General features: G+C 43.0%; 1 protein-coding gene across 7 annotated transcripts; it reads left to right on the forward strand.

Annotated features, from left to right (window-relative positions):
* The first annotated feature begins 6,452 nt into the window (after positions 1-6,452).
* BCAS1 (brain enriched myelin associated protein 1) lies at positions 6,453-60,559 on the forward strand. Of its 7 annotated transcripts, XM_083744352.1 has the most exons (13): positions 6,453-6,622; positions 13,355-13,434; positions 14,942-15,029; positions 22,298-22,866; positions 35,589-35,765; positions 39,553-39,597; positions 42,294-42,428; positions 44,911-44,946; positions 46,253-46,480; positions 49,156-49,317; positions 50,099-50,164; positions 55,437-55,682; positions 57,512-60,559. In XM_083744352.1, the coding sequence occupies exons 2-13, from the start codon at positions 13,363-13,365 to the stop codon at positions 57,584-57,586; spliced, it is 1,899 nt and encodes a 632-aa protein (XP_083600478.1). In that variant the 5' UTR covers positions 6,453-6,622; positions 13,355-13,362; the 3' UTR covers positions 57,587-60,559. The 7 variants fall into 7 exon arrangements, with proteins under 7 accessions (XP_083600478.1, XP_083600480.1, XP_083600481.1 ...); XM_083744354.1 differs by lacking the exon at positions 50,099-50,164; XM_083744355.1 differs by lacking the exon at positions 42,294-42,428.
* The last annotated feature ends 11,530 nt before the right edge of the window (positions 60,560-72,089 follow it).

Here is a 72,089-nt window from a genome sequence, read left to right on the forward strand (position 1 = left end):
TGACATGAACTTTTGAAACTTCCCTCCATGTCCCAGAATACAGTGCATCCCAGTTACATCATGAATACATTAAAGAGAGGTTGGGTTACACAGATTACATCATGAATACATTAAAGAGAGGTTGGGTTACACCGGATTAACATACAGAGGAGGGAGGGGGAATATGCAGAGCTGGAGATATGCGCAGATAAGCACTTCCTGAGTACCGGTGATGAGAAGACAATAATCCAAGTATGTAAAGTCTGCCACCTGGCATTGCCCGGAGGAAAGGATTGGCAGAGTGATTTGACAGGATTAGGGTCTTGACACCTTGCTTGAGGGATTATGGAGGACAGGGAAGGTGTCATGGAGTCCTAGAGAAATTGAGCAAATTGGCACGTTGATTTTCTATGAATTTTATAGATTCTAGTCCCTTTTGACATTGACAATTTGAAATAAATGGATATACTGTAGCGAAGAAGAAGGTGAAGAAGGCATGCCCCCCCTTCCATATCAATCACGCAAACCCCACCCAGCCATGAAGGATGACAGGGAATAGGGAACGGCCTTATACCGAGTCAGAACAACAGTCCATCCTGCTTAGTATTGTCTGCACTGACTGGCAGCGTTTCTCCAGGACTTCAGGATAATTTCTCTTCCAGGCACATAGACAGGGGCAAGTAGGCGAGGGAATGTATTGGGTAGGAACACAGGTGCCAGATCCTAGGTGGCAACCCCTTTTGGAGGCCCCTATATTTTGGGGGTAGTGTGGAGCTGAGCGTGGCATGCCTCCAGTGGCCGTCTCCTCCTCCTGCTGCTCTGCTGCCACAGAGGGGTTGAAGCAACCTCCTGCTGAAGGTGGCATCGTGGAGGAAGAACCAGCCACTGGACGCACACCATGCTTGGCTCCGCAACCAGCTCCTCCAGAGATCACACAGGTAATGCTGAGACATCATGCACGCAACATTGAGCCTCCCCCCAATCGCCCTTGCAAGCTGGTGCCCCTCGGTGGGAAGAGCAGAAGTGGGGGAAGCAAACCAGGACAGGACACATCCATAACATCTTTTATATCTCTTCTCAAGTCTAGATTAACTATCCAACTGCTTGTGTATTTTTAGTTATTATTACATTTATATCCCACCTTTCCACCAAGGGTGTCAAGGGGCCATGACAAGGTATTCCACCTCTCTGTGAGGCAGGCTAGGTTAGAAGACCGGGATTGGTCCAAGGTGACATTTGTGAGCATCACGGCTGAGTCAGGACTTCAGCCTTCATCTCCCAGGTCCTGGACCGACACTCCAACGACCACGCCATGCATTCCATTCCAGGAATGTGGGCCTAAAGTATTTCCCAATCTATTAAATTCCCACTTTCTCGTTTAGAGCCAAGAGTCCCTCAATTCACAGGTAGGAGAATAAGATCGTTGGGAGGGAGAGACCTATTTGTCACACAGAGAGGCATGGTGATGATGCTGAATTGCACTACCATGAGTTCCTTGGAAGAATGGCAGGACAGCAGCAGCAGCAACAACAACAACATTAAATTAAACTAACCATTGGAAAGGGGTGGTTGGGAGAGCTTGTTCCTTCTGTCATACTTTCCACCCCACAAACGCACCTTGATGGTAGACCCAGGCCTCCTTCAGATTATTTGTTTATTAACCATTCATCCTTACTTGCTTTACACAACGGTTAGACTTCATTGAACATTCATTCTGATTTGTTTACGGGGCAGTTACACAACAATGAACATTCATCCTGATTTGCTTGCAGGGTCTTTGCACAGCTTCCTATTAGGTGTTTGTTCATCCCACACTTTTCGATGTATCACTTTCCAAAATACCATTTTATTTTATTTTTTGCCTTTTTATAAGTCAGATGTTGCACTAGGGCTAATGCACAAGCCTAAAGTTCCAGCATGAGCTTCTATCCTTCCTGCAAAATACTGACAATGTGTAGGCATCCCTAGAAGTCATATTCTACCTACACAAAGCCAGTTAGAATACATTTTAGTGAATAAGCAGAATATTATTATTTCCACCATGAAGAGTTTCCCTTTTGCTTGTCCACATAACATGCAGATGTTTCGATCAGCGGTTGCCTCAGATCATGTGGGCCATTTCGACGCCACTGTCAGCTGTTTGGAAGCAATTACAGAGCACCTCACTGTCACCACAATGAAGTGTAATGCTGTAAATGCACCACAAGATTACGAAATGATAATGGTGTTTCACTTGTTCACATGTGAGACAATGGCACTGCACAGGATTACAGCCCTGATGAACCAGATCTTAAGTTTCCTCCAGTAGTGGAACAAGCAGATGATAGATAAGCAGGGAAGCAAACAGAAGGCTTGCTAAGTAAACACTGAGTAAGTCCCACAACATTGAAACAGTATTAGTAATTGTCACTTGAGCCCGTTGTTCCTTTTTAGAAGCACACACCCTTCAGGTGCTTGTGGGAACACGATATGATTGTTGGATTAACAAAGCCAGTTGTAATTTATCCCACTTTGGGGGGCAACCTGAAGCTAAGGAAATTGCATGAATATAAAGACATAATAAATTAACTAGCTGAACAGAAGATCCATCTCACGCCAATAATTTGTTTTCAGCAGTGACCAACCAAGTGATCCCGACAATCACAAGTAAGGCATGCAAGTAAAGGTAAAGGGAACCCTGACAGTTAGGTCCAGTCGCGGATGACTCTGGGGTTGCGGCGCTCATCTCGCTTTATTGGCTGAGGGAGCCGGCATTTGTCCACAGACAGCTTCCGGGTCATGTAGCCAGCATAACTAAGCCACTTCTGGCGAACCAGAGCAGCACACAGAAACACCGTTTACCTTCCTGCCAGAGCGGTACCTATTTTTCTACTTGCACTTTGATGTGCTTTCAAACTACTAGGTTGGCAGGAGCAGGGACCAAGCAATGGGAGCTCACCCCGTCGCGGGAATTCGAACTGCCAACCTTCTCATCAGCAAGCCCTAGGCTCTGTGGTTTAGACCACAGCACCACCCAGTTGTGCCTCCAGATTTTGATATTCAGAGGACAGCAGAAGTGCTGGTCAGCACTACCAGCTGCCTTTATTGCCAAGGATGAGGAGCCTTCAGACATTGATAGGCTGCAACTCCCATTATCCCTAACCATTTGCCATGTTGGCTAGGGCTGATGGGAGTTGGAATCCACAACATCTGGAGGACATCAGGTTTGGATGATTCATAGCTCAGTAGGAGAACATCTGCTTTGCACAGAGAAGGTTGCAGGTTCAGTCCTGACATCTCCAGGAAGGACTGAAAAAGTCTCCTACCTGAAACCTGGAGTCACTTCCTGCCAGTGCCAACAATACTGAACTAGATGGACCAATGATCTGACTCTCTCTCCAAGGCAGCTTCATAAGTTCATCTGGTCTCCACTCCTGTTGTAAAGGCTACAATCCTCTCATTCATACTGGGGAGCCTTTATAACCCATAGGGCTTTTATAACCTGAATACATAGGGAGGCAGTGTCGTGTAGTGGTTCAAGTGTTGTGTTAATATGTGGGAGACTCAGGTTCAAAGATTCAGTCAGGAAGCACCTTGGGCCACGCTGCCTAATCTCACAGGGTTTTCAGTTTTAAACAAACTCCAAGGAAGGGATACCAACTTTTAGGGCCCATTTGTAAACTGGAGAAACAATTGTGGGCATTGTGCATATACTGCAAACAACTGCACACACCTGTACACACTCGCTTTTCAATTTTGTAAGCCTGTTTTGAAGAAGGCTTCTGGGAGAGTACAGCTGGGGAGGGGGGACTTGACTTTTCCTCTCCAGCTGTAATCTCCAAGAAGATGGTCTCTTTCCCCCACTGCCCACCTTGTATAACTATTGGGCTTGGGAAAGCCTTTTATCGAAGCCAATGGAAGGCTCCTTTCAAGCCTGATTTCAGCAGGGAGAGGGGCAGGGCAGGGGACGCTGTGGGTGTGGACAGCCCATGGTGCAGAGGGAGTGATGGAGTGTCTGTGAGTCAGCTGTGTTTAGAAGAAGTGACCCCTCCCCAAATGCACACACACACACCACATCCAGTTTTTCACCAGCACCTCCCCACATCACTTCTCTGGAGAGCCGTATCCATTCACTTCTCTGGTGGGCGGGCTTGGAAGCAGTTTTCTACCAACCCCCCCCCAAAAAAAATCCCCCCACATTTCTTCTCCTTTCTTTCCATGCCGATGTTATCTGCAAGTAGGCAGAAGGAAAACAGAAAGAAAGCAAGGGAGTATTTTAATTTCTGGAATGCATGAGTCAGGCTGAGATCAAGCCAAGTCAGGTGACACGTTGAAGAGAAATGTCTGGATAATGAGTGCCGCAGAGGGTGGAATAAACCTCAAGCAAATAAAGGAAAATGAATACCCACCAGGGCAAATACGGCAGGGCAAAGCCCAGAGGAGGACATCCTGTTTACCGCAGGCAAGTTATGGACTGGTCTTATTAAAAGGAGACAAGGTGTATGGACCCAAGCATCTGGGCATTAGATAGAGAGTCAGTGGTTTCTCTCAAGCATCCATTAAGAACAGGCACAGATTTGCCAGTAATGAACTGAAACAAGTGAGGTCTATCATCAGCAAACTTTACAATAACAAGGTTTGGTTGGAAGGCACTTGAGGCAACCACCTTTCTGAAGGACTGAGTCTGGCTGGGTGACCACCTGAGAACCATGGATGGCATCCAGTGCACTTGCTTGGCATCCAAACCCGTTCCTGATCCCCTCACCTAACTTAAGCAGGGGTGGGGAACTTTGTTCAGCTCAAGGGCCACACTGGCCCTTGGACAGCCTTCCAGGGGCCACATGTCAGTGGTAGATGGGACCAGGGCTTTTTTTCAGCCAGAGCTTGGCTCCGGCATCTCTGGTGAGCAACAGTGCCATTCTAGGAGGAGAACAAGGGAGAAGTTCATGGTGACCTCCAGCTCCTCTTTTTCTAGAAAAATAGCACTGGGCAGGACCATAAATTGAAGCTGGTGGCGCGACAGATGTGATGCCTTGTACCATAGGCTACATTCCAGCCGTGCAATATGCAGAGGTTCCATCTCTCTCTCTATCCAGACAAGCAAGAGGAATGATCCAAAACAAGCTTTCAGCCCACTTTAAAGATGCATGTAGCTGGTTCTTTGTGGTTGCTGCCTTTCCAGAAGAATGGTCATCAGTTATCACATGCTAGCAGTATTCTACCCAGCATTGCTCAGGAAGTCTAAGAAACCAAAACATCAGAGCAGTTTTAAAAGGTTCGGCCCACCATCTTGATTCAAAATGGTGGCCAAACAAGCTGCTCCTTGATCTCAGGAACCATCATGGAAAATTTGGTTACAATACCTTAAGAGCTGTCCCAATTCATAGTGAACAAACAAACCACTTTCCAAAAGATATGGTTGATGATGATTCAGCAAAAATAATGAAATTGCCGCATCTAAATATTTATTTTGCAATGCCGAAGGGGGGAGGGAAGAAATGAAAACAGTTCTGTGATTGTAATCTTTGCTGATCTTCGGTGTCCATTATTATTTATGACTTCAAGTGTACAAGAAAGAAATTACCTTTATAAAGATAATGTTTTATTATACTGGTTTGCCTATGAAAACATTGCTCATTCTTCCTAATAATTCCTGGAGATCCAGGATGGCCTAAACCATGGGTAGGCAAACTAAGGACCGGGGGCCAGATCCGGCCCAATCGCCTTCTAAATCTGGCCTGCGGACAGTCCTGGAATCGGCATGTTTTTATATGGGTAGAATGTGTCATTTTATTTAAAATGCATCTCTGGGTTATTTGTGGGGCCTGAAAATGTGGTCAGGGTTCGAATTATGAGCAGCAGGATGAAAGCAATGATAAATGAAATACAGTGGTACCTCGGGTTAAGAACTTAATTCATTCTGGAGGTCTGTTCTTAACCTGAAACTGTTCTTAACCTGAGGTACCACTTTAGCTAATGGGGGCCTCCCGCTGCCGCCGCGCCACCACCGCGCAATTTCTGTTCTCATCCTGAAGCAAAGTTCTTCACCCAAGGTACTATTTCTGGGTTAACACAGTTTGTAACCTGAAACGTCTGTAACCTGAGGTACCACTGTAGAGGATAATTGTATTAGATAAAAGTATGTTATATAAAGCAATAATTATAAGGTGGGAATAAAAACATCACAGAGATAAGGGTGGGAAGTCAAAATATTAGAAAAAAACATATATTGAAATTTAAGTAAATTTGTAAAGCTTGTGGAAATCAATAAAAAAATCTTTTTTAAAAAAGGAACTTGGTGTGATTTACCTCTGCACAAACATCTCCTTACGTTGCATTGAGAGTACAAGGAGTGCATGTGCAGACTTTCATTTTACTCATACGGAGTTAACAGGCATCATCAACTCCAGAAAAGGACGCTTGTAACTGAACAGGTTTGGGTGGCCCTGGAAGCCAGGAAGCAAAAATACTTGAGCAGGGACTCCACCCTCTCCATATGTGGCTAACCCAGTGTTTGCGCTATTTCGTACGGAAGATTGCCCAAGGCACAGCAAGGCACCTGTTGGCCTCTGGGAAGGACTTTTGTAAACTGCAGCACCTCTTCCTGAACAGCTCCGAGAGAACTACGCAGCAGTGCCAGGGTCTTGGCGGAAAAGCATCCAAGGTAAGCTGTCCTTTTCTTTTTTGTTGCTATGGTCTTCTCAGAGCTTTTAGGCTTGGAGCATTTCCTCCTCCTCCTCTCTCCCCTGCCCCAAGGCATTAAAAAAGCTGAAGGATGGCCTTTCTTGTGGGATTTTGCCAGTTTCTGGAGCTGCAAAACAGTGTTGTTTTGTTTGCCTGTCAACATGGCTGTGTGTGTGTGTGTGTGTGTGTGTGTGTGTGTGTTGTTCCCTCTTGCTTCTGCCTTAGAGTAGAATTATTCCTCCTCCCCTTGTTGAAATCAGATCTCTGATAGGGGATAAGGCCAGCTCAACTGCCCAAGCAATCTCAGATTTCTTAAGGGTTGCAGAAGGAAGGTGGATAAAACTCAAGAGATGTGCTTAAGGGTCCCTTGCAATGTTGGAGAAGATCCAAAGCAGCAATGCTTTAGCTTAGGGCAGGCTACTTCATTCTCACAACAACCCTGTGAGGCAGATTAGGAGGGCGATGTGCTCAGGGGTCACTCTGTGAACTGAGATTCAAGCCGAGGACTCCCCAAGTCAGTTCCAACACTCTAGCTGCCGCATCACACTGCTTCTCAGTGGGATATTGATGCGATCGTAGCTCAGGCATGAAAGATCACCTTGCCCAGTTTCTATCTCCAGGCTAATCTACCTCACAGGGTTGTTGTAAGGAAAAAAATGGACTATGCTTCTTGCTTGGAGCCCCTTGGTGGAAGGTTGGGGGTAAATGAAAATACAACAGGAGAGCTGTATACAGTTTGAAGTGACTTATCTAGAACTGTAGCTATATCTTCCTTCTCATTTTGGTATAGTCTCTGCATCTAAACATACTATAGTAAGTTTTAACGTGATGATGCAGCCAATACATTGGAGTATTTCTGTCCATTATCATCTGAGTTTTGGACATGACTACCAAAGGTGATGGTGATATTATATTGTCACTATTTGTTATTGTTGTTTTAGTAATATTTATTACACACCCTTAACCAGAAGGTCCCAGGTTAGGTCACGGCAAAATAATTTTAAAAAAGCATTAAAGACAGTTAAGAAAAATAGCAGTGGCAGCAGTTGTTCCTCTACACTGTGTGTAGCTTAGCTGGTGTAAGGTGTCATCGTTTTTAAAAAAGCATTTTCTTAATCATTTTCACTACACTCTTCTAAGGTTGATTACTATCATTCCCATTTTATAAAAGGAAAGCGAGGCTGAGAGAGAGAGAGACATTTCAAACGGAGTGAGTCCAAATTACGAGATGTTCCACTCTTTATAATGAGACACGGATAGGAACCTCTCACACACCTTTTCACACTTGTGGAGTTTGCACAACTTGAGCATTATGCTGTCGGCAAGAGAATGCAGCTTGCATACTTCACCCTTTGCACAATACTCAGAAGTGTTGACAGAGGTTGCACAAATGGTTTTGCACATCTCCTCTTGCCAGTGTATTGTAATGCACAAATTAACCCTGAATCGGATTTGATTTGATTTCTTTCATTGAAAAGGACTGGAGGGCTTCGTGGAAAAGGTGGGCTCTGTGGAGGAATGTAGTGCATTCTCGTGAATTATATAAATACATTGGTTAAGTATGCCATGTTTGGAACCAATTCACATGTTACACCTGGCTGCAAATTTCCTTTTTCTTCTCTCCTCCAGCTCATATTAGCAGCCACGGGTGGCACCAGCAGCGAGAATCCTTGGGCAGCTGCCAGGGCTCCACTTGCCCATTTACTACCTCTGGTGTAGTGTTGCTCCCAGGGCATTGTGGGAAATTAAAATGACAGATCACATTGCCTAGGTAGATCAGGCCTGACCCTATGACCAGCACTGGGTAACAATCTGATGTCTCACAAAGTTATGGTGCAACACTGCATCAGATGCATTATGCATTAAATTGGCACCTCACTCCCTACATCCAAGTGCTGCCTCTGCGAGGTAAGCCAGACATTGGGCCCTAGTGATGCACGGTGAACTCTGCTAGAGGGCATTTCAGCAATTGCCTGGCACTGACCCTGCTTGCAACCTCTATGAATTTGCAATGTTGTGAATAGGCCAGGAAATTCCAGAGCATTGCAGCAGCAATGTTCGTGACACATGGCACTTCCAGATTAACTTCTTACTGAGCATTCACCCTGATTTGTGTAGAATAAATTTTGTCCACACTTTACAGTGTGTTTCCCCATCATTTTTCACATATCAAAAAAAGTCTGATTGGGGGGAGGCAGGTCTGTTGCACGAGATCACCAAATCTTTGTGCAACCTGAATTTGCCGGTAATGATTGAATTCCATCTGAAAATAGCAACAGTTTGGAAGTGCCCATAGTATTCTGACTTGCACATTACACTGGCCACCCAAGTAAACCCTGCATACAAGCAGGCAGGAAACAGAGATAAGAAGGGGCAATGAACATGCCCTGATCCTTGCTTTTTCTGAAGAAAAGGAGGCTTGATTAGAGATGTGGCAGGTGAAGAGGGGTTGCTTAACCCTTTCCACTGCCAGTCGTTTTCCTGCTCCAAATCACCCTCCCCTGATCCACTTCCCCCCTTTCAAAGTTCCCAGGACCTGTTTGCCTGTGGAGTCCAATGTGTGAGTTTCCCCTGTTAGAAGAATTCAGCACAGGGAATGAACAATCTGGAGGCTTGCCTTCAAGGCCAAGCAGAAATCGCAGAGGCTCCAAATAGGAAGTGAGCTCAGCTGGGTGCCTGTTTGAATTGTTCAAGGGTGGTTCTTGTTTACTCCGAGTGACTAATCCCAGTCCCTTCCCTTAGCAGTCGGCTCTGAAGCAGGGAAAGAGAGTAGAGACAGAGTAGAGACAGATAGAAAACTTTGCCCTCCAGATTTGTGGTGGGCACCACTTGGCACACATTTTCTGGGACCAGCAAGACAATTGCAGAAATGCCAAACAAGTGTTTCTACAGGTTGCCAACCCTTATTTCCCCTCGGGTGTGTACACAGGCAGTAGCATCCGTCTACTGAGTGCCACTGCTGGCTGTGCAGCCGGATATTTGTTTAGCAATAAGTCACGTGTCTGACATATTTCACATGTTCCACATTTTTCCCCACCTGTGTTTTTGTCATAGGCAGATTGGCACCTAAGGCTCATGATCCAAACTTCATATTCCTGAATTTGGTGACAAAGCTTCCTGCCTTTTACATTGTATTAGATATTGTATACATCATGCAGGGTTGTCCATTGCTAAGCAAACTTAGGGCAGCTGACTAACTCTAGTTTGCTTTGTAATGTTATGTACTTAAGCCTAGATTTTTGTTTTTTGTTTTTTTTATGATTGAATTTATTTTGTGTTTGCCCAGTTGTTGATTTTTGTCATTCTTGAATTTACTGACATGTTCTGCATTTTGTATATTTGTACTTCCAATGCTATGTATTTTTATGATTTGAATGATTGGGCACCGTTCACTGTGGAAAAGTGTCATATAAATAAACTTGTCCAATCAATTAATCAAAGTGGATGATACTTGATGGTGGCAGACTCACGCTTTTGCATGTAGGTCTGCCCCAATCATGTGCAAAGGGAGTGCAAATTAAAATACAAAAATGAACAGTTTGGTGTGGGGTATTAAATTTTCCTGCCTGACTTTCAGATACTTTTTGAATTATTGTGGAAATCCCTTCCAAGTGAGATCTGCTTAAGGGACCACACAATGTCTCTCTTGTTAGCTTCATTTTTAGTGAGTAGTTTGACTTGATTTATTGGGTGCTATCTTTCTTTCTTTGCATTTTCATAATGCTGTAACAGCTAGGCTCCAACAAGTCCCAGGTTCAGTCTGTGGAATTTCTGGGTCGGGCTAGGAAGGATTCAGTCAGTGTAGGCAGTACTGAGTTAGACATACCAATGTCAAAAGGCAGCTTTCTATGCCATTGGTAAAACACATGCTGTACATTAGGAGTGAGAGACCTCAGCCCTCCTGTCCTCTGTCCAGCTATTGGGGCTTTCCAGGCCACATGCCCATACCAGCCCTGCTCTCAAAATCCTCAAGGGGTTTTGCCTGGCTCTAGTCCTGCTTGCTGGCTTCTCATAGGCATCTTGTTGCTCCCTGTGAGAACAGGATGCAGGACAAGATCAGCATTTGGCCTAATTCACCAGGACTCACCTTATTCCTTAAGTTGTGAGCATAATTTGCATGATGGAGGGCAGAGGTGTCATGCCTTGTCTCTACCACATGAGCAACAGATCTGGGTTTGAACAGGACAGGGTTAATGGTGTCAGAAGTACTGCTGGAGATTTCCTTTTGTTGTTGTTGTTGTTTAGTCGTTTAGTCGTGTCTGACTCTTCGTGACCCCATGGACCAGAGAACGCCAGGCACCTCTGTCCTCCACTGCCTCCCGCAGTTTGGTCAAACTCATGCTGGTAACCTCGAAAACACTATCCAACCATCTCGTCCTCTGCCGTCCCCTTCTCCTTGTGCCCTCCATCTTTCCCAGCATCAGGGTCTTCTCCAGGGAGTCTTCTCTTCTCATGAGGTGGCCAAAGTACTGGAGCCTCAGCTTCACAATCTGTCCTTCCAGTGAGCACTCAGGGTTGATTTCCTTCAGTATGGAGAGGTTTGATCTTCTTGCAGTCCATGGAACTCTCAAGAGTCTCCTCCAGCACCATAATTCAAAAGCATCAATTCTTCGGCGATCAGCCTTCTTTATGGTCCAGCTCTCACTTCCATACATCACTACTGGGAAAACCATAGCTTTAACTATACAAACCTTTGTTGGCAAGGTGATGTCTCTACTTCTCAAGATGCTGTCTAGGCCTGTCATTGCCCTTCTCCCAAGAAGCAGGCGTCTTTTAATTTCGTGGCTGCTGTCACCATCTGCAGTGATCATTGAGCCCAAGAAAGTAAAATCTCTCACTACCTCCATTTCTTCCCCTTCTATTTGCCAGGAGGTGATGGGACCAGTGGCCATGATCTTCGTTTTTTTGATGTTGAGCTTCAGACCATATTTTGCGCTCTCCTCTTTCACCCTCATTAAAAGGTTCTTTAATTCCTCCTCACTTTCTGCCATCAAGGTTGTGTCATCTGCATATCTGAGGTTGTTGATATTTCTTCCGGCAATCTTAATTCCGGCTAGGGATTCATCCAGCCCAGCCTTTCGCATGATGAATTCTGCATATAAGTTAAATAAGCAGGGAGACAAAATACAGCCTTGTCGTACTCCTTTCCCAATTTTGAACCAATCAGTTGTTCCATATCCAGTTCTAACTGTAGCTTCTTGTCCCACATAGAGATTTCTCAGGAGACAGATGAGGTGATCTGGCACTCCCATTTCTTTAAGAACTTGCCATAGTTTGCCGTGGTCGACACAGTCAAAGGCTTTTGCATAGTCAATGAAGCAGAAGTAGATGTCTTTCTGGAACTCTCTAGCTTTCTCCATAATCCAGCGCATGTTTGCAATTTGGTCTGTGGTTCCTCTGCCTCTTCTAAATCCAGCTTGCACTTCTGGGAGTTCTCGGTCCACATACTGCTTGAGCCTTCCTTGTAGAATTTTAAGCATAACCTTACTGGCGTGTGAAATGAGTGCAATTGTGCGGTAGTTGGAGCATTCTTTGGCACTGCCCTTCTTTGGGATTGGGATGTAGACTGATCTTCTCCAATCTTCTGGCCACTGCTGAGTTTTCCAAACTTGCTGGCATATTGAGTGTAGCACCTTAACAGCATCATCTTTTAAAATTTTAAATAGTTCAGCTGGAATACTATCACTTCCACTGGCCTTGTTATTTGCAGTGCTTTCTAAGGCCCATTTGACTTCACTCTCCAGGATGTCTGGCTCAAGGTCAGCAACCACACTACCTGGGGTGTACGAGACATCCATATCTTTCTGGTATAATTCCTCTGTGTATTCTTGCCACCTCTTCTTGATGTCTTCTGCTTCTGTTAGGTCCTTTCCACTTTTGTCCTTTATTATGGAAATCTTTGTACGAAATGTTCCTTTCATATCTCCAATTTTCTTGAACAGATCTCTGGTTCTTCCCATTCTATTGCTTTCCTCTATTTCTTTGCATTGCTCGTTTAAGAAGGTCTTCCTTAATGGGACATTTATTGTTAGGGGAACTGCAGATTAATGGCTGGGGATTTACATGTGATGTTGATTCCATGGCACTAAATTGTTGAACAATTGCTTATTGATAAAGCATCTGTAGTTTTTCAAATGGGAAGAGCAACACCTTCCCCACCCCAGCTAAGGATGTTGTGATCTAGGTGTCTGTGTGTGAAAAGAGCAAGACTACATTTTGAAATAGGTGCTGAGACAGAGCTGAGTTTGGGCTCTGCATCTTGAGGTGCAGCCTGCCTCTTTCAAGAGGTCCTATGTGGGAGCAGTGGATTGCACAGGCGTAGAATAGATGCCCCTTTGGGTCCCTTCCAGGTCTACAATTCTATGAACCTATGGTTCTATGACTTTCACTGTCCGGTGGAGTATTTGTAAGTTAAGCTGTGCTTCCGCCTGTGCTCTGCCAGTACATTTGTTAATACATGTAAATACTGCCTAATGCCAGTAAGCCTCCAGTAACCACCTCCCAAAGGTAATTTAAAACTGGGTAAACAGATGCATCTGAAACTTCTCAACGACTCAGAGAAGTGGTGGTGGTGTATGTGAGAATACGAACTACGGTTTAGTGTCTCTCACATCCCCATAGGGTCCTGCGAATACATCCCTGCTCTGAAGTGTGGCTAAAGGCTGCTCAGTCAGCCCCATGTTTCCTAAATTCTGTATTTTCTCAAACACAGCATCCACTATGGGAAACACAATGTCCATGCAAAGGGAACCTGAAGACGACGAACCTGTTCACATAACAGCATATTCAGAGGTAAAAATCTGTAGATTTCTTTGTTCTGCTTCGTCTGGTCAAATTGTATTGAAAATGCACAAGCAGCAAACTTTTTCAGCAGGGGGCTGGTCCTCTGTCCCTCAGACCTTGTGGGGGGCCGGACTACTTTTTTTGGGGGGGGGGAATATGAATGAATTCCTATGCCCCACTAACTCATGTACAAACACCAGGCAGGCCCCACAAATAACCCAGAGATGCATTTTAAATAAAAGGGCACATTCTATTCATGTAAAAACACACTGATTCCTGGACCGTCCGCAGGCCAGAATGAGAAGGCAATTGGACCGGATCTGGCCCCCGGGGCCTTGGTTTGCCATGGCACAAGCTGTGTCTCTGGCAGCCCTCCACTACACTCGCTGGGCTGAAAGAAATGCAGTCTGTATTTAGAGACTGGGATGAGATGGAGACCCAGCTATGCAGCATTTACGTAAATTTTGCTTTTGTGTTTTGTAATGTGTTGGGAAATTGCAGGGTTATGTGCATGCCTGGATGGATGCCTCTACCTATAAAAATGGCCCATGTAAGGGAAAAGCTCCAGGATGGTGGTAGGGATGGGATACATCAAGCAAGGACTGTGAAGGGCAGCAGTGAACAGGGTGGATCTCTAGCTAAACGATGATTAGGTAAGCAAATAGAACACCAACCAGGGATAGACAAAGCTTTGTGGCTCAGAAGGATCAGGTCCCATGCTATTTGTTTGTCGAAATACCCAAATACAAATGGGAGTGATCCAAGCACAAAAGTAAATTTAAGAATTCCATAGCTGAGTCCCCTCCACCCACACATCTCCTCCCAGGATGCAAACACACTAAACATTTAAAGCACATTTGAAGCACATTCTTTCCCTCAAAGCACTCTGGGCATTGTACAGTGGTAACTCGGTTCTCAAATGTAATCCATTTTGGAAGTCCGTTTGACCCCCGAAACATTCGAAAACCAAGGTGCTGCTTCTGATTGGCTGCAGGGGCTTCCTGCAGTCAAGCGGAAGCTGTGTCTGATGTTTGGCTTCCAAAAAAACGTTCGAAAACCGGAACACTTCCGGGTTTTCGGTGTTCGGGAGCTGATTTGTTTGTCAACTAAGCTGTTCGAGAACCAAGGTTCCATTGTAATTTGTTAGGGGTTGCCAGGAATTGTAACTCATTGAGGGATGAACTCCAGTGCCCAGAATTCTTTCATGCTTGCACATCTTAGGCTACCTTCCTCTTCCTTCCTCGCATTTTCTCATTCTTTCCCTGACTTCTAGTTTAATGGCAAGCCATGGTTTGTTGTTACACACCTGAGCCTGGAAAACTGGTTTGAGCAAAACATAGTTTGCCCAGTTCTGGTGTAAAGGGCATGATGGGAACAGGGAGAGGAAAGAGGGAATGCACAAGCCCAAGGTAATAATGAACCACTCTCTTCTGAGTTCATTACTGCAGTGTTCAAAATTGTGCAAGGGTTTGTGACCAAGCAGTTTCAATGACTAACCTTCAGTCTGATGCTCTAGGTTTCATCTGAACCTCCTGAAAACCTTAAGAATGGACCTGTCACAATCGCGACTATGCAGACTGTTCCTTCTGCAAATGGTGATGCAGGTATGTTCAGAGAAGGAAAGGCTGCCATGCCCATTTCTGGATGGGCCCTCCAACTCCAGCTGATTTAAACAAGCCCCCTGTACAAAGAGAAATCCACACTCACACATTTATGCAAATGTTCACTTCCTGGGTATAAAAACATGCAAGATTTTAGGGGACAGTTGTTATGTAATCTGATATGAGAATGTGCCTTTGTGATGCACATTAGTGGGTCAACCTCTGCTAATCTAGGTGTTCAAACTCTTTGCTAGCTGCAATGGATAGAGTGTTCAGGACAGCTCTACGTGATTGCTACATATAATCCAGCCCTTGTTCTTGGACACATATGGGGACAATGGGTGTTTCTTAGTTATTTCGCTTAGATCATTGTCTAGAAACAAAATACTTTTTATTCTGTGTCATTCATCAGTTTACCTCTTCCTATACTGATTGCAGTTCAGACCAATAAAAGATACGATCTCTTTGGCATTTCTCTCTGGCATTCCTTTTCACAGGAGATGTATGTAAATCATACAAATTAAGCAGACATTAATCATATTGGTATACAGTCCATACTGTATGCTATAGTATATTATAGGCAAAGGCTGGGAGCCAGAAACAATGACAGGCCAGGAAGCTTTTATAAAACCTGCATGAGATAACACCATGTAAGACAAAACCACATCATTTATCACACCCCCGAGGAAACACCTGCCTGCTTAGTACGAGCTGTGTGGCTTCTGCATGCTAGTTTGCTGCATTTATGAAAGTGTGTGTTTAGGATCAAGGTATGGGAATCTATTTCCAAAACAGAGAGATGCATATGTGTCATGCAGTGAATATTAATGCAGCTGGCCCTTAATGTGATCAAGTGATTCCACTTGGGGTCTGTAATCACTCACTTCCCCAAATGACTGCAACTTCAGTCTAAAATCTAAAATCATCAGGAAAAGTGATAGGGGAAGAGAGAGGGACATGTTGCAAAATATAAAGTTGGACATGATTTGAGGGAAAGTTGATCATTGCCAGTAGACCAGAAAGGAGGGTCTGGCCTAGCTGGTTTTGTTTTCCTTTGAAACTGTGTAATAGAAAAGCAAGGCAAAGTTTGAATTATTCCAAATTCCTAGCCTATAAAGGGTTTGGATGCTTTTTGCTGTGGGCTTTAGGGCAATCTTCCAATGTAACGATTGGAATGGGGACTGTAGAGCTTCCTGGGTGTGTCTGTGAACAGGTTACGAGATTACTACTGGATCTCATGAACAGACAAATTTGTGTGGACTAATTTCTGTATAACATTCCCACAAACAGACCTTCAGGGGATTGTTTCAAAATGGCTGTCCATATTCTGATGGCACCAATCTACAAATGAACCCTATTCTCCATAGCTCTGCTTATATTTGATTTATTTATTGGTCACTTGACTCTTCTCTGTGTACAGTACAGAGGTGGAGGTTCAGGCGCAGCACAAAAAGCAGATATGTCAATATCATATATAAGTTGTGGGTGTTAACTCAGAGTGATTAATGGTATTTGACTTCTTTCTCTGACTCATTCAGAAGTTGGCTTATCTGCCAGACTATGCTCTCTGCAAAAGAGGACTGACATTTGCCCTTGCTTATGTCTGCCCGTCTTGTGTGTATGCACACTCAAGGACAATGGGAGTGTCCACCAACTTGTAACACAGAGGTCACCAACATGGTGCCCCTGAAGTCTTCCCCTGGTGTGTTTGAAACCTCTGAGCCCCTATGCCCTGGTCATGAAGTGGTGGTAGAGAGTGTTCTTGTGTTTGAGTCTTGCTCATGGGTTTTTTGCAGACATCTGGGTGGTCACTTTGGGAACAGGATGCTGTACTAGATGGGCTATTGAACTGATCCTGCAGGGCTCTCCTTAAGTTCTGATGACAATGCCTAACCCTCCCGACCCCCTTGGAGAGATATGAAGAAGGAAATCAGAAGAGTGCTGTTCTTTCTGGAGCCAGTGTGGTGTACAGTAGTGGTTAAGAGCAATAGACTCGTAATCTGGGGAACCAGGTTCGCATCTCTGCTCCTCCACATGCAGCTGCTGGGTGACCTTGGGCTACTCACACTTCTTTGAAGTCTCTCAGCCCCACTCACCTCACAGAGTGTTTGTTGTGGGGGAAGAAGGGAAAGGAGAATGTTAGCCGCTTTGAGACCCCCTAGGGTAGTGATAAAGCGGGATTTCAAATCCAAACTCTTCTTCTTCTTTCTCACTTCCCATTTCACTTTATGTACTTTTCAAAGCTCAGATTAATTTTACTGAATCTGACTGAATCCTACTGAGTGCACAGCACTCACTCAAAAATTCAAATGTGCCCATGGGCCCAAAAGGTTTGGTGACCCCAGTTGTGTAGCACAACAAGCAGAACCAGCCCCACACCTGGGGGTTGATAAGCCTCCTGTTTTTGTTTTCTGCTGGGACTGTAAAACAGGAAAAGCAAAAAGCAAAACAGGAGGGGATGTCAAGCAATTGTCAGAATACAGACAACAGGTGTGCAGGCTTGGTGGCATTTAACTTGTTTTGTGTTACAACCTGAACAAGTGCAGCTGTTCACATAAAGCTTCTCTGAAGATGGTAACGTTTGTTTTAATGGAGATCTTGATTAAAAAGATAAGCACGTACTTCCCTCTGCCCCATGTCTGTATTAAATCAGAAGCATTTCTTTCATTAAGCAGCATGTTTTTGCAGCTGCTTGCTGTCTGTCTTATGGTGCCACATCCAGCACACATCATTCTGATGCATCACATTTTAGTTGAACCCCATTCTCAACAAGACACTTTGCTTATGTGGATAGTTGCTTCCAAGTTGTTGGGTCCCACACGGCATTCAAAACTGTGCATCTCTCAAGGCCTTCCTGTTATTTAACATCATAGCACAGGAAGTATTTTTACACACCTGCCCTATATGCTAAAAGTAAAAAATGTCAGCAATATAGCAATCACGCTTTATCCAGGTTTGTATCTAGCCTTGCCCACAAACAAAAGTGGGGGGGGGGGAGTTCTGCACTCCCTTTCTCAAAGGCAGTGGTGTGATATTTGGAGTTGCACCTTTGCTTCAAGGTGCATGAAGCCATTTATATGCCTCTTAACATGTAGTCATGGCTGAATGCTCAACTGTGTATTCAAAGCCCTATTCTGAGACGTTGGCCTAAATGCCATGGATGCCCTTTCTGCCAGGGCAAATAAGTGAAGCCCTTTCTCCCAAAAAACAAGCCTGGTCTTTCTGAAAAACTGGCACTTGTTTACTGTACTGGCACGCATAATTTAAGAAAACCATAAATCATTGCAAGATAATCTGAAATGTGCTAGATCTTGAATTTCAAGAAATGTTGCATTACTCTGTTAAGCTACTTACAAATTAAAAACAGGTGCTAGTCTGGTTAAGAGTCAAACAACAAGAACCCTGCTGAGAAAGTTAAGGTGTAGCATGTATCTATAAATAGATATTGATAGCTTCTATTCTGAGGTCTTTAGGAACCTCAAAGTGTTTTCCATGAGGCTCCCAGAAAGCCTCATATGCAGAGCAGGGCAGGGGCATCAGATGGGTGAGTTGGTGGGTAAGAAAGATGATGTCTCACTCTTACTCCCACTCCCCACACCATGCAAAGGGAAATTATATGGAGCAAACATAACCAGTCCCAGCTCACAATTACTCCATACACATTTATACCATTTGGAGATCAAGACCAATAAGCGGCCAAGCTCCAGGGAAGCTTTCTAGATCCTCCTCATGAGCAAGAGGATGAAGTATTCACAAATAAAGTGCCCCATCATAAAGTGCTAAAGAACAATGTATCCTAGTGATACCAAAGGAGACTATAGAGAAACAAAGACATCATGGAGCACCATCAAACTTACAATTTCTGATTCTTTCTCTGCATCTTTCATCTCGTTGATACTTTCCCAGACTTCATAGCACCCTGGCTTGTGTATTTAGCAACATATTTAGTAAATGGGTGGCAGTAAGTTTACCAATCTGCTAAAATAACAAAAGCAACCCAGATAATCAATGTGTCCAAGCTATTCCTATGTTCTGGTGGAGCTCCGGTGCCTGAAAAGTTGCCCTCTTCATCTGTGGACCCAGTGGAAGCTACCTGCTTTGTTATATGGCCTGATTCTGCAGCAAAAATACCCAGCTTGCCATTATTATTTATTAAATTTGTATACCACCCTTCATACGTGGTTCTCAGGGCAGTTCACATTATTATAATAGAAGCTGGGTCATATGAATAGGCTGAAAGCTATGTCTAGACCAAGGGTGGCTAACATGGGAGCTTCCAGATGTTGTTAACTCCCATCATTTATCATACTGGCTGGGGCTGATGTGAGTCGGATGCCTCTTAGAGGTGGAACTGTATGTGTTCAGTGAAGATGCATTTCTAGCTAGAGTCTGCTACACAGATGTGAATGGGGAGGAAAGCCAATATCTCTGATTCTTGTGGGGCAGTTAATTAGCTGGGTTTATTAGCCGATCCTGGATTGTTTGGACCAGCTGCAGAATATGCATCAAACATAAGTACTACTTGATGAAATTCAACCTTGGTGGGTCACAAGCTGTGCAGACATGTTCGTGCAACAGGGCTTGAAATGGAAAGTGGCGACTGTTAAATATCATGTGAATATTGCTCACGATCACTTTCTTTTCCATTTTGCTGATGGTTCTAGACACCCTGAAATAAGCCCCATTACTATAATGCTTTACTAGTTCACAGCTGCAAAGGCATCATCACAGTGGGATCTTTCCATTTTCCTGCTTTGTCTTGTACACTTGGCTCATGTCTTTCCACAGCTGTTTAAGAAACGCATTTAGAAATGATTTTCATGTCTGTCTTGCCTCTGTGTAGTTTCTGAAATCAAAGGTATGTCAATTGACCGTGGCAGGCTTTTATCTTTGTGCTTGATTTCACTTGTGTGAGTGAAAGGATGCCATTTTCAGGCTAGATCCTGCTGCCTTGTACATGCTGATTAATGAGAGCTTATGGCAGGTTTTTTGATCCATTGATTTAGAATCAGAGTTCTCAAATTAAAGCCTCTCTATGGAGGTTCAGGGATAGGACAACAGTGACTCAAGGGAGCTTGAGGATTGCAGGGATGGCCCCAGACCAAGGACAAAGTGCTATTAAGGACAACAGAGTGGTAGGAAGTCATGGTTCAGCCCTCCCCAGTCCTGGAACCTAGACTCTCTCTCTCCTTAGAGAAGGAGGAGAAAGAGTGGGATCACTCATCAGATCTCCGCACCACTAATGGCCCTGAGGACCTTAACAATCTGGCCCCAGGACTGCTTGGATTCTTGGCTGGCCCTTGGATTTTCCCTTATCACCCAGCCCCAGGGTTACAAGGGCAGAAGAGAAAGAAAGTCCAGCTAGCTCAGGATTTCCCAAATTTGGGCCTCCAGTTGTTTTGGAACTACAATTCCCATTATCCCTGACCACTGGTCCTGCTAGCTAGGGATGATGGGAGTTGTAGTCCAAAAACAGTTGGAGACCCAGGTTTGAGGAACACCGAGCTAGCTGCATGTGAGCTACTTGGGAGGAGGGTGAAGCACATGTAACACCTCAAATCAGGACCTGGGCTAAGTGCTAGGAAAGGATGGAGCCTCCAGGAAATATGGCCTGCTCCACTGCTGATCAGCAGCAGCTGGCAGAGCAGGGCAGGTGTAGCTGTGCTGCTGTCCTGACGGTCCAACCAGGAGAGTGGGTGGGCCAAGGCAGCAGAGAGTTCGGCACAGTGTGGGCCTGGTAGCAGGAGCATCAGATTCGCTCTGCCACCAGGCCTGTACTTGCCAAGCTCCCTGCTGCCTTGCCACCCACCCACCCTTCTTCCTTGTAAGCATCCACGATGCACAGTGTTGGGAAGTCAGAAGAGCAACACAGCCACACCTGCACCACCCGAATGCTGCTGCTGAAGTGGCAGTTCCAAGCTCTAGAGCAAAAGACAGTGGAATGCAGGTTAGCAGTAGGCTACTTTAGGGGGTTAATGATATGCTGGTTGGCACACTCAGCTCTGCCATTCAAGGGAGGGGAATAGCCGAAGGTAAGGCTGGCTCTGATTTAAAGGCAGTATTGGAATAGTCACAGCAAATAAAATTCCTTCAGCTATTGTGCTTTGACGGGAGTTAACAATTAGATTATTCATTCTGCAATAAAAGAACAGGTTTTGTTGCATTTCCACATTGTTAATTCTCAGAAATTGTACCTTGAAACCTCACAATTTTCCTTTCCCTTTGAGGACAATTTTACACTGTTTCTGGCAAGGGGAATCTTGCCTTTACTTCTAGAAATAGCATCTTTCTCACAACAATGCAAATACTTATCAGATTTCTAAAGATTTCCATCCCCACATTTTCAGGAACTAGCTACACTCAACTCAAAGCATACTCTGCTTTTGAATTCTCCAGCATGCAGTTTCTTATGTGGTTTCAGTTTCTAATGATTCAACAAAGAATAATAAACGGGAAGCTACACTTTTGTAACTTTTGTCTTTAAAAACAAAAAAATAATTGTGCCCGTTACCACACAGGGCATGCAGAGACAAAGCCTTTGACAAATCCAAATTGCTGCAAATGATTAACAGTAGGTTCCTTCTAACCCTGTCATTCTATGCCATCATCAGGGAATGTGCTGGTGAAGCAGACCCCTGCATCTAGCAGGCTTGAACCCTTAACACATCAGCTGGTGAGTGGGGAGTTCTATCCTGCTCAATTGGCTGTATCTACCTGTCCCCCTACTGTGAGCAAACATACAAAGCCAAAATACAGTTCTGGGCTATTTAAAAGCCCTTTTGCAAATAGCCCCATGTTTTGGACATTCAAAGTGCAGCATGGGGCTGTTTGCAAAAGAGCTTTCAAACAACCTCCATGTTGCACTTTGAAGTCCCAACAGTTGGGGCTTCAAAGCACAGCATCACCTGTTGTTTCTAGGACACTCACCTTTCCAATTTAGCTTTCCAGAGGTAGGGAGATAAGGATCTGACCAGCTGGCCAGGAAGAGTTCCTCACCCTTGCCCTATAGTTTAAGGGAGCATTCCAGTGTCATCAAAGTGTGGGCCATAAATAGTCAACAATGACAATACAGTGAGCTTCAGCAACCCATATTCCATGTGTAAGCGGATAGGCCAAAGCTCACACTTTGTAATGAGAATGGCACGTACACACTGTGCTTGTTTAGCCATTGCAGTTTACAATCAGTCCATTAAATACACAGGCAGCTATGATTAATAGTGCATCTTTCCTGTCATGATGGATAATTGCTGTTTTCTTGTTTGTACTTGTAGTGGATGCAAGAGTGAGTGTTGTCCAGGATAATGTGGCCATTTCTTCCCAGAAGACAATGGAGCTCAGCTCCAGCTCCGAGGCCAGTGGAAATAATCTTGGGAAGGAGGCCAAGGCGGCCCCACCAGCTGCCAAATCTCGTTTTGTCTTTGCATTTTCACGGCCTGTACCAGGACGTACCGAAGAGAAAGCAGCAAATGCATCGGCTGGATCGGCTCAGCTTGATGTCAGCTCAGAAGCACCCCAAGCGAACAAAGCCTTGAGTGAGAATGTGGACCTTCCTGCTGCAGCTGCGACAGAGGAAGCTTCAGATAAAAACCTAAGGGAAGAATCTCTCAGTGAAATTGAACTCACAGCACCGGGGAAGGCAGAGGAGGAGGATGCCGCTTTGTCCAAGCCCAAAGAGTTAAGCTTTTTCGACAGACTCTTCAAAGTGGAAAGGGGGAAAGACAAGATCAAAGCACAAGACCAAAGCCAAGGGGAGGTGAAGGAAGAGAATCCAGGTGTCATCATCACAGCAGAAGGAACTGCAGGATTACAAAGCACGCCAGAGAATGTCTTGCAGGGGAAGGCAAGTAAACAAAACAGGATGGTATAATTTGTTTCTAATTAAGTCTGTCTGGAGGTGTTTTTGTTTTTTTAATGGGACAAGATAGCATCACACTGTACAATGTGATAAAAAGCTAAATCCCCGTCGAGTGACAGAGGTGGAACAGCCACCTGTTGGAGAGAAATAATAATCCACTGCAACTGCAATGTTAGCTCTGCAGCACAATTTGCTGACTAGGAGCCCAGAAGCCAAATTTGGCCCACTGAGCATCATTGCCTGCTCCCCGCCCCAGTCTCACTGAATGGTAATTAAGGTGTGGTGACAATTTCAACTACCTGAAATATTTCTATCATAAGAAAAGTTGTGAAATTGGAGACATTTCTACCAATGCTCTTCTTATGTTTTTGAGTTCTTATCTTCTTTGGGTTTGGTGTTCAAGATTCAGCCATTGGTCAACTTGTGGTGACCTTAGTGTGAGGCAGGTGTCACCAAATTTATGTATATCATTTCACCATGAAACTATGTACATGGAGAAGGCAAGGTGAAACCAAAGTAGACTTCTTTCACTTTCCTAGAGCAATTTCTGGATAATACTCTTGAGATTACAACCATTTCTACAGTTTAAATTCAGCCATGCATTTTGTACTAACTTCATCCCCTGCTTGTAAAGAAGTAAACTCTATTGTGCAGGTTGCTCTTTAAAATAAAAGGTGGAATTACTACTAATAGGATTCTGTGAATCGGGGGGGAGTTTTTAAAATAATCTCTCTTGTACCCCACCTTTTTATTTTTATGTTCGGTTTTGAGTTTGCCTGCAATTGAATTTTGAGCATAAAGACCCAATAGCTTTTATTTCTAACAACATATATTTTGGACACTTCATACATAACCCCCAAACATTCTGATGGCTTGAAAAAACCAAAAACCTCTGGGGAATGAGAATCCTATGTGGCTTATTCAATTACTGAGAGTTACAGGGCTTCATTTATTGTGGTTACATTTAGCTGAAGACTATCCACCTTGTCCGACAGTAGCTCTCCAAAGTCTCATGCCCTTCTATCAAAGGTCAAACTAAATAAGATGTGAATGATTAGATATCCCAACTTTCTTTTTTCTTTTTTAAAGCACACACAAACCAAACTGGATTTCGACTATGGTTGACCTTCATCTGATTACATTTTTCTTATAGGGAGCCATCTTATCCCAACTCAGAACATTGATCCATCCAGCTTGGTGTTGTTTACTCTGGCTGGCAGCAGTCATTTAGAATCTCAGAGGTCTTTCTATCACCAAGTCTTTTCCTAACCAGAGATGCCAGGATTGAACCTTGGATCTTCTGTGTTTAATGTCAGTGATAGGACATAAGTACTAGTGTGTTTTCCATAGTAAGGCAAGTAGCACTTTCAGGGAAACAAGTGAGATTGGGAAAATGTTTTCCCCAGATATGGCCTTGGTGCAATTCACACCACCCAAGCACATCTGCAATTGCAGGGGGTTGGACTAGATGACCCTCAGGGTCGCTTCAAATTCTACAATTCTATAAATTTGGAGAGAGAGGGAAGTTACATCCCCTTTATGTTGGCCCTTAAACTCTGCAGAAAATTTAACTGATTACTCTCCTTAGTCTTTCTGGCATATCTCAGTTCTCTAGTTTGGCTGTGTACTGACATATAACTACATCACACTTTTGTCACCATGCTATGGGACATAGGAATTCATTGCGCAAGAAAACTGCAAAGACCTAACCAGGCCACACTAGACAAAATTCACTACTGTGTACAGCAAGAGGAGCCAACACAGGGTCCTCCAGATGTTGTTGGACTACAACCTCCATCATCATTGGTCATGCTGGCAGGAGCTGATGAGAGTTGTAGTCCAACAAAAATCTGTACGTCACCACAGTGACTACCCCTATTGATTGGACGAAACAGCATTGGTAGTCGTTCATCCCATGGTTTGGGTTCGCAGTTAAGTTTTTTATTGGTCCAGTTGTTAAAGTCAAGTTTTGTGGATTGAAGTGAGGCAGGTGGCTCAAGCAACAGATGTTGGGCAGCAGGAAGGGTTGGCAATGTTTTGGAGCTCAGAACTGCATCCTCAAAGCTACCCTGAAGCCCTCTGGTGCAGTGAGTGAAGTTTTTTCTGTCACTTCTATAGAAGTAATATTCAGCTGCCAATCTAGTCAAATTCTTTTCCTGGAATGAGAGGGATGCCATATTGCCCTGTGCTTCAGGAAGCAAAATGTCCTGGGCATTTCTATAGCTCCTACTTACATATACCAAACCATGGGTTTTAACTGCATTCATGCAATTAATGTTTGTGTTTTACTTTGGCCCTTATAGCACTAAAATTTTAAAGAAGGCATACAAAAGAGCCAAAGATAGCAACAGTGAATGATATCCAGCATTAGCCATGTTCAGAATGGGCCCATTGACTTAGTTAGATATCACCCAATTATTTTCCATGGATTCATTCCAGAAAACAGCAATATTTATTGGTAACTAGAAGCAGTTAGAGCATAGGGAGCTTACTGCCAGGATACACTTATTGAGATAATTTCTAGGAAGCAGGATTTGTTTGTTGGTTTGTTTGTTGAGATTCTACTCAAAAAAAAACCTGTGTGTAGAACTTGAAATTCCAAGTATTATAAAATGCTAATGATTTTTATTTTGCCATCAAGCTATAAGCTTTACAAGGCAGATCTTTAGTTTTCCAGACATATCTTCTGAAATAAATGCAATCTGCAGCTCTTATTTGACTTCCCATTAATTCCGAAGTGGTTTATTTATACAAGTGTTCAGGTGGGCAGAATTAGGCTCAAATAAAAAGCTCAGTGGTAATCAACACACTTTTGATAAAATTGGTATCTTTGGCCTCTGACAGACGGCAGAAAGCCGAACGTCTGATTACTGTATACAGATGAGATATTTATACTGGAAGTCTAAATATTTGATTTAATCGTAATTTTCCAGATTTTGCTTCAGGCACACTTAACTCTTTAAGTAAGCCATGACTGATAGCTTCTGTGGGAGCTTAATCACTTCAAAGCTTTTTCCGCATGTCACAATGCCAACAAACAACAACTAACATTGCTGAGAGGGAGGGAAAGAGAGAGAGGGAGAGATGCCTCCATTTTAGATTCCAGTCCAGGAACTACACAGGCATTCTGTGTTTGGCTGAACCATGGCCTTATTTTCAAGCACCACAAAACTACATTCAGGAAGCTGCATAATTAAAACAAGGGCAGGATTCATTAACCGATGAAGCGTTCGCTATTCAAGCCAAGGTAAATTATGTGACTGAAATGTTTCACTGAGTGAGCCGTGCTCTTCATGGGAACAAAAAAGGGCTTGGCAAGAATACAAGCTTTTCATATAGCTTCTCATTATACCCACCCAAAATGGCAGAGCTGATGCTAACATATACACATTTTATAATAACCAGAATATTCTGTATGTACAAAAAATTAAATGGGTAGTGCTGACTCCCCCTCTTGCCATAGCTGTCAACCTACCCTTTTTGTGTGTGGGAAATTCCCTTATTCCAGCGCCGTTTCCTCCTGCTTCCTGCTGCTATCCCAGATTGTTAGATATCCCGTAGACTGTCCCTGGGACAGGTGAGGCTGCTGGTCCCTTATTTTCAAATCTGAAAGTTGACAGCTATGCCTCTTGTACTATAGATTTTATAACCCCCCCCCCCCAAAAAAAAAATTGATCTAGATGATATAAAGGTAAAGGTAAAGGACCCCTGACAGTTAAGTCCAGTCACAACACTCTGGGGTTGTGACACTCATCTCACTCCCTTTAAGGAGTCTCAAAGCGGCTAACATTCTCCTTTCCCTTCCTCCCCACAACAAACACTCTGTGAGGTGAGTGGGGCTGAGAGACTTCAAAGAAGTGTGACTGGCCCAAGGTCACCCAACAGCTGCATGCGGAGGAGCGGAGACGTGAACCCGGTTCCCCAGATTACGAGACTACCGCTCTTGACCACTACACCACACCGAGGGAGCTGACGATTATCCGCAGACAGTTTTTCTGGGTCATGTGGCCAGCATGACTAAGCCGCTTCTGGCGAAACCAGAGCAGCGCACAGAAATGCCATTTATAGATGATATAGATATAGATATAGATATAGATATAGATATAGATTTGGATATAGATATATTACTGCAGGGCCAGACCATTAAGCAGAGTGACATGGCAGCCTCAGGGTGCAGATACTGGAGGATGTGGATTGGTGGTGAGGTTTTGAAGGATGGAGCTGTATGAGCTATCTGGCCTGTTATGCACCCTCTAGATCAGGGGTGCCCAAACTTTTTTTCAAAGAGGGCCAGATTTGATGAAGTGAACATGCGTGAGGGCCGACCAAACTTGCTGAGCTTTTAGCCCAGGACATATACTGCCACAGGGGCTGGATTAAATCAGCCGGCGGGCTGGATTAGGCCCCAGAAACGGACTTTGGATTTGCCTGCTCCAAATGAACCCTCAGGTGTGGTGAAGGAGGATGCTCTGCTGCCACTGCTGAAGTAAGGTTCAGCTGCCAATATGGTTGGATTTTTGTAACTGGGAGAGGTAGCCATCTTGTCTTTTGCCATAGGCATCAAAATGTCTCAGTAGCTCTGACAGGACAAATAGTGAAACGACCATCCTCAGAATAGCCCCCCCCCCAACACATTCCAATATCACCTGTTTGTTGAGCATTCATCCTGATTTGTTTGCAGGTAGATGAGACATTGCTGGTTGTTTACTGAGCATTCATTCTGATTTGCTTGTGGGGAGGTTAGATGATGCTGAATCGAAGCAAGTGTTATCCCACACTTTCTAGTTCATTTCTCCATCACTTTCCTTACTGCAGAAACTCTGGTCTTTGGGAGAAGCGGGTTTGTTGCACAAGCTCTCCCAACCAACCATTGTTGCGCAACCAGAATTTGCCAGTATGTGACTGAATCCCACTCTGTTGCATAGCTCTGTGGCCTTTCTCCAGTAGTTCAGCCAGGAATTTTATTTATCAGAAATGCTTATGAAACCAACAGATGTCTTATTTGTCATCTGCTTACCCCCCAAAGCCCAACCCACTCAGCACACAAATCTAAGCCTTTCTGTTCATAACTGTTTTAGGCCCCTGTTGTGTCAAAGTTACCACACAGAGAGAGATGTACAAACAAGCTTTTAGGCTTCCAGAATGCTCTCTGGCTTTCAGGGAGAGCCTCTTTCCCCACATAAATCTCCAATTAGGGGCTGTCTTTAGAGAGGTATGCAGACTTTTTATTATATATCTAGCCTTCTTCGGGCATTGTTAGCCTAGTGCTAAACATGCGAGGGAAGGACCAGTGTGTATGAGTGTGTCACCTCTACTGCTCATTGCCATACTTGCGCCTTCCAATTCATGGAAGGCAACTGAAACCACAATGGAGGGTGTCAGTGGAGCAAGGACACCGTCTTTGCTGCTAGGCTAATGCTTTGCCTGAAGAGGGCTCTTGTCTGTCTGTCTGTCTGTCTGTCTGTCTGTCTGTCTGCCTGTCTAATAAGGAGTTCCACGTTCTCTGTGTGTCAATGTCCCTATATAGTCTCCATGTCTAAGAGTGCGTACAAATGTTCATCCCTATGAGAGCCAGTGTGGGGTTTTTCCCCCTCTTCCTCTACTACTTACCTACTTCCCAATTGGTAGGAGGACTATGGATCAGTAGCGGGCTCACCAGGAGCACTTCTGAAGACACCCTAAGACGTAGGGCTATGCAGATGATGGATTAAGGATATGGAAAGAGAAATTGACTCAGTTCTGATTGACTCCCATTGAGAGATGGCAAAACCTGCTTCTCACTACAACCTCTAGGATCTCTGAGCTAGATTAACTATACAAGCAATAGCAGGAGCGGGGGGGGGGGGGGAGAGAGATGTGCACAACCCCTGAGCTCCTTGGAAGAGTGGACTACAAATTTAATAGTAAGAATAACTCTCTGTACTTGCCTCTACCCTCCCTGGCCTGGCCTGGAACTAATTAATCAAAATAAAGGAGGGAAATTTCTTCCTACATGGAAGGAAAAGGAGAATGTCAAAGTGACGCTAAAATGTTTGCTTTCCAATAAAGGTGCTGCCGTACAAACAATTATTTCTCTTGCAAAGCCACAGTTTTATTAGTTGACTCTTGCTACACATTCATTTATATCACAATATCACATTTTGATTCGCATCAAGTGCGGCACAATGACTGCAGGCTTTGCTTGCCTCATTTATATCTTTATCGTTATTGTTACGATGACGAAGAATGGTAAAAAATGTGCACATTCTATACGGCACATTATTTTTTCTTAGAAAGCCTTCGCGCTACTTTTTGGCAGCTGCTCTTGACCGCTGCATTAGGTTTCTTATTACACGACATTTCTAAACAACGTATTAGGACATTCCAAGCCAACTGATCTGTGTAACTTTTGGAGGTCAGCTTGCAAAATGGTAGGCGGGAGAGAGGCATTAAGCAGGCATTATCTTGTGCTTTTGCCTAATAAAACAGATTCATTTAACACATTGGATGCCAGCCGGAGAATGGGCCCTTTCTCCATCAACTTTCCATGAAGCTAAGAAGAACTTTTGTTATACTGCAATTCCATGCATGCAAAATTTCACACATATCAAAAATCTCTGTCCCCAACCCACAGCTGACCCACTCAGATGTATGTTTCCCTCTTAATAATATGTAAACCATTCTCTATAAATTCTTTATAAGAAGGGGAGGGGAGGAGAGAGGGCAGAACAAACTCAGCAATGTACCAAAGCAATATTACCTCTTTATTATTTTACAAATACTAAATAGATTCATAGTAGATTTGGCTTTATTATGTACCCCCTGCAATGCCTGAAATTGCTCTTGTATAGGGGCAAACATCCAAGCACACAAAAATAAAATAAAGTGTAAATATTTGGAATGTAGCAGTTGGATGCCATCATTTGCAACAAGAACTAACAAGAAATAAAACTTACACAAATATTACACAAATACAAAGCTGGTTTTATCTAACTACTGGGTACCCTAAGGAGAAGATTAGGAACAAACGAGAAAATATGCATATTTCAAAAGGCCATCTAAATGTTCTCATGATTTTGAAGGCATTATGATGTTTCTTAGTGCCAAACTATCAGTGAATAAAATCTCCCATGTCTTTAGAAGAGTTGGGCTGCATTCAGACAGCACTTAATTCCCTCTGATGTTTCCTTACCTGATAGTTTCCACATTTTATGTGATCTTTCACGTGATGTAAAAACAACTTGGAATCTAGTGGATGTTTAGCATGTTGTTTGCATGTTAATTGTTTCCAGAGACAAAGAAAAACAAGTTAGCAACCTCATTATTAACTCAGAAAATTACAGGAAAGTTGCACTGTAATTTTCTGAGGTGAAATTTGGGGCGGTATCCTAGCATTTAAAATTTAGCACGACATGGAGGTATATCCATCAAAAGGCCACAGTTCCATAATGCAACAGGTACCACAGTTTAAAAGGAACACTAGAAGCCCTAGCATTATAACCAGGAGAACCAACCCAGTAATCCTCACATCTGACAATAGCCTTGATAGCGGCCTAGTAGCCCACGTTCTGAGGGCACGTGATGGTTCCAAATTAAAGTTTACCTGGCTAGTACGATGGTCATATATGCAAAAGAGGACAAGGCTGTGCACCTCTAATAGTTGGGTAGAAAGGGGAAAATTCAGCAGGTGTAGCTACACCTGCTTAAATTCCCTCTCCTACACAACTATTAAAAGCACAGGAGTCATGTCCTGTCTGCCAGTAGAACATAGGTAGAACATAGACATGTTCCCAGGGCTACCAGGTCCTTGTCGTCGTCGTCTTCTTCTTCTTCTTCTTCTTCTTCTTCTTCTTCTTCTTCTTCTTCTTTAAAAAATCTCTTTATTGCTTAAAGATTGAATTTTTACATAACATGCTGGTACAATGAGAAAAAGAAATGCCGTCGCCACATAATGGAGCTGGCAACAATGCCAGCAAAATACATTCTTCCACAAGTGAACATGTGCATTTGGCAGGTTCCAGATGTCCTGTTTGCAGTTAGAAAAGGTTATGAATGGATGCCTGGTCTTTGTCTTGAGATGCTGCTTGCTCCTTTAAGTGCACCCAGCCTATATCCATGCTGTTTTTTTGCTCCATTGATCCTCCACTCCTCTTGTCTGTCCTGGGAGAGATCATCAGGGGGTTGGGCTGGGTGTTCATCAGTATGTGGATGATAACCAGCTCTAACTCTCTTTCAAATCAGAACCAGTGAAGGCGGTGAAGGTCCTGTGTGAGTGTCTGGAGGCGGTTGGAGGATGGAGGGCGGCTAACAGATTGAGGCTGAATCCTGACAAGACAGAAGTACTGTTTTGGGGGGACAGAAGGCGGGCAGGTGTGGAGAACTCCCTGGTCCTGAATGGGGTAACTGTGCCCCTGAAGGACCAGGTGCACAGACTGGGAGTCATTTTGGACTCACAGCTATCCATGGAGGCGCAGGTCAATTCTGTGTCCAGGGCAGCTGTTTATCAGCTCCATCTGGTATGCAGGCTGAGACCCTACCTGCCCACAGACTTTCTTGCCAGAGTGGTGCATGCTCTAGTTATCTCTTGCTAGAACTACTGCAATGCGCTCTACGTGGTGCTACCTTTGAAGGTGACTCAAAAACTACAACTAATCCAGAATGCGGCAGCTAGACTGGAGCAGCTGCCAAGGCCACATAACACTGGTCTTGAAAGACCTACATTGGTTCCCAGTACATTTCTGGGCACAATTCAAAGTGTTGGGGCTGGCTTTAAAGCCCTAAAAGGCCTCGGTCCAGTATACCTGGAGGAGCATCTCTACTCCCATCGTTCTTCCCGGACACTGAGATCCAGGGCCGGGGGCCTTCGGGCAGATCCCTCGCTATGAGAAACCAGGCAGAGGGCCTTCTCGGTAGTGGCACCAGCCCTGTGGAACACCCTCCCAACAGATGTCAAAGAGAAAAGCAACTACCAGACTTTTAGAAGACATCTGAAGGCAGCCCTGTTTAGGGAAGCTTTTAATGTTTGATGGTCTATTGTATTTTAATATTTTATTGGAAGCTGCCCAGAGTGGCTGGGGTAACCCAGCAAGAAGATGGGTGGGGTATAAATAATAAATTATTATTATTATTATTATTATTATTATTATTATTATTATTAATTATTATTATTATTATTATTCCTCTCTTACTGTGATCACCAGAAGCACAAGCACCAAGTGTGGGGAGCCATGGGAGCCAACCCCCCTAATTTTCAATTAGAGGGTCAGGGGGCCCCCAAACTTGTTTGCCAGCCATGTGCTCATGCTGTGGGGCATCCACACACACACCAGCATGTAGCATGCACATGCACATGCAACATCAGCACGCTGCAGTGTACACCAACATCATGCGCAAATGCCTTAATGATGTCGCACAGCCCTGGACCCCCTCAGTCACAGAGGTAAGGTGGTGCATATGAGCAGAAGTTTAAGTCCCTGTCCCCACCACAGCAGGTGTGGGAGGGGTCTGGCAGTGCTTCTGGTGTATATTAAAGGGTTTGCAAGTATGTGTAGAGTAGAGCATCTGCCTTGCAAGTGGACGGTCCAAGATTTAATCTCCAGCATTTCCAGGTAGGCTGGAAAAGCCTCCCTGCCTGAATCCCTGGAGAGCCTCTGCCAGTCTGTGTAGACATTATTGGGCTGAATGGTCTGACTCAGTACAAAGTAGATTTTAGCAATGTTACAAGCAGGCAAGAGAACCCCTTTCCTCATCTCTGAATGGCTGGAAGGTATGAAATCAATTCAGAATTGTCGGAAGGAGGAGGAGTGGGTGGATGCATAGCAGGTGCCAAAACTGAACTTTGGACTGTGTCTTGGCTTCTGTGCATCATGCCAATCAGCTGTACATTTCTTTGCACACCTTTGAAAGCAAGCTGCAATAAAACAGGGTTGATCCCAGCCAAAATTGCCACTCTCCCTCCAGCCTACAGTTAGAGACAGAAGAAGGTTCTTAAAGAAAACAAACGTTTAAGGCCTGAGAAAATGTAATATAGTTTCTCCATGCTTATATACTAGAGGAAACCTCATTTAAAAATAATAATAACAGATTTGCCACAGGTTGTTTGGACTTCTTTGGTCAAGCATATATCTGCAGAGGTTGCACTTAATGGATGATTAAACTGTCTATGTTGTTGTTGTTTAGTCGTTTAGTCGTGTGAGACTCTTTGTGACCCCATGGACCAGAGCACGCCAGGCACTTCTGTCTTCCACTGCCTCCTGCAGTTTGGTCAAACTCATGCTGGTAGCTTCAAAAACACTATCCAACCATCTTGTCCTCTGTCGCCCCCTTCTCCTCGTGCCCTCCATCTTTCCCAACATCAGGGTCTTTTCCAGGGAGTCTTCTCTTCTCATGTGGTAGCCAAAGTATTGGAGTCTCAGCTTCATGATCTGTCCTTCCAGTGAGCGCTCAGGGCTGATTTCCTTAAGAATGGATAGGTCTGATCTTCTTGCAGTCCATGGGACTCTCAAGAGTCTCCTCCAGCACCATAATTCAAAAGCATCAATTCTTCGGCGATCAGCCTTCTTTGTGGTCCAGCTCTCACTTCCATACATCACTACTGGGAAAACCATAGCTTTTACTATACGGACTTTTGTTGGCAAGGTGAACTTCTCTACTTTTTAAGATGCTATCTAGGTTTGTCATTGCTTTTCTCCCAAGAAGCAGGTGTCTTTTGATTTCATGGCTGCTGTCACTATCTGCAGTGATCATGGAGCCCAAGAAAGTTAAATCTCTCACTGCCTCCATTTCTTCCCCTTCTATTTGCCAGGAGGTGATGGGACCAGTGGCCATGATCTTCGTTTTTTTGATGTTGAGCTTCAGACCATATTTTGCGCTCTCCTCTTTCACCCTCAATAAAAGGTTCTTTAATTCCTCCTCACTTTCTGCCATCAAGGTTGTGTCATCTACATATCTGAGGTTGTTGATATTTCTTCCGGCAATTTTAATTCCGGCTAGGGATTCATCCAGCCCAGCCTTTCGCATAATGAATTCTGCAAAAACTGTCTATACATCCCATTAATTATATACTGAAAATACTAAAACAGCTTTCTCGGTTGTTCAGTTCTGTTCTTCTGAGAGCATTAGGGGAGACTGTTTTCGTACCCACTCTAAGGAAGCGAGTTCCTTCCATAACAAGGATCCTAAGATGAGCTTTATTCATTTACAATGCATTGTGTTTAAGCAGATGTAAGCACCATTTAGCTCAATGGGACTTAATCCCAAGAACCTGTTCTTAGGATCACAGCATTAGGATACAATCCTATGCAGCTCAGTGGTGAGGTTTTTGTTATGCATGCAGAGGGTCCCAGGTTCAATCCTCAGTATCTCCATGTAGGGCTGAGAACGTCTCCTTTCAGAAACTGTGGAGAGCCATTGCTAATCAACATGGACAATAAGAAGCTAGATAGACTAATGGCTTGGCACAGGAATCTCCTTGTGTTCCTTTTTACCCTGGGATAAGCCCCATTGATCACAGAGGGAACTACTTTGTGGTAGAAACAAAGAGTATTTTGCTATTAAGAGTGTAACCCAAAGCACACTTCAAGGGGAGTAAGTCCAATGGAAATCCTGAGTAATCGTGTTTAAGACTGCACTGCATGTCTGCCGGGATGAGAACAAGGATTTTGAAGAGAGTGTTTTGTGAACGTTCTTATGGCCTGTAGGCACGTGAGACCACCACCTTACTGAAGCTAGGTAGGTCTGATCTGTGTATGTGGACCACTTTGGGTTCCATAGTGGAAGAAATAGAAATGTAAGGAAATGCATTGGGGAATGCTCTGCCACTGTGTATATCTGATATATATATTGGTTTCGTAGATTTTCACGGGTACAGGAATGCAGGTTTTGGTGTCCTCGGGTGTCTTCCCGTGTAAAAGTTGGGGTGTCTAGGCAGAGAGAGAGAGAGAATTATATTTCATTTAAATAAACAAAGTAAATAAATACTTTAAATAAATAAATATCGCAGTATTGTCTACACTAACTGACAGCAGCTCTCCAGAATTTCAGTCAGGAGACTTTACCTGGAGATGCCAGGGTTGTACCTGAGACCTTCTTCACGCAAGGCAGATACTCTGCCACTGAGCTATGGTGTTCCAACCTTGAAGGTACATTCCCCTGAGCTCATCCGCTAATGGACTTCACCAGAGATTTAGAATCCTTGTCCTCTGATTCAAACTCCAGAGTGTCCCTCTCCTCAAGTAAGCAACATTGATTTTTTTTAGCTGGTTTTAAATAGATAAGCCAACAAACCTGAACTTGCACAATGTGTGTGTGTGTGTGCCTTCCTGGAAAAGGATAGTAAACTGAGCACGAGTAAACTGTATGTGGTGTGAACTGACAGTAAATAATTCAGAGATGAAAGCCGCAGACATGTGTTGCTTGCTATTCAGTGTTCAGCTGCACTGAACAGAAACGGAGATTGCGTGCCATATGCAACCTGGCTTCTTGTATTTGCTATTCTCTCTGGTTTGGAACAATGTTCCCCAGGCCAACGGCAAATGCTGCATATATTAGACGGGGCTTGCATAAATGCCCAATTGTTCTGGATATGTAGGCTGAAGAAATATGGATGGAATTAGGATTGTGGCTCAGAGAGCAACATGATGCAAGTGGCAAACAGGCTACTTTTACAATCTTCTACTGGGCATTCAACAAGCGAGGAACTGACCGAATTGTGCTCCCTTTTTATACAGGACGTAATAGATGAGTGCAATCAAAACTCTCTGCAGCCGGATTCAGCAGGTGTCAATTGCTTGGCTGCTGAGGATCTTGCTCAAGAAGACGTAAAGCCAGAGAACGTTAAGACAGCAGCAGCTGGGACAGACTATAACAACTCTGACTCTGTCATCATGAGTTTCTTTAAAACCTTGGTAAGATTTTTGCCATCACTTTATCTGAATGGAATTGGTGTATGTATGAATTGTTGTAAGATAAAATTGCTGCCCCACGGTTACAGAGAGAAATTTAGGAGGGAAGAGGTGCTTTGCATCACATGGGCAGCACAAACTAACACAGTCAAAGCTGCAAAGATTTAGTTCAATGTGAAATGATTGCAAACAATGTGTGTGGGGCAGGGGATTCAATTTAGTGTGCATTTAAAGGGAAATTTATTTCATTTGCACATTGGGAAACACTACATGAATCAAACTGTCCTTTGACAGTTGCACTTCTCTGAATTTTGCAAGGCAGTTCTTCCTCCAAGCATTGTGTACAAAAATGCATATGGCAGTGAAAATACAAAAAATGCTTTGCAGACATGGGTATATTGGGCACAATTGCATGCAAAAAGTGCAAATGAAGGGGAAGGGGGTCACAAAACAAAAACAAAACTGCAAACCGATGTGGAAAAACATGGAGAACTGAACTTAAGACTAGAAAAACAAGAAAGTGATAAAAACAAAATCTGATATATTCAATAGAATGAGTATCAGGTGTTGTTGACCGAGGCAGAAAGCAATTTATTTGTCGTGTAGCTAGATGCAAAAAATGATGGTAATTCAGCACTTTTAATAGATGTATAGGAGAGGGAATTTCTGTGGGTGTAGCTTATTATGCAAGCTACACCTGTTGAAACTCCTACTTCTACACAATTACCCAAGAAGCAGGAGCCCTGCCCTCTTTTACATTTAGCTGCTCTACCTGAATTTTGAAATGTCATTTAACTAGAAAAAATATATCTTAAGTGTGCATGGGAATGTTTTATTCATTAGCTGTGAAGGTTAGATTAAAACCATTTGTTATTTTCTACACAAGCATTTCCATCTAGGCACAACTAAAAGCTCATCTACACTTCCCTTTGCCCCACTGCTTTCCCTCAAGAAAATCCACTCTCTTTAGCACTGAAAACCTGCTCTTTAGCACTGAATCGGAACAAATGGCAATTGGATTTTCTGCAGATTGCCATTTGTTCCGATCTAGTGCTAAAGAGCAGGTTTTCCAGGGGAAAGCAGTAGAGCAAAGGCAAAACCACTTTGAACAGTGTCTAGAAAGCATGGGACAAATGGAAAACCACTTGGACCTGTGCTGTCAAGGCACAGGAAAAGTGGAAGTGTGGACGATGCCTTGGAGAACTATTCTGCTGTTGTGGAAGGAGAAGGAAAGCTACATTAACAGTGGAATCACAGGCATCTTTATTCAGAGAGAAGGTCCACTGAGCTCAATGGAACTTGTTTCCATTTACGGAGGATTAGGGTACTCATTTAGGAATAAAAATGCATAGGGTTGTGTAATAAATCTAATAAAACATCTCTGCAATATGACAGGAAATGTTACTAAGGAACTTAAACTTTTCTAACATGCACTTTGTCTTTGTCTGCTTTTTAAGTATTAGTCAATTTAGTTGGATTTGCCACAAAAATATTGTGTTCAGAGTAGTGCACTAGTTCACCATGGGGTGGCCAGATGCAAAGCAGATAGGGCTCTTAACACACCAAGAAGCTGGCCTGGCTATTCCAACAATTGAATCCTTGCCGGATTCAAAAATTAGAAGGGACTTGGGCATGCAGCCTAACCCTGTCCCTTCAAAACTCACAACAGTATGTTTATTTAGACATATGTCCCATTGAGGTCTGTGGGGCTTACTCCAAGGTCAGCAAGCAAAGGATTGCTATCATACCTGGTTTAGGAAATCACTATTGCCTGTGATTGCTTAACTGCTGGTGAAACAAGCTTTGCAATCTTTTTTTAAGCCTAACTAAATATACATGGCTAGAGGCAATGGAAAACTTGAAATATTGTGTACAGTTATGGCCACTACAGCACTAAACGAAGATCATCAAGCTAGAAAAGGACAACCCAAATGATCAAGGGGCTGGAGCAGCTGCAAGGGTACAACATTTGGGGCTATGCAGTTTTAGCAGGCAAAATGTGGTTAAGAGGGGACCTGATAGAGGTGTATATGTTAAGTTGTGGGTGAACATATCAGACGACACAGCGATTCTTCAAACAGCTCTTGTTTTTCACAGGCCAGGCCAGAACTGAACTGAAGGGTTCAGTCAGCCTGCTTATATAGAGCTCCAGTACAACGTTACTGTAACAACTTTCTAAAACTATCCAATCATTGAATGTCACTTTCGATCCCTTATTTGCACAACTATCTACAGTATCCCCCTGCTAGCCCAGGGTGAGAACTTCAGTACATAACAGCATAACATTACACAAGGTATGGCGAGAGTGGACAAAGAAGTTTTTCTCCCTTTCTCACAATACTAGAACTTGGGGCCAATCATTGAAGCTGAATGGTGATGGGGGAATCAGAGCAGGCGAGAGAGAACACAACACATAGTTAAGACTATGGAATCGGATGTAGTGACGACTGCCCATTTGGATGGCTTTAAAAGCAGATTAGACAAATTCAGGGAGAATACAGTAAGGCTATCAGTGGCTACTAGACAATCCATTGCCTCTAGTAACAGGGGCAGCATGCCTCTAAATCCTAGTTGCTGGGGAGAGTTCTGTTGCACTCCTGCCTTGCCTTGCCCTGCTTGCAGGCTTGCAGAACCATCAGATTGGCTGCCGAGGGAACACTGAGCCAGACTGGCAGGCAGGCTTTGGCCTGACCCAACAGAGCACTTATGTTCTTGCATTCTTGGAACAGCATAACGGGAAAGAAGAGTGGGCACACCACAAGCCATGATGGCCCTATCATTTACAGCTAGGATTCTGTAACTGGGATTCCTGCATTGCAGAGAGCTGAGCTACAAAACCCTTTGGGTCCCTTCCAACATTACAATCCTATATGTCAGGTGCTGGTGTGGTTGCTCGAGAGCAAACAGGCAAGACTCCGACCTGTCTTTTCCAGGCTTTATTCTTAGTGCAAACTATTTACAGTGAAGAGCGTCGTACGTTCATGTCTGGCTCAGTCGCTAGCAGAATCTGGGAGTGGTCGGTCCTTGTACCTCCCCCAGCATAACAGTCGTGTGACCCCCCAACCTTCTCCTCCCCTCCCTGCGCCGAAACCTACTGCGCAGAGTGGGCGCTGGCAAAGGGGTACTTCCCTCCTCTCCGATTTGCTCAGGCTCTATGTTGAGGCTTTCCCTGGCATCCCCTGATCCCACCACCTCCTCTCCACTGGAGGTGGGGCTTTCCTCCTCGCCAGAGGAGGAACTGCTTCGCAAGATTTTCGGAGATTCCCTATAACACAACTGCCCTTCCACCTCTCGCCTCTGAGCTGATGGCAGATCCCTGACACTATGGTTCCATCTTACCCCTTTCAGCTTTCTATGGGGGGAGGATGCTCTACAATCTTGTCTTCATGCTGACAGATGCCCATTTAATTTGCCTTTGAGGAATACTTCATAATCTCCCTAGGTAGCTTGTTCTAGCTTTGAATTACTTTTACAATTAGGCTGTTCTTTCCAGTGCTTAACACAAGTCTGTCTCTGCATTCGAACACCATTGGCCTTTGTCCAATCCTCCTCCATAGAATTGGAAGGAACCACTAGGGCCATACAGCCCAACCCCCAGCAATGCAGGAATCTTTCGCCTAGCGTGAGGCTCAATCTCATGACCCCGAGATTAGGAATCCCATGAGCTGAGTTATCCCAATTTAAAATTTGCACACTTAATGTTTCTCTTCCAGCTAAATTCTCGTTCAGTTCATGTCTGGTTTTGAATATTGCACATTTCATGGATTGTTTTCTTTTCTTGAATTGAAAGGTATCTCCAAGCAAAGCAGATTCCAAGGGTGACACTGAGGACAAGGTGAGTGATTGGAGCCTGGCAATATAAGTTCAATATAGACCCCTCCTCCCTTTTCTTGGGATACTTTTCTAAACTGGCGTAATGTGTACTTTGGGACTGGTTCACACATGCATGCACAACCCAACCTACATTGCAAATAATTGCATTTGATTTGATGTCAGGCAATATTAAAGACCTGTGTTATTGGTTACCGCAATTTATTTATCTGACTTATTGCTTTTCATGCCACCTTTATTTCAAGGTACTCTGGCTAGCATACCAAAGCACTGCCTTATTTTATCTCTACAACAACCTTGTCATGTAGCTCACACTGAGATACAGTGACTAGCCCATGGTCAATCAGATTCCTAGCTGAGTGGGGTTGCTACATTTTTAAGGACTATACATGGGCAGAGGGTGTTTAGGTGCATGCCAATAATGTAAATTGGCAAATATATATTTGAGAGTACCTGTCTCATATAGGTTCATGTGTGAGAAAACTAAGGTGTGTTGCAACTCCCTGTTGCAGAGTGGTGTGTGTCTTTTCTGTTCAATGTATGAAATGGCCCTTAGAACTGATTTGTTGTTCACCTGTTTCAGCACTTCTCTTACCAAGCTGGAACCCCAGCCTATTAAGAACCCAGACTTTGATATTCAATATTTCTTTGGCAATTTGACACATTTGTGCAATTGGTTTTGAAAGCGTTCGTTGACGGCAGAAAACTAAATTCTGCATATAATGGTGCATTTCTGCAATATATCAATTTACCTTTTTATGTATAATGTTGTGCCTGAGCACACGCTTAATAACTGGGAGGTCTTTACCACTAGGTGGCATCAACTTTATTAGGAAGCTGGCTGTTCTTGGCCCCTAGATCATTTTCTGGAGAGTACAGTGGCCCACAAGACATCTGTCTTCTAGACTATTAGTCCTAAGCAGGAAGTTAAACAGACTAAAGAAAAATCAGAAAGCTCCCTACAGCATATGACTATCCTTGGCAGAAAGACCAGTTTGCATAAGCAGTAGGAGACTCCCAATTATAGTATATTGCTTCTGAGCAGCCTTTCTCAAGGAGCATCATGATACCTGTGGCAAACTCCCAGCTTGTTTTGGGGCTGAGGACTTGGGACATTATGTAGGAAAAGGAAGCATCTTTGTGTGTCTGCCACCTTCTTGGCCCTGCATGATGAGAAGCAGTGGCTCAGGAGCATAGCTGTCAACATTTCCCTTTTTTTAAGGGAAATTCCCTTATTACAAATAGGTTTCCTCACAAGAAAAGGGAAACATTGACAACTATGCTCAAGAGTGCAGCACACATCATTCAAAACACGTATTCTAAGTTGCGTTCATCCAGGACTGCTGCAAAGCTCAGCATGTGCCTTTTATGCCTTTGCCAAACGTTCTGCGACACCCCAAAGATGTAGCTGTTTCTCAGCAGATGAATCAATATTTGAAAGGGTTGCATGAAGGCTGAAGGTTTGACTAGTGCACAGAATGGTGTGCTTAAGCAGTACTCGTTATAATAGTGATTTCCCCCCCTGCTGTATGATTTAACTTAACACAAGGGTAGGGGGCATTTTTATGTCCTAAAGGCCACATTTCTTCATGGGCAGCCTTCTGGGAAACACATGGCACTTGTATGTGGGGCCAAATGTAATGAAATAAAAAAAGGAGGCCAATAGATGTAACTCTTGAACTTATTCAGTGGGCTGCGTTCCAGCCACACCAAAGCCAGCCGTTTCTTCAGAAATTCATCTCTCTCTGTTTTCCACCCAGGCAAACAAGAAACACTATCACAGTTCAAGGACACATTCCAGTCAGGCAAAAGCGCTGAGGAGCAGGGCTGCTAAGGGGGGTGACCAGGGAGGGGGCTGTGTTAGAGGCTCACCAGCCCAGCCTCAAGAATGTTTTGGGGGAGAGACAGTGAGATAGTTCTTAAATAAGTGAAACGCAGAGTCCTTTTCATTGGAGAGATGTGTAGATATGGACACTATTTTATGACATTATAGTGCATATAATTCTTCTAATGCATAGGCACATTTACAAGTGTCACAAAAGATTTGTTCTGCACTTGTAAGCAATTGATTTTTGAGTGTGCAGAACCTGTTTTCTTGAACTCCCTGCCTGTTAATATTTGGCCTAGGTTGTACTCAACACTGCTAAAAAGCTTTTTTCATTAGGGTGAGTGCCTGTTGCTCGGTCCCTGCTCCTGCAAACCTAGCAGTTTGAAAGCACATCAAAGTGCAAGTAGATAAATAGGTACCACTCTGGCGGGAAGGTAAACGGCATTTCTGTGCGATGCTCTGGTTTGCCAGAAGCAGCTTAGTCATGCTGGCCACATGACCCGAAAGCTGTACGCCGGCTCCCTCGGCCAATAAAGCAAGATGAGTGCCGCAACCCCAGAATTGGCCGCGACTGGACTTAATGGTCAGGGGTCCCTTTACCATTTTAACAGGATGTGTAATTGTATTATGTACATTGGGGGGGGGGGTTAAAGAGAGCTGCTGATTTTTATCCATATTTTGATACTGTTGTTACCTGCCCTTTTTAAAGGCTTTTTTAAAATGAGTATTTTACGCTGTTCTGCAAACCTCTGCCATAGAGATATTTCTTTGATTAAATGGTATATATATCTTGCTAAGTAAATAAATGTTGTGAGCAAAAGGACAACACAGGCTGCAGTGGAGACTCAGCTTTGAATGATGTCGCCCAAAAGGGATCTCAAACAGGCCTTGGCGGGCAGCTTTCTGAGAAGACGGCGGCCGATTCCCACGTGAAAGGCACCAAGAAAAAGAAGCCAGACAGCCCCAGATTAGGACACAGTACATTTAGCAAACTGTTTAGGCATAAGGTTGGTACTGGAGACTAACAAAAATGGAACCCTGAATGGCAGCAGATGAGTCTTCGCATTGTTGACGCAGAATGAAAAACTGCAAGGATCAGACTCCCTGAAGGGCAAAATCCAGCTTAGTGGGGAGGGAGAAAGAAGGCGTCTTGAGTGTTTTAGAGTCTGGAAATCTACTCCTTAAGCAACATCTGTGAATTCAGGGTTCAGGAAGGAAAACCCTCTAACCAATTCATATTGACCATTTCCCATGTTGTGTTAATAACTCCCTCTCACTAACAATGCCCGTGCTGCCTTTAACCTGAGGTTCGATCTGACAAACAATGAAGTCAAAAAGAGACTATTAAAATTACACCTGACATGCATGTAAAGCATTCAGAGAATTTCACATGCCATTATATTAACGGTCCTGCAACAGGTAGGGGGCCCAGTGGTTGTGCTATTTGTGGTGTCTCTTTCTAGCAGTCTTGAAGAAGCTCCAGAAAGCTACTGGACCAGCACTGTAAAACTGAAATATAGAATAACAGAATTCGATATAACTCCCATCAGTGAAAGGGGGAAATTTGAATGTGCGCTCCACTCGTAAGAAGCATTCCACACCATAGCGGCCACTTGCGCCTCCAGTGACAATGATGGATCCAAGAGTACCCTCAAGCTAAAATCTTGCTCCTTTAGGATAACTCTTCAGATAACTGTAGACAGCTGGTTCCCTGAAACTCCCTCACACTTGTAGAGCAAAGCAGTAGCTGTAAAGACCCAGAATGAATGCATGGCTAATTTTGAAGAATTGTAGGATTTGTATTAGTACAAAATCGTAGCCAAAACCACGTCAACGTATTATTATTCAATATTAAGTATCAATATTTCTGTTTGCAGGAAAAGAATGGGAGCATTCTATCCTGAGGAATGCATATAGACAAAGACCCTTGAGCTGTGGATGGAAAATGAAGTTAATTTCTGAGTTCAGAAATTCCACTCAGACACCCACATGGAATTTTTGGGAGTAGAGGGGATTACATAATAAGTGCATTGATTTGGAATAGAATGGTAGTGGGAAAGGCAGTTAGGCTGCTCCAAACGAAAGTATCATATCAGTTGCTGTATTTGAAAAGGAAAGATCAACACATTCACCTGAAGGGGGATGAGCTATAGAAGTTGTAACTACAAGATCCTATTTAGGGTCAAGAGAAAAGTTTTGAGGCTCCAGCCCTAACTGTGCTTAAAAAGAAATAAATCTCAGGTAGTTCAGGTGTAAGTATGTCTGAGTAGACACGAGGATCAAGCTGGGAAAAGGTTGCTTCATAGTACGTTTTGCTAATTAAATATATACATTGATAGATGCATGCTCACACATCTGCAAGATGTGCATCTTGTCACAGAGGGAGATGTGCAAACTTCACTATGAAATTTATAAAGTGGCACAGTGAACAGGAGCTGCCAGTCTTGCTTCCTGTTGTCCCCGTACCTCATATCTTCTGAAGCCAGCACATTCTTCCTCAAAACCATGGTCACCTTCTGAACCAGGGAAACATTGTTTTTCAGGTCTTAATGTTAACACTAATTTCAACCAAAAGTATGTTTTCTAAAAAAACAACCGAAATAACATAAATACTAATAGCTGGAAACAAGTTCATTGGTGCATTGGGATTACATGAGGAGTTCATTATTGTACACAGTGGTACCTCAGGTTAAGTACTTAATTCGTTTCGGAGTTCTGTTCTTAACCTGAAACTGTTCTTAACATGAAGCACCACTTTAGCTAATGGGGCCTTCTGCTGCTGCCGTGCCACCAGAGCACGATTTCTGTTCTCATCCTGAAGCAAAGTAAGTTCTTAACCTGAGGTATTGTTTCTGGGTTAGCGGAGTCTGTAATCTGAAGTGTATGTAACCTAAGGTACCACTGTATGAGAGAAATATACAATGGAAGATATGAATGCGTACTATGTTTTCAAAAATGGTCACTTTCACTAGGAATTTATGGTGGAACAGGAACAGTTGCCATGACTGTCACTTTGAACAACAACAAAATGTCTAGGCACACTTTTTAATAACAAGAATACAAAGCTGAAAAATGAAAGAACTGCAGTTAAAATATTATGTTCATTTTTCACATGGTCTAGTCCTTCCCCTGCCCACCCCCTTAATTTTCTTAAAAGGGTCTCTTCTTCAGTCTTCAGAGAGTAGCTGGAAGTGGGGAAGCAGAAAAAGGTCCTCCTTTCCTTCCACTCTGCAGTTTTAATCTGAAATTTTAGGAGCAGTACTGCGCCCAGAGTTCAGAAACTGCTCGCACTAATGAAATCCCCTGTCACAGAATGCGCCTAAAAGAATGGGAGTTTTGAACACTGTTCCGAGTTATAGGGTTTCATTATATTTGCCGTAAGGCAAACTGATCGTGTGACTCTATCCCTGTTCATAATCACAAGTACTGGGATGTATGGAATGACAAAGCCCCAAATGACTTGTGTATGTGCATTTCCTCTTCTTTTAGGCAAAGAAAGATGCCCAGCAGGCAGCAAATACCAAAGTGAGTAACACTGTTGAAAAGCATTCATGAGTTTCCAGTTGCAAAGAACATTTCTACAAGTTTCAGATTAATAGAGAGCTAACAGTCTCTTACCTGGCATTGCTCATGAATTCAGCAAACTAAAAAATAAAAATAAAAATCAGTGCCATTTTGAAACTAGTGGTTAAAATCAGTGCAGAACAGTTCAGCCTACCATCTTGATTCAAAATGGCATCCAGTTGTATCAAAATAGACAAAAACTTGCTCTTTGATCTCAGGATCCACCATGTAGAATTTGGTTACGATAGCTTAAGTGTCCAAATGTATAGAGAGCAATCATGTGCCCAAAATGTGACTTTAAAAGTCATTTCCTATAAAAGTCATTTCCTCTTCGCCCATGCTATAACCCAGCCTTCCACAACTGGTACTCTCCAGATGTTTAGTACTACAGCTCTCAGCACTATCAGCCAGTGCTGCCATGCTGGGAATTGTAATCCAAAACATCTTTGTCGTTTAATTGTGTCCGATTCTTCGTGACCCCATGGACCAGAGCACGCCAGGAACTTCTATCTTCCACTGCCTCCCGCAGTTTGGTCAAACCCATGCTGGTAGCTTCGAGAACACTATCCAACCATCTCATCCTCTGTTGTCCCCTTCTCCTTGTGCCCTCCATCTTTCCCAGCATCAGGGACTTTTCCAGGGAGTCTTCTCTTCTCATGAGGTGGCCAAAGTATTGGAGCCTCAGCTTCAGGATCTGTCCTTCCAGTGAGCACTCAGGGCTGATTTCCTTAAGAATGGATAGGTTTGATCTTCTTGCAGTCCATGGGACTCTCAAGAGTCTCCTCCAGCACCATAATTCAAAAGCATCAATTCTTCAGAGATCAGCCTTCTTTATGGTCCAGCTTTCACTTCCATACATCACTACTGGGAAAACCATAGCTTTTAGAGGGCACTAAATTGGGGAAGGCTGCCATAAAGCACAGGGTATGCATAAAAATATAGGAATGGATGCTCTTTCATAAGCTATAGTTGTGTCATGTTATCTTGTATCTTTCCCCCCATCCTTATTATTCCCCCCACTTTTTGAAAACACATTCAGCACACATTACTCTCCCTGCCCAAGAATCCTGAGAACTGCAGTTTCTCCCTCACCGAACTACAGTTCCCAGCACCGTTAAGAAACTATTGTTCCCATGGTTCTTTGGGGGGAAGCCGTGTGCTTTAAATGTGTGTTGAGGTAAATGTCTGGCGTGGGCCAGCACCGATCCATTCTGCAAATTTTTAAATGGCCCTTTGTCTATTTACAAATTCTTGTGTATGTTTCCAGATTGCTGAGCAGCCTGTAATCACTGCTACCGTGACATCGGAAGCAAACGTCACTCCACCACAGGAGAGTCCAGCCGCAAAGCAGAACACAAGGGCTCCTGACCCTCCTGCGCCACAACCAGCCACAGCGACAGTGGTTGTCACCAACGAAACTCCAAAAGAAATAATAATAACAAAGGAGAGATCTTCTTCTACTCCTACACCCCTAAGTAAATTCTTTCGAAAAAAGGTACGTGTAGATTTTCTGGATAGCCATTTTCCTTTCTGGCTAGATTTATTTATAGGAGTTTTTTTCATATACCTCACAATAGGTCCTGGGTTGACCCAGTGTTGAAAGGCTTCTTAGAACTGATGATGCCACAGCAAAGCCAGATTAAATGCAGGTTTTCCATGGGAGAGTCTTTATTTATTTACTTGCACATGTCAATGAATTCAGAAATTGCTCATTGAGCAGCAGAGCTAAAGGAAATAACCGCTCATTTGTCTTATATGCATGCCCTGTCCATTTCGCAAAAGCTCAAAGCAACCTGCAATATAATAGCAACTTGAAACATCAAACGTTGCTTTATTTGTGCTAGATTTAATTACAGCCAATCTCTTCAAACATACCTCTATTAACACATCAGCTGAGGTATCCCTTGTCAGTATATGGAAACATCAGCAAGAGTAACCGTCATCAGCAAATGAGAGTCAAATCAGTAGCAGGGGTACCATCAATACACCATTATGTTTTTGGTAAGCCATAAAATAGCCAGTCAGTTAGGCTTCCTGGGTGACTGGATATTTTCCTTGAACCCAGACGTGCCTGGAATTTCCTCCCAGGATACAACTGTTATCACTAGTGAAACTAAACCCACTGCATCAACATAGCATGAGAGACAGAACGCATTTGGGCTACAGCTGTAGCAGCACTGGCTGTAATATGATCCCACACTATACTGTTTTTTAAAAAAACGAAGTCCCAGGAGATTGCTTCTGCTCTGCCTTATTGAGGATGCATTCTGCTTTGGGAAGAGAACAAACTCCTGCAGCTAGATAACTGGTTACATCTGGTGAGCTGGAAGACCAAATTTAATTGCATCAGTGCAACAGCTAATGCCATATGCTAATAAAATTTACATCAATGGGGATGCAGTTTGACAAGCACCACATCAATATTTGTTGTTCTGGAGTGGTTACAAGGGTTTCTTTGAACGGTGCCATTGGATTTTAATGTCCATGCTGTATTTTATTTCATAGCTGAGATTTAAGGTATTCTGTCTTTCTGTTCAGTCATCTTTTGTTGCAATATAGCAATGCTGCATTAGATTTTATACTAAGAGTAAAATAAAAGTTGAAGATGACATGGTGACCATATCACAGCCGCTAATAATGGTGCTGGTTCTTTTTAAGGTTGTGTATTTTGTTTATTCCTGATTTATTATTTGTTCTAACTGTCTTGTCAGTAAACTCAGGACCTCTCCAGACATCCATTTTATGTGAATTCATGATTATTTGTGCTGATGGTGGTATCGGGGTGATTATTTGCAATCCTGCTTTCAGTGGGGCAAACGTACTGATGCATTTCCAAACAGTGCATCTCCCCAACTTCCTCCTGAAACCCTGTAACATTCCATACCACAAATGTTCGCTGGTCATAATTTGCTGTGCCATAGCACAAGAGTGCCCCTTCAGACTCCTTTCCAACATTGCAGCGGCGTCTCCCAACAACTAATAAAGTGGACTGTCCAGTATAAATCCACCACTAATGAACACCCGCAAAATGTCTGGAGGGGTCCTCAACTGATGTAATTTCTGTTACTACTGTTAATAACACCACAGGCTAAGTAGCTAATGGTTACTTCACTCTTGAATTTAAGCGTGAAACTGCACATTGTGATGCAAACAATGGGCTGCTGGCAAGAAAAGCAGCTCTGTGTTCAGTTTTCTCCTTTTTCCTTGTGACTATTTTGCTAATCTTGCCCACATGCTTGACAACACAGCTTTATGGGTTTCCCCAACTCTGCTCCACATAACTGACTGCCCCCTGGTCAGCGGCAGGGTAGCACATTATGTTGGTCAATACCATGGGAAATTTCACTTCACGCTACCAAGGAGAAATGGGAGAACTGGATCACAGACTGCCACCTTTCAGCAGCAACTCTCTGCTGCCTAACATTCAGTTCCTCCCCAACATCTAATGTTATGGGTTACCGCACCAGTGAGTAAACAGGCAGTAGGGATTTCATAGCCTACCTCCTTGGCACTTTGTTAATCACAGTGTTGCAGAAATTCCACCATTGCCATGCCAAAAGTAGAATGAGCAGCGATATTTACAGATACCATGGGCATGTGAATCTGAGCTTTATCCATACATACAATGAAATCACTTGTACTCTTGCTATGCTATACCACTTCATGCTGCAAGTAGGCGGGATGGCATGTCTGATGTTTCTCTCACATAAAAATAAATGCCATGCATGTAGAAATGTAGCATGCCAGGGGAAAAGGTTCTAACCTAATTTTCCACCTGGCATGCTAATTTTCTTTGGGAAGGGATCTGATGGTCTGTTTGTTTAAGTCATTTGTGGACTATCAACAGGTCTCAAAGTAGTTTATATCACTGAAGCAGTTTGTTAGCTTTTATAAGCAGCCAAACATATTCAGGAAGTTACCAGAAAGGATTTTCTCCAAGGAAACTCTAAAATCTAGTTGTGTTTCACAGAAGGTGGGAGTGGCATCCAGGGTGCAAAAATCCAACCTGTTTCCTATAAAATCGGTCTCTTTAAGTTTGAAATAAATGTTCATCCTTCTGAGATGATGGCTCTTATTCTCGTAAGTGATTCTGAATTTCTAAAGTAGGCCATCTTAATTTATCTAAATGCATTCCGCTGTTCCTTAACATTTGTTACAAATAACCTGCAGACTCCAACAGATGACATCGAGGTGATAAACACGGAGAGGATCGAAGCATCTCCCCAAGCCCCAGCTAAAGTCGAAAGCAGAAGTCAGGAAGCAGCAGAAGTAAAGTCCAAAGGAGATGAGAAGCCCAGCAAAACTAAGGATCTGAGGAAATTATTTAAATTGGTAAGAAGGGTATTTTTGAATCTGTATGGCAGGAGGTATAAAGTATGACCTAGGAGGGCTTAATTTGTAAAGTATTTGAAAAAGCCAAACAGAGTAGTTAGAGTACCGCAACATTTGTTGGTGGCCTATGGTGGAGCAATTCCTCTCATGATCTCACCTCCCTTCCTTACTTCCACCTCCTGCAACAGGCACCATATTAGAAACAGTCAGACCTACAGAGTAAACTCACCACCTCCATATAAGTCATACAACAGATAATGGGCACTTAGAAGTTCCAGGCAGGTGTGTATTGTGGAATCAAAACTCTTCATACATGCAAGTTTCTGGACACTGCCAGCATCAAAATGCCAATGTATAATTTCCTCCCATTTAATCCACATTTACCCCACTTTCTGGAGAACCTTAAGGCCATTCCCTCTTCTAAATGTTTGTTGATTTTTCACTCCACACACTCAGTCAAACAGCACCCACCAGTGAACTCTAACAGGACCTGCCCAAAGTTGTTGCCTGCCTTCAAAATCACAGCAAGCCTATAAAGAACACCCGAGGAAATGAGAAGTCTCCACATTTGCCCTAAATTGACATGTTTAAAGGGCTCCATAGATTGGAAAGAGGGAGGTATGCATTATCTGGATTGGATTCATTTGAAAAAAGTTCACAAGTGTAAAAACAGGGTTAGGGGCTAAGGAATCTAGCTAGCATTGTCTGTTAAAGTCCTCTGTAACCACAGCACTACAGAAACATGGCAAGAAGAAATGCATCTAACCCTTTGTTATTCTAGCCAGTCAGAGGTGACGCAGTAGTAGTTGCTCCAGAAGAGGTAAATGGGCAAGCCCCTGATGCCCAAGTAAGTGTATGGATTCAATCTTCTCTTGGTGATGGGTTCATCTGGTATCTACTTCCGGAGCCTTACTTTGCTGCTGCTTCTTCTTTCATGACAGCAAAACTCATCTGTTCACTGAGCATGTTTTGTTCAGCCTCTGACCAATTGTGTTCCTTACTTTACTTCCTTCATTTTTTGCAGCTGAATTTGGGACTGTTGGGTTTAAAAACTGTCACCATTGCCTTTGGAAACAAATCTCTGTATCCATAATTGCAGTCAAAACTAAAATTAATAAATTGTTTGGGTTTTTAAATGACCAGATTTATCAAAAGCACTGCAAGCATATATCCAATAGTTCATGCATTTTATACATTTCTAAAGAACCTCCAACATCATTTTAAGCTATCAAATCTTTACAAAAATTCAACACAAGGATAAATAAAGAGAATTCCATCTTATCTGTATGTTTGTTCTCATGTTTGTCTTAAAACCCTCCCTATGTTCTTATTTTTATGTGTAGTGCATGTCAGTCTGGCATCTGTGTAAAGTTCTTAATACTGTATCAAGTCCATTCACTTCATATTAACTTAGTTTGCTATTTCTTCTACAGTAGTGAAATAATACATTTAAAAGTTAATGGGCTGTATCCAACACTGCTGTTCTGCTCACACAGCAGATTTTCACTTATGCAGAACTTCTCCTCTCCTCTCCTCTCAGTCCCTGATCACCCTCAATAACTGTTCCAGAGTGTTGGGGGACTTTCCAGAGCAGATTTGGGGTGGAGGGCATCACAGGAAGAGAAGAGGAAGGTCCTATCTTGCAAGTGGAAGTCGTGTTCCATTGCAAAAGTGAACTTCCAACTAGTATATTAATTTATTGCATTTAATTAAAGGTTAGCTCTGCAACCAGTGATTATAAGTACCTTAGCTTCTTTTTCCCAGTTATGTGCTGTTAAAACCTTTGCCACCATTAATACATAACGAAGTAGAAATGGCTGTACTGCAGCCTTCATATATTGGATCAAATGATTTGAGATTTAGTACCTGATGTGGACAGTACAGGCAGCAGACTGATAGCTTTCATTTGTGAAATGTGGATACTCATTGCTGTCCATTGCGAACCACAAAACACAGGCCTATTGCTGAAGCCTGTGAGCTAGCAGAAGCTTATCTTTTGGGGGCTCAGGGGTCCCATTGGCCCATTGCAACCCCTCCAGGGGCAACATAAAATTGGAAGATGCACCCAGTGTGTGGGGTGTGTAAGCTCTCTGGATGAAGGACTGACTGCCCATGAACCATATATAAGCCACTGTGAGCTCTTTGCAAGAAAAGTAGGCAATAAGTGTAACAAATAAACATCCCTTCTCAGTTTGCACTGGGTAAATAGGGGACACTTACTTTTCTTTACGATGTTTGGTGTTGGGCATTGCACTGGTTGTTATCAATTCATTTAGCCGACCGTCCCTTTCAGTAAGCCTTGAGGCCTTACGTTATAACACTCTACATATGCAATGTGCCTACAACACTTCACCGTTGCTAAGGGAACAGTTCCCAATCAGCTCCATTTAACTTCATGGTGGTGGCAACAGTATAGAGCCTTGAAAGAAGAGGGGAGAGGTCACCGCACAGCAAAAAAGTACAGAAGCAGACTCTTTGCTGCACCACTCTGGAGCACTGCCAGTGCAAGGGCCCATTTGTCCTCTGGTGGGGTATCCCCTCCTTGGATGCTCTGCTATCACTTTCCTGATCTTTACCGAAATGCAGTCCACCAAAGGTTGAAGAGTTTGATTGATTCAGGTCTCGAGTCAATTAAAATCTCTGGGGCAGACGTGAGTAGAATCCGTCGGGAAAACTATGATCCCGTTAATCTGGTTTTCCTTTCTCAAGAAATGCGAGCTGCCTACAGGCTGAGACAGATTGTTGGGTCTGGATCAGCTGTTAGGAAGGGGAGCGATACAGTTCATTATTTACAGCTTTCCTTTCTTCTATTTCCCTGCGTTCTTTCCTTCAACATTAAAATGTGCCAAATTTGCTGCTTTGAAACATGCTGATATTCTGCCTGATTGAAAGATAAGATGATATCCTGAACATGCTCTTTCCACTTAGCTCAAGGGCAACCTTTTCTTGACACCACCATTTGTTCTTCACAGTCAGCTGAAAATTGTGAAGAGAAGGAGTGGGATGATCTTAGAAATCACTGGGTGGCTGCAGTGGGGCTGCATTTTAAAAAATGCTGAGCTCCTGTGTTTTTAACAGTTTCGCTGCAGGTGGAAACGGGGGGAAAACCAATTCTTTCCTCATAACTGTACATCCTTAGCAATTGCTAGAGGGTCATATACTTCCTTTAGTGCTTCCCCAACCCACCTTTCCCTTATGTCAGTCCCTCAGCTTTTAATTCAAACCAGCCATGAATAGTTTGTGTAGACATAATGGCCCAGTCTGCATGGAACACTAAACCAAATCATGGCGTGCATGAGCAGGCATGTGGGTTCCTGGAGAGAACTGCTTTGCTTCTTTGCTGGTCCTGCTGCTGCTCCATTCCAGAGAGCCAAGCCATGGTTTGGCTTAGTGTTACATCCTAACCCAGGCTCATTGTTTAACTAGCAGACAAACCAGGAACTGAAGCCAAAGTTTGTTCTATGGCTTACTGCTCATAGTTTGCTTGTTTGCCATGGTTCAGTCAGCCATCCCTAGCCTTTAGTCATTCTTTGTTGTAACCATGGTTGACAATGATGCACCTAAGCTAACCTTTGTTTCAAATACTGGGCTTGTGTTATCACAGTGGTTAATGGTGTGGCTGATAAAAACTGTAGGTATTGGGAGAAATTGAAGAGCTACAGAGAGAAGAAGGGAAGAGCTACAGGGAGGGCAGGAGTGCCAGCATGGTCCTGCGACCATGGTTGCCTGGGGCCATGGGTGCCATGCAGTGTGCATGACCATGGCACCAAAATTTGTAGGTACCCGGCCCCTTCATGGGGAATTTTGTGGGTGCTAAGGCACCCAGGGTCCCAGGGAGTTGGCAACTATGAGTGAGGGTCTCTGCAATCAAGCAGCCCACACCTACATCTCTTAATTGTGGTTTGAGTCTTGAGCAAGGAACTGCTTGTGCACCAGCCTAGACAATAAAGTAGGGATGTTTGAAAAGAAACAGCATGGGAACTTTCTTCATGCAGATTCCAGAAGCTGATTCTGCATTCTGTAAATGTTATTATGCCAGAGGTATGGATTCAGAGGTTTCATATACCAAGGCACACTGCCCGAGCAAATTAAATTCAGAATGTTTTTTTAAAAAATAATAATTAAAACTTAAGAGTTTTATGTTAACCCACAGGTTGCCTATAAACCCTGAAAATATCATGACCTGTGACTTTCAGCCACCTTTAAAGCATGTGTGTGGCTTCCAGATGTATAGCTTGGGCATAACATCCCAGATGCACAATAATGACTAAAGGCAGGGAAAGGGGTGCATATTATTTTGTTTCACTTTGTAATCTAACATTGCCGTTCACTTCCTCTTTCTTTTAAACAAACTGTAGCATTTTGTTGTGAACCTTTTTGAACTTTGTCCATATCCTGTTCTTATTTCACTCCCTTTGCTATAGTGAACTGTCTTGTTATTGTTGTTACTTTGGAAACAATAATAATAATATTTTAAAAATGAATGAATGTAAAAAGTCATGTTTTCTCCATTTGCAATTCCATGCAGAATTTTCTATGGCATTGGACTACCTTGACCAAATCATGGCTTGTCAATCTTCTGGTGGAGTATTGTAATTTTGCACTGTGGAAATTTGTCCATGCAATCTTTCTTTTCTGTAGCCCAGTGTCATTTATCTGTTATCTTGATCTTTCAAATCTTTCTCTGTCTCTGTCTCCCATCTTTTGGTTTCATGCTTCATGGCTTGGGAAGAGAACACTGTTACTGCTTTGTTGTAATGCTGTTGTTGCATGCATGCATGAGAAAACATTGTGTCTCTGGGGTTGTGTTTAGATGGTAACTTCCTAGGCTCCAGATTATAGATCCTATTATTATGCAAATTATACCTGATGACATTTCCTACTCTGCATAACTATGAAAGGTGCAGGAGCCCTGATCTCCTTTGCATCTGGCCAGCCTAGTTGCCAACATGAGAAACTGCATTATACCAAGTCAGGCCAGAAATCTATATAGTTCAGTACTGACTACACTGATTGACAGTGGCTCTGCAGGATTTGAGAAAGGGATTCTCCAAGCCTCACCTGGAGATGCCAAGGATTTAACTAGGGCCTTCTGCATGCAAATAAAGTGGTCCCATTAGGGATTCCAAATTTTAAGGTTTGTAGATAATGTTAAGTACGAACCCTGTGTTTGATGTATCGATTACTCATTTTGTGGGGTGCAGTGAAATGTGGGGTTTTCGCTGCAAAACAACTGCAAAACTTTGGCACAGGTTTGGAGGGGATCCTAAATTTTGGGGTTCATAGTTAATTTTCAGAAAGAAAGTGCTCTGTCACAAAAAGGGGGAATACCTTTTTGGTTTAGGAAACTGTGGCGGTTATTGCAGTGTTAAGCAGTACACCATGCAAATCCCACGTTCATCTGCAGCTGGTTCCAGTCAATTGGGTGAGCGGCATTGATTCAAACAGCCCATGTGTCTTGCCATGTGGTTCAAATATCGCTGCAGCCTTGAAGTCACTAAGCAGCCTTCAGCAAACTGCTGCCTCTTAGCCTCAGAACTCCATCTATAATATGGGAGTGGCAGTCACCCTGGACTGCTTTAGAGGATTGTTGTAACTACTCTCAAGGTTATATTTGTGGCATGCTTTGGACACTCTCTAAAAACATGTTAGGAAACTCTGTTTGTGGGATGCCTGAATAAGATCCATCTAGACATGGCCCTAACTTAAATGCCTTCCTCAATTTTTTATTATGCATGGAGAAATATTAAAAAAAAAAGACATGTGTAAAAAGAAATGCTTTGCAGAAAGCCACTTGTGCATTTTCCTCCACGAGAGCAGTCCCACAACTGTAAAAAGGGCAACTTGGGGGGGGGGGGCAGGCTGAACATACTAGTATTATGATGTGCAGCCCAATCCTATGCATGTGCAGGGAGAAATAAGCCCTACCATGGCTCTTATTTCCTCATTAAGTGTGCATAGGATTGCAGCAAATAGATTTTCCACCATTTGGGTTGCATGTGCATTGGAGGCGAGGGAGTTTTAATTTTAAATAAACTGGGGGGCCTCCTGCCAAATGCATTTCTTTCTTTCTTTCTTTCTTTCTTTTAAAAAATAACTGCTGTTTGAAACTGCTTTAGACACTGGACTTCAAAGACAGGCCCTTGACCCAGGCTGAGAACAGAGAACCTGTGGCTGAGAGGAGCCAAGAGAGTTCAGCAGAGAAGCAGCAAGGAAACAAACAGGAAGCCAAAGACCAGCCAGACTCCACAGAGCAACAAACAGCCGAGACAGACTCCCTTCAGAACGGAGGGGAAGCTGCGAAGGAAAACCCTGTGAAGAGGATAGAGAAGAGACAGTCATTCGGAGGGTTTTTTAAGGGCCTTGTACGTTACCTTTCATTTTTCTTTAGCAATCCTGATGTAGCCACCATTCTGGGAAGCTTTCGTGTATAAGCATGTTCTGTTCCCAGGAGTTAGTTCACTTGTATGCCACAGTTTGTCAATTGGGGTTGTAATGCGTTTGGTAAAGAGCAGGGCCGGTGCTAAATTTAAAGGGGGGCTGGGCAAGGAGACTTCTCCTTAGGCATGGACAAATCTCTCAATTTTGGTTTCTCATTTTTCCAAAGTTATATTCAGTTCTCCATGTTTCCATAGCAGTCTTTAACTTTTTCTTTTTTCTTTTTTCTTTTTTCCTCTGCAAAAAAGAAAAAAAATCTGGGTTTTCTCCTAATCTATACACGTTTGTGTGCAATTTTGCCTTATATACACATTTCTGCAAACAATTTTCCTACTATGATGCATTGTTGCATGGTGTTTCTGCATTTTAGTACACACACCCCTTTTTATACATTTTTGTAAACAATTTTTGGCTGGAGAACTGAATTGCAAAATTCAGAAAAGTCTGGATTTTGATGGATAATTGTGTTATGGTTCATGCATTGTTTGGAGACATACAAATTAGATAATTTTTGCATTAAAATTGCATTAAAATGCAAGTAAGGTAAATTTCTCCCTACTACTTCTTCCTCCTTCCACCCCAACCCAGTGCCACCCCTGATGGCCCTTGTCCGGTGGCAACAGCAGTGGGGTAGCACTTAGTCCAGTATTGAATAGAGAAACACTGGGTAAAAAGGCTGATTCAACAGCCGCCACCATCATACATTTCCTGTGAATCTTGGACTGTGAACCTGACTGCCTGTTTTACAACTTTTCTTCTGCTGGATCAATCCCACTTCTGACCCTTTCCCATCTCCTGTTCATATATGTGTCATGTCTTCTAGATTGTGAGCCTTTGGGCAGGACTGTGCTTTATTTTTTCCAATTGCTAATCATTTAGCAGGGGGCACTAAATTAACAACAGCAATACATACGTCTATATACGGAGAGCACTTTTACTTCATCTCTTCCAACTGCTTGCTCTAAGGAAAGCTAAAGGGATAAGCAGAGACTTCTTGGGGCAACTGCTAATAACATCATTTATTTGAGCCTTCCTTATACATGTGAACGCTAATGGTGATTTATTTTTTTTAACAATATATGTACATACGGTCAAAACTTTTAATATGTTAGAACTGGCAAACCTACACTGGTCTAAGCTCTTCTTGCCCACATAAGGCCCCACAACATATTGGCTTTCTGCATGAATAATTCAAACCACATGAAGGTTATCTTATGAATGACATTAAATGCAAAATAAACTTTCCCGAGACATGAGCTTTCAGATGCTACAGCCAGGACTGGATGTTTTCTGTGATTCTGCACAAGCACAGAGAAAGTGCAAAATGGGATCACTAGGTGCATAACCTCGTCTTTCTTTTCTTAAAAACCCAAGTTTCTAGTCCTTTTGCTTACCAACCTTAAGTTGCAAGCATGCAAGCAGTCTCTGACTCAAGAATAAGATTTCCAGAAATCTGGGTGTACTATTTCAAAGTCCTGGCTCCTCCCCATAACTTACTAGTTGTGGACATATTATAGTTGTGGACATATTATAGGTTTTCTTTTGATACTGTTTTTGTTTTACTCAGCATTGTGCAGAATTGTTTTTAAGTGAAAATTTACACACAGCCTATTTCACTGTCTGTATAAAATGGGCTACAAGCTTAGTAAGAATGTAAGTGGAAAACGCCTATGTGAGGCTCCAACATAATCAGCTTTTTAGCATCTTCATCAATATCATTACATCTCTCTCTCTCTGTTTTTTCCCCTGTCAACAGAGCCCCAAACGGATGTCCGATGCCGAAGTACAAACAGATCCAGTATCAATTGTGCCTTTTGTGAAACCCAAGTAATGAATACACCGAACCAAATGACGGATCGTTGGATCTCCGCCATCATTTTCCCCCACCCATGCAGTGCAAAAAAGGAGACTTGCTTCGGTTCATTTCTCTTCCCTTCCACCCCCTTCCTTCATATGGTTGTTGCCAAACAATAGCTGTGCTAGGCTCAAGCATTCTGGATTTCTTCAGAAAGTTTTCTTCAAATACTCTAACTTAAAGGTCACAGAAAAGCAATGGAGAAACTCTTGGAGTTGAGGACAGCTCAGCTGCTGGGAAGGTTAATGTGAAAGGAAAAGACAAGAGAGTCATCTCAGTCCAAGGGGTAGGGAGAGCGATATTGACTATGGCCACCAACATAAAAATTCTCACAGCATAAAAGCTCACCATTCTTAGGGCAAAGCCAGATGTTACTTTAATAGCTCTATTATCAACCACATCTGTGTATGTGTGCACTTTAAAATTGAATACCAGGGGCATGTGGGGAGGGGAGGTTTATCCCTCCCCCCCAGCTACGATGCTGATTAACATTAACCAAAAAGAGCATCTTCTTCCACTCTGTCAAAGCTAATTGCTGTTAGTGGAGGGCATTTTTTTGTCAGAATTGCATCTGGGAAGAGAATTGTTAAGGTTCCCTTTCCTTCGTGCTGCAGTGAAAATTGGGGAAGCGGGGCAAGCATGTGCCTGGTCTTGAGTTTTTCAAAACAAGATGTGGTTGCTAATTAGAGCATTAAAGTAATGCTTGGTTTCGACCTGAAATGGAGACTTCTGCTCCCACATGCCATCTTATGGCAGGGTCCCGTCCCCCCATGCTCTGTCTCTGGGCAGCCTCACCGAACCAAGACATACGTCTCTGATGACCAGATCTTAATGTGCATGCCTTTGGCCAGGGCTGAGCCCAGCAGATTGATCCACTTCACACCCCCTGCAAGGGGAAAGCAAAATTATGAGAGTCTCTTATTACCCCCAGCTGCAGTAAACATGTTGGGCAGCTAATTAGAGCTGCCAAATTTAGTGCACCCGGTTAGCATATTCATAATTTGTATCTCCATTGCTTTTTTTCTTTACACAATATGCAGACTGTGTTTCCCTGGTTTGCGGGCTGATCACAGCCTTAACCGTGCCTTATCCAAAAGCCTGTATTCCAAGCTCTCCCTGCATGTGTACCTATGCAGATAAGGTCTACTTGTATGTGCACCTATGTGTACCTATGCAGATGTCTACTTGTTAACAATCTTTACAGCACATCATACCATTTTAATCTGGACTGATTAGAATAACTGTGAGCACGCAGCAGTGTTGCAGTCAAGTGGTGTAGAATCCTTCCTTGTCATAAGCGTGCAGAATAGCGGAGACTAAGTTGCTCAGGAAGATGGTGGTCAAAGCTCAGTGTTTGTGTTAGCCAGCAAAACTGCAACCTGAAGGTTCAGATCTTCCCACCTGCCTATCTCTGAACACGGGGAAGTTATCTTATACTGTGTTGAGACCATTGATCCATATAGCTCAGCATTGCTGCCTCTAAATGGTCACAGCCCTCCAAGATCTCAGGTCTTTCCCATCCCAATATGTGAGATTGAATCTGTCACCTACAATATTGCAAAGTATGAGTTCTCTCACTGTGCTGTTGTTCCTTTCGATTGCCTGTGGCTACTCTAGGAATCAAAATCAGTTTTGTAGATGTATCGTCAGGTGAGAGAGATAACCTTTTAAGAGGAGGCAGTCTTCTTACACCTCTCTGTAACCTGGTGCAGATATAATGGGCATGGTTAGCATTTGTTGCTAACCCTGGTTCTATCCTTTGCAGTGAAAAGATCTAGTTTTCCTAGAGAACCAGAGAATAGCTCTGTTAGTCATTCTCAGCTTCATAAATATGTGGTTTCCTAACCTGTGGCTTATGAAGCCTGAAACAATGGCCCCATGTATATAGGGCGAACTTGTTGTCTTAACCGTGGTTTGGTCATTACAGATGCAGTACATAACCACAGATAATGCAAACTATGGTTTGCAAACACACTTCAGTCCATAGTTTCCCACCCTATTCCAGGCAACTCTTAATGATCATCTAATTAATCAGATGCAGTGCTTAACCATGGTTAAGAAAGTAAACCACAGTTAAGTGTTATGTCTGCATAGGGTAATGTGGAAGATGGAATGATTATTCTAACAAACAGAGTAAGAAAACATTCTAAGCCTGCAATTCTAAACAAAATACAATTACTCAGAACTAAGATTTATTGAACAGTAGACATTGCATTGGGTTGCACAGCGTAATAAGGGTCCTGTTTAAAATAATTATAGTTAGATGGAGGTGATAAGAAGGATTCTGTTTTTGTGGCAAAATTATGTGGAGGGTGGAAGAATAAGTATAAAGCTTTTAAAATCATCATTTGATAAATTGAACATTGACAATATTTTTTTAATTTTAAAAAAGTTTGTGGTTATAAGTGCCAAGGTCATATAACTCAACTTTTAAGAGTGTGCTTCAAATTGATTTTCAAGTTATTAATATTGAAAAGGCTGAAATGTACAGGACTTCTAACTCATTCTCATCTATTTTCTTCCTTGATGTAATAAAATGGGGGGAAATTAGCTTTTGAAAAGAAAGTGATTAAAGTATTAACAAAAATGCAGCACAATGGAGCCCTTTATATCACTAACTCAAAGGATGTATTTACTTTTGTTATTAATTTTTTTCTTATCATTAAAGAAAAACACTTCAGTTTTACAGCAACATTTTTTAGTTTATGCCTGTAACTAAACTTAATTCCTTAAACAAAAACTATACCAGATTATAAGACTGAACAAAATTTTGCCTGCTTCCAAAAGATCATATGAGATGCAAGTTTAATAGTGTTCATGGAAAATTCAGATATGTTTGTTATTGTAAAAGCAAGGAAGAATAAGACTAATGATATAAACTAGCACCTGAATTCTAAATAGCTGTATATTTTGATTTTCTTCTGATTCAATAAACATTCCTGAAGAGAACTCATTTGCATTTTTAGTGTTTCAACTGAAAGTCATCATTCATGGTCACAGTTATTTTAAATCTGATATGGAGTTGATGGAAGAAGAAGATTATACAATACAGTGGTACCTCGGGTTACATGCACTTCAGGTTACATACGCTTCAGGTTATAGACTCCCCTAAACCAGAAATAGTACCACGGGTTAAGAACTTTGCTTCAGGGTGAGAACAGAAATCGTGCTCCAGCAGTGCGGTGACAGCAGGAGGCCCCATTAGCTAAAGTGGTGCTTCAGGTTAAGAACTTTGCTTCAGGATGAGAACAGAAATCGTGCTCCAGCGGTGCGGCGGCAGCAGGAGGCCCCATTAGCTAAAGTGGTGCTTCAGGTTAAGAACAGTTTCAGGTTAAGAACGGACCTCCGGAACAAAGTAAGTACTTAACCCGAGGTACCACTGTAGTATTTTAAAAGCTAATGGATGTGTTCTTGGAGACTAGCCACCACACAGACTGTTTACATACATTGTACCTAAGTCAGTTTTTGCATATCCCATTTCTACTAAACTGAATGGGACAGGATGGTGGAACACTGTATCAGCTAATACACACATTAGCCACAATCTAGCATGGACCCTGGAGCCTGCTAGTTGAGGAAAACAGAGCAATGGACTAGATCAGCCATTGCTTAGATCCAGGACACACATTTGCATGCATTATACATACTCACCCAATTTTGCATGCCAACGCACATGCAAGTTTTAAGCAAATCTGTGTGCCCTTTCTTGGCAATGTGTAAGTAGCCCCCCTACGGTACTATATGCAAGGCTACTTTACCCTGCTGGTTACTGATGTTTGGTAAATATTGTCTGGTAAGGTAAAAAGTAAAGGTAAAGGACCCCTGTATGGTTAAGTTCAGTCAAAGGCACTCATCTTGCTTTCAGGCTGAAGGAGCTGGCATTTGTCCACAAACAGCTTCCTGGGTCATGTGGCCAGCAGGACTAAACCATTTCTGACACAATGTGACAGAAGCCAGAGTGCACGGAAATGCTGTTTACCTTCCTGCCACAGAGGTGCCTATTTATCTACTTGCACTGGCATGCTTTCGAACTGCTAGGTTGGCAGGAGCCGGGACAGAGCAACGGGAGCTCACTCCATCGCAGGGATTCGAACCACCAACCTTCTAATTGGCAAGCCCACGAGGCTCAGTGGTTTAGACCACTAGTTGAAAGGATAAAGAAAAGTTAATATTTATTACTAATGACAAATAAAGCCATTCCAAGTCTAAGTTTTAAATGTGACCAATATGGATCCAAGAAGTTAACACCAGTATATGCTAACTCATACTGACTGAACTTGCAGAAGAAGCAGGAAGGAAGGAAAGCCTGAGTAGACTATCTGCTCATGTTGCCTCTTATTTGCCTTTCTTCTAAACTAAGTCTCAAATTCTGTAACCCAGGGGTGGCCAACTCCCAAAAGACTGTGATCTACTCACAGAGTTAAAGATTGGCAGTGATCCACACCCTTTTTTTTGGGGGGGGGGTTCAGGTCAAAGTTGAGCTTTTTTTAGGTGAGTCAAACTTGTTGAGCTTCTTTTGTGGGAGCCAGTGATCTACCAGTGATCTACCAGAGATATCCAGTGATCTACCTGTTTGACGTGCCTGCTATAACCTTTCCTCTTGGGGGAATCACTCTATCCCCTTATCATTTTGGCTTACCTTTTCTGAACTTTTAACAACTCTACAATATTCATTTGAGGCGAGACGACCAGGGCTAGTATTAGCTACTACAAGAACTTCAAAGCTAGCTCAGTAGCATACAATTGGTAGCAAAATAATTTTAATACCAAAAGTATGTCTCGCATGGGGAGAGGAATGACCATGTTCTCTGCTTTTTGGAGGGTTTTTTGTTTTGTTTTGTTTTTTGCAGGGGGAGTTGACAAGTGTGTTGGGTCATTTCATTTCGCTCGTATCCTGTCCTTCCTTCTCCTGCACTAACTGTAGTTGATGTGGTTCCCTTTAAAGCAAGAATCCTCTGACTTCGTGAACAGCAATTAACAAGCATTAAGTGAATTGGGAAACGACTCCCAAGCAATTTCTACAGCACTTGAAAGAAGACATGTGTGCTTTCCTTTCACCCTTCATCTCTTCCACACACTGGAGCAATTGCAGGGCAGTGTTTTTCCACCTAGTGCATCTTCAGCTCCAGATGTGCTTGAGCGCAACTGAAATCTGAGCCTCGCTTTATAGTGCTACACAATTTGTCGCACCACAGAACATCAGTCAGGCCAGTGGAGTGGGGGAATTCAGTTTTCCATAACAATGAAATAAAATGCTCCTGGCTCTCCCTGTGACCTCTGTGATGTTTCTGAGGGATATCTTCAGTTTTATTAGGTTAGTTCGTGAACTTAAGCACAGATACATGGATGCAAAGTAACTTTTAAATCAAGGAGACTGACTGCGAACATCTGTCCTAAGAAGGAGGAAGGGACTGCATGAACAATTCAGAATTGGCTCTCGTAAGAGGTAGAGAAGGCCGCCAATTTGCACTGCTTTAAAAGATTAGACAAATTCAGAGAGGACAGGGCTTTCAGCAGCTACTAGTTAGAATGGTTATACTCTGCCTCCACTGTGGGAAGTTGTATGCCTCCCGGGTGAATACCAGTTGTTGGGACTCACAAGTAGGGAGAGCACTGGTGCTTTCATGTCCTGCTTGCAGGCTTTCCGTGGGCAACTGGTTGACCACTGTGAGAAAAAGAATACTGGACTAAATGGGCCTTTGCCGAAAGGCAAGTTGAGGCTTTTGTCCAAAGTAAGATGATTAGCTTTTGAATTATGAATTAGCTTTTGAATTATGGTGCTGGAGGAGACTCTTGAGAGTCCCATGGACTGCAAGAAGATCAAACCTATCCATTCTGAAGGAAATCAGCCCTGAGTGCTCACTGGAAGGACAGATCCTGAAGCTGAGGCTCCAATACTTTGGCCACCTCATGAGAAGAGAAGACTCCCTGGAAAAGACCCTGATGCTGGGAAAGATGGAGGGCACAAGGAGAAGGGGACGACAGAGGACAAGATGGTTGGACAGTGTTCTCGAAGCTACCAACATGAGTTTGACCAAACAGCGGGAGGCAGTGGAAGACAGGAGTGCCTGGTGTGCTCTGGTCCATGGGGTCACGAAGAGTCGGACACGGCTAAAGGACTAAACAACAACAACAAGATGATTAGAAAGGAAAAGTAGATTGGAAAGAATTTGAGAGGAGATCTTTCATGCAAGGCAGAGAATACTGTCCAGGAAATGGTGGGAGGGAAGTCAGAAGGAAGAAAATCAAAAGGAGCTTTGGCTATCTTGACATAAAGCAAATTTAAAGAGGGAAAGGAGTGGAGATGCAGGCCAACCTGAAAAAGGGCTGCGCAAGAAAGAAAATAGTGAAAAGCTTGATTGGGATACAAGATACATTCAGGCTGGCACTGTGCTCATGTCACTCGTACATGCTACACGATGTGTCACATGCATGGTGTTCACGTGACACATCAGCAAATCTCCCCTCCTTGAAAATTTGGGGGGCCCTTGGCTCCTCTGCCCTCCTTAGATGGCACTCCTGCCAGCATTGCAGTGATATTAGGGACCTGTTGCAAAGTTTAGGGATGGACAAATTGGTTTCTCCATTTCTCATTATTCCAATCTTAAATGCTGTTGTCCACATTTCTACATCAGTTTGCAATTTCTTTTTTTAAGGTTTCATGAAAATTTATCACCCTTTTAGTGCAAATTTCCCCTAAAATACACATGTTTGTATGCCATCTTGCCTAATAGGTGGAATTTTGCAAGCGATTTTCCCCAATAGAGTGCATTCTTGTAAGTAATTTTCACTAACACATATACATTTTTATCCATACTTTCCCCAAATATGTGCATCTTGTACGCATAATTTGGCTGGAAAACTGCATTGTAAAATCTGGTGAAGTGCAAATCTTGAAGGATAGCTGCATATTGGTTTGTGCCTTGTTTTGGTAAATGAGAATTAGGAAGGTCTGCCTTTCAGTGCGGACTGAACCAAATATCTACCCCATCCCTACAAGAGATATACCGTGACACAGGATTGGTTTGCTAACTGCTATAAATCCCAATACTTCAGCTTAATTAGCTCATGTGTTTGCCTTCAATTGTGTTGGAAATGAATAGAAAAGAACACAAGAATAAATGTTCTCTTCTGTACTTTCTGTTTCTGTTAAAATTCTAACACAAACCTTTTCCCAGATGACTCAGGATACATTTATCACTAGAAATCACATTTCTGGCTCACCCAGATTTTGATTCACAAGAAAGTGGTTGTTCCAGTTACACGTAGCTCACTCCGAACAGTTGTCCCTCTCAATATTTCTGTATGGTATTTGATTGGGTTTCCAGCTCTCCACCTTAAAATGGATCTAAATGATGTATACTACCAGTCTTGCCCAAACACTTGCAGGAAGACAAAAGTAAAAACCCCAGCGAACCTCTAATCCCACTGTTAACCAATGTGACAAAGTAGAAATGTTTTTTGGAATACGGGCAAGAAAGCTCTGGGCTCCTGCTCGAACAGAACTGATGACTAACCATAAATAGAGCAAAAAACATGGCCTAAAGTACCGTATTTTTTGCTCTATAAGACTCACTTTTTCCCTCCTAAAAAGTAAGGGGAAATGTGTGTGTGTGTTATGGAGTGAATGCAGGCTGCGCAGCTATCCCAGAAGCCAGAACAGCAAGAGGGTTTGCTGCTTTCCCTGCGCAGTGATCTCTCTTGCTGTTCTGGCTTCTGAGATTTAGAATATTTTTTTTCTTGTTTTCCTCCTCCAATAACTAGGTGCGTCTTGTGGTCTAGTGCGTCTTATAGAGCGAAAAATAGGGTAACTTCCCCTTCTCACTGCCTTCAGCCCTCAAAGTAGATGCTATCTGATACCACATCTTTGCTCTGTCTTAATGACAACAACAATAAAGAGATGCAGCGATGTTGTTTATGGCGAACATAAGATGCCCACCTGGAATCCTGTTTCCCACTCGTGGCCACCAGATGGCAGACGTCCACGAGTGGGTTGTTGTTGTTTAGTCATGTCCGACTCTTCGTGACCCCATGGACAAGAGCACGCCAGGCACTCCTGTCTTCCACTGCCTCCCACAGCTTGGTCAAACTCATGTTAGTAGCTTCGAGAACACTATCCAACCATCTTGTCCTCTGTCGTCCCCTTCTCCTTGTACCCTCCATCTTTCCTAGCATCAGGGTTTTTTCCAGGGAGTCTTCTCTTCTCATGAGGTGGCCAAAGTATTGGAGCCTCAGCTTTATGATCTGTCCTTCCAGTGAGCAAGTGGGACATGAGGGCAATTAGATCAGACACTGAGAGAGTGCTCCCTCCTCTGTCTTTCAGCCAGCCAGCTAGCCAATCCTTCTTTAAGAATACTCCATTCCGTTCGCCTGCAGGATCAGACAATTGGTCCATCTATCCTAGATGGTTTCTTTTCAGGAAGGAAGAGGATTTTCCCATCAACTGCAACCTGCAGGTTTCCCCCCCTCCAACAGTACTCACCAACACAGAGTGCCAGCACCTCTTTCTTTATTTCCAGAGCAACCATGTTGTGCCCCCCACCCTCTTATTAATATATGAGTACTGGCACCTCTTTTTTTACACCCCCCCCCCAAAGCACTAGCCACCTGAGATCCTTTTCTCCAGTGTGGTATATTGCACACTGTTGGTAACATAAATTGTATTTCCCTAGTAAATTTCTGCCCAGAAGAGCAAGCACCCTTTTTGACTTTAAATCAAAGCAGGGCAGGCTGTTGCAAAGGAAATTAATTCAGTACATAGTAGGTGGATAAGAGGTTTCAATTGTATTTTCACTCCACTGTGTTTAATTATATTTTTATGATTATATTTAATGTATTGTTTACGTAAGCCAGTCAGACTACAAATGTGGAACAATGAGATATATACATTATTTACTTACTGAAGCAATGAGTGATACTCAGCATGTATGGGATGGGGGGGTGATGCTTAGTGTGAGAACAGGTGTGCCACAAGTATACAACAGTATCCTTATTTTCATCTTGTCCCTTATGCACGTGCTGCTTGCATACTGGCCAAAGCACTAAAAAAGATAAAGGTAAAGGACCCCTGATGGTTAAGTCCAGTCAAAGACGACTATGGAGTGCGGTGCTCATCTGAGGGAGCTGCAGTTTGCCCGCAGACAGCTTTCCAGGTTATGAGGCCAGCATGATTAAACCACTTCTGGTGCAACAGAACACCTTGACGAATGCCAGAGTGCATGGAAACGCCATTTACCTTCATGCCGTAGTGGCACCTATTTATCTACTTACACTAGTGTGCTTTCGAACTGCTAGGTTGGCAGAAGCTGGGACAGAGCAACGGGAGCTTACCCTGTCGTGGGGATTCGAACCGCTGACCTTCCAGTTGGCAAGCCCAAGAGACTCGGTGGTTCAGACCACAGCACCACCTGTGTCCCAAAGCCAAAAGCACTGCAACCATCTGGAGAAGCCTTCCTGACGATCCCAGTTATGTCATATTCATTTACTTCCTTTTAGCACAATGACACCAGTAATTTGGGGTCCCAACAGGGGAAAAGGTGGTGTAAAAATAAACAGAACAACAACAAAATTTGGAGCACTATTCCTATGGAAATCTACCTACAATCCTGATATTTCACCACTTGCTGAAAATGTATTTGTTTCACCAAGCATTGGCCTGATTCCATATTGGTCTTTTGTTCTGTATTTTATGATTTGATAATTTCATGATTTTTTAGAAGCTTATGGTATTTAATGATTTTATTGTGCAGCAACTTGAATCTTTTGTATGCTCTTATAAACAAATAAAATAAATTGGTGGAATTTTGAGGAATACACTGTTGCTTTCTGCTGCTTGCAGGGATCCTTTTTCTTCTGCAGATGCAGATTTTTGAAAACTTTGTCCAGACATACAATTATGTCTTCATGACACAGAAAGATAAACACAAAAAGGAAAGATAGTTGCCGAAATATTGGGAGATACTAGAACAAAATGGAGACACATGGAGATTGCAGAGTTTTGAGAAATTAAAAGATAAAGTGTGAGATTGGCTACACTATTACCAAATTAGAGAGGTTTTTAATATGGATAAAAAAATAGGTTTCCAGGTGGAAAAATCGAAATTAGAAATGGAATTGTTAGAACCTAAAACTAAGGAACTGTCAAGAATGTATAACTTGCTGTTAAAGTGGAATACTCAGGATGAAACGGTCAAATCAGCTATGATTAAGTGGGCACATTATGTTTGCTGACTGGGAACGGTTATGGACCACTGGTGTGAAATTCACAGCATGTAATGCCTTGAAAGAAAATATTATGAAAATGATTTATAGGTGGTACATGACACCAGTCAAGCTTGCAAAGATATACCATTTGCCTGACAATAAGTGTTGGAAATGTAAGGAAACTGAGGGAACATTCTTTCACCTCTGGTGGACGTGCCCAAAGGTTAAGGCTTTCTGGGAAATGACCTATAATGAACTGAAAAAGGTATTTAAGTATACATTTCTTAAGAAACCAGAGGCCTTTCTCTTGGGCATTGTCGGCCAGATGGTGTTAAAGAAGGATAGAACCTTTTTTATGTATGCAACAACAGCAGCAAGAATACTCATCGCAAAGTACTGGAAGACACAAGATTTGCCCACCCTGGAAGAATGGCAGATGCAATTGATAGACTACATGGAACTGGCAGAAATGACTGGCAGAATCCGAGACACGGGAGAAGAACAAACGGAAGAGGATTGGAAGAAATTTAAAGATTATCTGCAAAAACATTGCAAACTATTTGAATGTTAAAGTGATGCAGGATATAAAGTTAGTGTGGCATTAGTGACATAGTTGAAAGGAATATGTAAAGATGTTTTGTGAGTAAGAACTAAAGAAATATAGCAAAATTAATCAATGTTAAAATGATGGGGATTGGAAGATAAGTGGTTAGTAGCGGTAATGGTTAATTTAAAAGAAAATAAGCAATATTAAATTTAGCTAAATAGAGGAAGGATTTGCTGAAAATAAATTAGAAATTGGAATACAGAAAGGGGATGTGTGAGGAAGTCGAGAAAGTAAGCAATAAGAAATTAAGATTTGAATTTATATATTTTTCTTTGTTTTTTATGTTTTATATTGTTTTTTGTCTGTAATTGTGTTGTTTTGTTTTGTTCTGATAAAATTTGTTGAAACCTTAATAAAAATTCTTAAAAAAAAAAAGATAGTTATGTTGCTCATAAGAAAAATGTCTTAACTCCACATTAAAGGTAAAGGTAAAGGTACCCCTGCCTGTACATGCCAGTCTTGACAGACTCTAGGGTTGTGCGCCCATCTCACAGTGCCACCCGCGCCCCTAACTCCACATTAGGGGGAAACAATTATTAGCCCAACCAAAGTGTTATAAAACTCTGCCCATAATAGCCTTTTCCTCCTCATTACAGTCATGGATCCTGATATATAAGAGCCAGCATCCATAAAATATGCATGGGCCGCCTATGACTATCTCACAATGTCTTGCGACAAAGCACATTTTCTCCTCTTTCCTTTGATTAAAAAAAAAAACCCTACTCCTGCTCTATGAACTTTAAACTATAATACATCAATTGTACACGCCTCTCTCTCTCATTGTTTTGGCTCAAGGAGTGGCTGACAAGGGCATTGTAAACCAGCTGGTGCTTAGTGTTTCCATTTAAATAGGTTTCAGAGTGAGCTGCCAAAAGTGTAAAGACGTTCTGCTTTGTGCAGAGGAAAAGAAAGCAACTTGGACGATATCTCAGTTCCATTTTTCTAGTAACTTCTGTCTCACCATCTTTAAACGTACAGAGAGAAAGAGAGAGGAGTGTTAGCACAAGGCCTGCTAACAATAGTCCTCACTAATACTGCGATTATAAGTTGCCAGGTTTTGCCCGGTTTCATTAACAAAGATCCTTTAACAATTGCTTCACATCACTTCCACCCTCTAGTTTCTTCCTGCTTTCCCCCCACACAGAGACTCCCTTCCAGAGTTTTAACCTTCCATGACCAGTAGAGGGGGCCTTGCTCTAATTTCTGGAGACCTTGATCAATAATAGCTCTTTTTCTCTCTCTCTTTTCCAGAAAGCATGCAGGAACGCTGTGGAAATGCCCTCATTGCGTCTTTGTCAGATAGTTTCCCTTCCAGAAACAAGCTCAATGCAACTTCTTTTTTTGGTCCGTTTGCTACAAAAGCCAGCACACAACCTTTTCTTCTTTCTTTTTGGCCAATTTGCAGCAGAGGCAAAGAACCATAAGAAGAGAGAGCTGAGGGAGCCCTATCAGCAGTGACTCCCTGACCACAGATAAACAGCACACAGGTCACCTGATTAGTTTCACCAGCTGTAGTAGAGGTTCTCAAACTTTTTTCTCTGGGCCATACTTTCAGAATAAGTCGTGGAAAACTATAGAAGAATAGCCAGTGCTCTTGAATCTATCCATATCCTGCAAATAAATATACTGATACGATATTATACTATACTGAAATGTTTAAATATTTCTATGATTGTCCTTGAATCTTCTTGCCACACTTGCCATTCTCTCCTGCCATGCCGAGAAACCATGTGCTATATTGCAATGTACTCTGTCTTCTGCTTAAATCATAGCAATTAGTTATAATCTAGACAAACATATTAACACACATAGATTTTATGCAAACCAGTACGTTCCTTTTCTCTTCTTTGTTGGAGAATGCATTTCCTACTTCTTTTGGTGATGCCTATGTGGATGCAGGTGGCGCTGTGGGTTAAACCACAGAGCCTAGGATTTGCCAATCAGAAGGTCGGCGGTTTGAACCCCCATGACGGGGTGAGCTCCCGTTGCTTGGTCCCTGCTCCTGCCAACCTAGCAGTTTGAAAGCATGTCAAAGTGCAAGTAGATAAATAGGTACCACTCTGGCGGGAAGGTAAATGTCGTTTCCATGTGCTGCTCTGGTTCGCCAGAAGCAACTTAGTCATGCTGGCCACATGACCCGGAAGCTGTACGCCGGCTCCCTCGGCCAATAAAGCGAGATGAGTGTCGCAATCCCAGAGTCGATCATGAATGGACCTAATGCTCAGGGGTCCCATTACCTTTTATATGGCCACTCTATCCTTGGCTGGCTTCTGTGAGTCCACCCCTGTGGAACCAACTGGCTTGGACCCCCTTAGCTGGGAATCCCAAGGCGTGCTGAGCAGCCGCCATTGAGCAGCCCCAATATATGGAGTCTACTAGCTGACTTGGAGGAAGCAGGCTGATGCAGTTTGTTAGAGTGGCCCGTGCCACCCCCCCCCCTTTTTGGAACCAGTCCTACTCCCTCCACCCCCAGAATGCCTTTGCAACTTTAGTATCTTACAAAAATCATGGGATGAATGTACATTTAATGGAATATAGAGGTGGGCAGGTTACTCAATGCTTTAAGTGCCATGAGTAAGGTGCTTTAAACTGAAAAGCAAGGAACAAGGGGAGGCTAACCTAAAACATGGTGGATGACCAAATCACAATCTCATTGGTTGGTATTTACGTCTGTCTGTCAAAGCAAATTTGGGTGCAGCTGGGCTTGTTCTCTGAAAGGAAAAACACATAGTCCCTTGTTTTTCTAGCAAGAAAAGCAGCCAGGTTGTCTGTTTCCCCCCAGTCGGTTTCTCACTCTACAATAAAGCACTCTATGGCTTGCACCTCATTGTGGGCCAAACTATGGCTTAGTGGGATGGTGCAAATGTGCTGCCTCTCGGAGAGAAGCTCTTACCGACTTTGCTCCTTCCTGGTCCTTTTAGCTCACTAGCTAAGCCAAGGTTAGTGTGTCGTCCAAAGCGGGGATCGTGGTTAAGTTCTTTCCTTCTTAACCATGAACTGTAGCCAAGAACAAACATTAGCTGCAGCCTCCATAGCTACAGGAATCTCCAGCTGCTTAAATGTTACTGCTAAGGCCTTGGAAAGACTATTTGGGTTACAATGTAATGTTGCCAAATCCTTTGATCCCGATAAAAGTAAAGGGGGAAGAGATGAGAGGGAGTGGGGAAAGGAAGTCCTATCTGTGGAGGCAGGAAATACCAGCCTTTATTTGTTTATGGGTTTTGCCACACCATTTTTGAAAAATTACAACAGAGAGACTTTCACTATGATGCCTTTCCTGGAAATCAGTTTAGGTTTTGTTGCAAGTAGTTACATGACTATGTACTATTTTCATGGAAGTTGCCCAGTGGAAAAAAAATTCTTCTGGGCAATTTCCTCCAGCTGATAAACTCTCCCCCCCCCCCCTCATTGGTACAGTGGCAAGTTACACAAAAATGAGGAAATGCATCACCAAAAAAAAGAGAAATCAGACTTGCCTAAAATTAGCAGTTGCTAATGTACAGGTGTGGGATGCGGGTGGAGCTGTGACTTTCCGATCAGAAGGTCGGCGGTTCAAATCCCCACGATGGGGTGAGCTCCTGTTGCTCGGTCCCTGCTCCTGCTAACCTAGCAGTTCGAAAGCACGTCAAAGTGCAAGTAGATAAATAGGTACCGCTCCAGCGGGAAGGT

Source organism: Podarcis gaigeae (assembly GCF_964106915.1).
Source record: "Podarcis gaigeae genome assembly, chromosome: 6".
Taxonomy (NCBI): domain Eukaryota; kingdom Metazoa; phylum Chordata; class Lepidosauria; order Squamata; family Lacertidae; genus Podarcis; species Podarcis gaigeae.

Bases quoted from the DNA above. Each gene is read 5' to 3' on its own strand.
- BCAS1 (XM_083744352.1), top strand. From the start codon at position 13,363: ATGGGAAACACAATGTCCATGCAAAGGGAACCTGAAGACGACGAACCT. The intron at 35,766-39,552 runs GTAAGATTTTTG...TTGAATTGAAAG, and splicing joins TGAGTTTCTTTAAAACCTTG to GTATCTCCAAGCAAAGCAGA. The intron at 39,598-42,293 runs GTGAGTGATTGG...GTCGCCCAAAAG, and splicing joins AGGGTGACACTGAGGACAAG to GGATCTCAAACAGGCCTTGG.